General features: G+C 42.3%; 2 protein-coding genes across 2 annotated transcripts in view; one reads left to right on the top strand and one right to left on the bottom strand.

The window, feature by feature from the left end:
• The window catches only part of LOC111873888 (glypican-5), a 542,791-nt gene extending 540,071 nt beyond the window's left edge, over positions 1–2,720 (bottom strand). Inside the window, exon 1 of the mRNA XM_023868952.2 lies at positions 2,339–2,720. Coding sequence (XP_023724720.1) covers positions 2,339–2,522 — 184 coding nt within the window. The 5' untranslated portion in view covers positions 2,523–2,720. The remainder of the gene's footprint in view (positions 1–2,338) is intronic.
• A 23,873-nt stretch (positions 2,721–26,593) lies between these two features.
• Positions 26,594–53,693, top strand: LOC111873889 (mucin-5AC). The gene is made up of 8 exons (XM_023868953.2): positions 26,594–26,667; positions 33,708–33,870; positions 37,263–37,442; positions 38,501–39,902; positions 41,344–41,564; positions 42,155–42,340; positions 43,011–43,152; positions 52,953–53,693. Exons 2-8 carry the CDS (start codon positions 33,829–33,831, stop codon positions 53,087–53,089), a joined length of 2,310 nt encoding a protein of 769 aa, XP_023724721.1. The 5' UTR covers positions 26,594–26,667; positions 33,708–33,828; the 3' UTR covers positions 53,090–53,693.
• Positions 53,694–61,545: the final 7,852 nt, after the last annotated feature.

Raw genomic sequence — 61,545 nt, forward strand, 5'->3', positions numbered from 1 at the left:
GCCACCAAAACTCCAGATGATGCAGAACAGATGCTTAAGAATGACTGGAAAATTTCGTAGAAAGAAAATTTAAAACTCTTAAAATCCAAATTTCTCAACTCTTAAATTGGACGAATACTTCCAGCTAGTGACAGTATGTATTTTTCATATGTACCATTCATTCCACCGTGATAAGACAGATGAGAGCGCAGTCTAATATTCAAAACTGTTAACATGCACAAGAAACTACGAGATATACTTCTGCAAATAAGATAAGTCAGTTTCCAAGAAAACAAGGCGCATGAGAACATAAAGTGCGGGGAAAACATACAAACCAAATAACAACAACACGATTTGTAGGTTTGGGCCCCTTAACATGCATCGTGTGATGTAAGAATATGCAAAAACGTCGTATATAATTAAACAACAGTGTCCCCTTCTTCCGACTGCCTCACGGAAACTGTGCTGACAACTTGCTGTTTCCCTATTCCCCCTGTGACGTGACAACCTGATCTCAGGATTAGTTCTACCGCCACCACTACTACCCCCAAGGTGTCGGGATAGTCAAGTATGGCTATAGCGACGGGCTACGGGCTGGACGGCCCGGGTTTGACTCTCGACAGTGTAGGATTTTTCTCTTCTCTACAGCCGACCCAGCCTCCTATCTAATCGGTACCGGGGGCTCTTTCCCCAGGGAGTAAAGAGGCCGGGGCGTGAGGCTGACCACCCACCTTCATCTAATGCCGAGGTTAAGATAGGAGGAGCTACACCTCCACTCTCCATAACTCTTCATGGCACAGTGCTTAAACAATTAATCACAGGGACAACTTTACATTACCTTAAGGTCTCCCCATGCTTCATTAAGCATAGAACCACGAAAATGTATGGGGGAGTGGAGTATAGCTCCACCATTCTTGCCCACGGCAATAGATGGAGGTGAGTGGTCAGCTTTAAGCCCCTGCCACTTTATCCCTGGGGAAAGAACCCCCAGTACTCAATGGATAGGAGGCTGGGTGGGCCTCAGAGCCGGTTTTGACTCTGTGAATAAGAAAAAGATCCCATGCACTTGTTGGGAATTGAATCCCGAATGTCCGGCTCATCGCTATACCGACTGAGATATAGCGGCTCATTATTATTATACAATATGAACGGGCTAGGGCAGAAGAATGGACCCTAGTTTCTTCATTCTTATTTGTTTGAAGCTTAACGCCGCCGTCAGCAACTCAAACGATCGATCGGACAGTAGTGAACAACGAAGTGGAGGGGCGCTCTGACAGTACCTGCATATGCCTAGACAACATGAGGTGCAACACAAAACACCTCGGTGTCCCAACCACGCACCTCGAGAATACAAGTCAGGAGCGGTGTCGCTTTAAGCAACATGCTCGATCGTATCGCAGCATCCGCGGGTCCGAAAAGTACGATAAAATGCCTGGACTGATTCTTGGTGGGTCAAATGGGCCACGCAGCTTGTTAGATCACCGACGACACCCCCAATCATTCCCTTATCAAAACCGGAAGGTTAAAATGGAGTGGTTAACGTGTGACTAGCAAGAGGCTCAACTGGGCCTACGTCAGTAGCATCCATACCTCGAGCGCAGTACATCACCCTCCAACCTCCGCCTGTATCAGCTTTCCGAACAAGAGTGAAATGAGGAACTTCTCCACTGCGTAATCTAACTGGGTTACATGTATTGAACTCTTCTGAAAAGGAAGAGTTCATGCCTATCTGCATAATGGAACCCGTTTTATATAATACCAAAAAAATAATGAAACTTCTTATTTATTTCCAGTTCACTGAACTTAACACCGTCAATACGAAAGACACCTTAAAAGAGACTGCAATTTTCAAAATTAAATATAAACCGCACTTTACGGAATAAAAGTACTTGTGTTATAGAAGAGCATAGCTTATTTCAACCATTAAAGTTGCTTTTCTTAGTGCGGGGGTTCGGCGAAAACCATTTACTTATAGATATAAATAAAGTTAGTTTCTTTCAACATCCTGTTCAGTGCCTTACTTCAGGGAGACATTTGCTTATGTGGGATATAAAGTAGTTTTCCTACCAGATACGTAATCTCTTGCTTCATTTGCACTGGCAGCTGTAATCGTATTATCTTCCAGACCGGCCGCGGATTTCAAGCAAACAGATGTGATTTAACCTGGCTAGAACGCAGTAACTTCCAAGTAGGTGTTTTCTGTCGGTCAGGCATAGCAATATTTTCTACTCAATAACCTTAACTCACACTATAATGTTCTGCTTTTCGGCAAATGAAAGAAAATAAGACATTTATATTCGGTCGTTATTTTACTAAACGGGGAATCTTAACATTCGTTACAAAGAACACATTTTCTTACCGTTGACAGGCTGATCCGGGATATCAGTTGACAGGTTCTTCATCTCAAGAATAGGTTTGACTGGGGCGCAAGAAGTTATCACATTGGAGGTCCGCTCACTGGGCAGAGATCCACTGAACACCAAGCCACAACCGTACACCAGCACTATTAACATGACCAACACGCACCCAATATCAGCCCCCATTGCAAATTATTTTATGTTAAAAAAACCAACTAAAAACTGACCACAACACTGTATAGTCTTTCGGGAACACGAGCCGCGTCGCAGGTTGGAAATGTCAACGATTGGATGTTTTATGTTAACACACTGCTTCACACGAACGAACTTCGTCAACCTTTGCAAACGCAAGACATAACCGGCCCAGCGACTGCACGACTGGCCCCTTGCCCGGCAGAAGAGCAAATGGTCTTCCCCCACCATTCTACTCAATTCCATGACGTCAGCACGACACGGTGATGCACGTATCTGGTGCCATCTATCGGCCAGCTTTTGTTCAGCTCACAGGTAGCTGATAAGGTAGGTGGATTTCCTTGTCGGCAAGACAGAGGCTGGTTCGCACTAGTTGCAATAGATGTCACTAGAGGTTGCGCCAGGTTAGTATTATATTCCCACGGGAAGAAAGAAGGCCCAATGATATAAGCAGTAGAAAAGCAATAAGTAAAACAAGACAACTGCTGAAGCGATTCTGCTCTGAGAGTAGGCTGCAAGGATTTAAATTTGTCTGCTATGTCCATCAAAGCTTGTGTTTAACCTCGCATATCTCATTCGGCGCCAAAACTCTCGGCTGTGAATACAGAATTCCTGAAAGAAATGATGTATTGAAACTAAGCGTGTCATAACCGTTTAAAAGAATCATTCGTTAGAACCTGTCCTGAAAATTTTAATTCAATCCAGATCACTCTTCCACGTTTATTTTCGTATTATAATACGCTCTAATACGAGTTACCTCGCCAAATTTTGTATGTGGTTGTGGTTTCACCTTTGCGAACTGCATGCATCAGGTGCACTCTGGGCAGGCAGTGTAGCGCTAGTGTTTAGACTAATACTCGGCAAATGCCTAGTTATAATGCCAGCGGGTTTACCGGCTCTTCAGACTCAAGTTTCTCGTGGTTTTCCTCGAGCTATCCAGGAGAATGGTCCGATAATACCTTCAGATAGATAAAGAAACCCGCTTTCTAAATATGTTCTTATTCGCCAGTATCATGTTCACACATCACTGGATTCCTCGACGCTCTTAATAAAGACTCGTTAAACAACCTAATAATCAATTACTAAAGCTCGTATTACCAGCCACCATTCCTGCTTTTGTCAGTACTTCAAATAAATACAAGAAAAAAACCATATGCCATATTTGCTAATCGATCATTTTAGAACAGAAAGCTAATTCTGAGTATAAAGGAAATGAAACGAGGAAGGCAGATTCGTTAGGTAATGACATGGGAGGATGCGGGAAGTCGCTACCGGAGCATCCTGAAATGTCCTGGTAAGATAAATAGAAGTGTAGCCGTTCGTTTTTCTTCAGTCCATCATACCAGTAATCTTCAATCCTACCTTAAATCTGAGCTCTCACGACTCTGGCTATGCAAACTTCAGGCTTCTGGCATGGATGACATATAATCTGGTAGGTCGTTACCGACGTTTCAGCAGGAACCTGCAGCCTCTTTCTTCAAAGTCGAAAAAGCCTCTTGTACCCTAAGGATGGGGACAGAAAGTTCCTGTAAAACTTGGGTGATTATGATCTGCCTGACTACGCCTTCTGGTTCCTGTCCCTGTGCTCACTGACAGATCGCTTAAGTCGCGGAACCATTCTGAATTAAGCAGTGTTTGGGATAGCGCAGTCGCTATAGCAACTGCTTGCTGGCTGGACTGCAAAGGAGTTAGAGTTCGAGTCCCAGCAGGGGCAGGATTTTCTCCTCTTCACGTCCTCCCGAACGGCTTTGGGGCCCTCTCAGCCTACTATTTAATGTCTATCGCTGGTTCTTTCTCTGGGGATAAAGCGATCGGGTCTTGAAACTGAGCACTAACGTCCAAATATTGCCGAAATCAAGAATTGTGGGGCTATACATCCACTGCCCCATATGTCTTCATGGCTTAGCGATTAATTGGTTAAGAACAGGAATAACTTTACTTTAGTCTTTCCCGTGCTTGAATGTTAGATCTACCTTCAATAAGATATTGCCACTTTTTGTATAACCATCTTGCCTTATGGTTTATAACCATCTTACCGTTTCTTATACGGAGATAAGTGGCATGTATGGTTGTTAACATTGTTGTTAAACGAACAAATGAACACAGATGATCCCACCCACTGCAATTGCCTGCTAATAATTTTTTGAAGCACAAAGAAGGGCAGAGAGTGAGGTCGGGGGAATATTAAGCCCACGATCTGGTACACCAGCTTCATGACGAAAGTTGCCCAACACCTGAGCAGCACTCACTGAACTGAGTGTTCAAGGAACGACTTCTTTCTTTAACATTATTAGAGGTGAGCAGGGCATGTAGCACGAATGGGGGAGAAGAGGAAAGCATATAGGATATTGGTGGGGAATCCAGAAATCCACTGGGAAGACCAAGGCGTAGGTGGGTGAAAAATATTAAAATGGATCTTAGAGATATAGAATGGTATGGATTAGATTGATCTGGCTCAGGATAGGGACCAGTGGAATGCTCTTGTGAACATGGTAATGAACCTTCGGGTTCCATAAAATGCTGGGAAATTCATGAGTCGCTGCAGATTTGGCTTCTCCTCAAGAAAGGCTCATCTCCATAAATAAGCAAGTAAGAAAGTAGGGTTTGTCAATATTTGCAGAAAGGGCAGAATACTTTTGATTTCCTGACTATTTCTTCTAAACAGTAATTAAAAATTTGATTCCAAGTCTTCATTTTAAGGAACAGTTGACTGATGCACTTTAGGGAAATAATCGCTGTTTATTCTGAGAATCACAAGGAACATACTCGTACATAAACTCTGTGGGCAAAATTAGAAGCTTTTTAATGTTAAGCAAGTGTTGTATACAGCAGTCACTGTTCTTAAGACAGTTAAATAGACATAATCATGACAAAGTTAATGATCTGCCACTAGATCATTCTAGCAAACCGAAAATAGGACTGCATACGAACTAGCAGGATGAGGAGCTTACGAAGTGCGTAGATGCGAGAAGAGTCGTCCTTGAAAACTAATCAGCTGTTCTGACAGTTCCCTGCTGTTTCGGAAAAACAGAACCCAGCATAATATATAATTATGAATATTCATTGTCGAATATTGTGTTGTGGTTTTTCGATTTTAATGTCATATAAAACACTGACCTTTTCAAGACACAGCCTTCATTCGGTTGAACATACGTCCACCCTCAGCGGTACAGTCCCTCTTAAAAGTTACGCTGAATTTGTGTCCTCAGTTTGCCCCAGAGTATTGCTTCGTTCCCTTCTCGCTCAAAGTAATTGTTGTTGTTGTTGTTGTTGTTGTTGTTAGTATGAAAGAAAATCGTGTTTATAGTCTTTTAACACAACCGGCTGTTTTGTTTTGCTTTTGATTGGGTTCCGCAGAGTTCATTTTGCTTGATATACGAATCATTTGTTATCGTTAGCTTTACATCGACAGCGCCTGCTGTAGGGCTGTCTAGTGTCCCTTTCAGTGCCGCTTGTCGGAATGTTACAGTTCCTATAACGGAACCGCTTAATGTGGACCCAAGAGATTAGGGAAAGAGGCCTTACCGGCTCCAAAGATATGTCACCACACATTTTGCCATGAACTTTACATTACAAACTTTTCATTTCATTCAGACACGCTAATTTCAAATCTGGACTTTGCATCATGTCATGCGCTTTTGTATTGAATTCTGAGCGAAAACAGAGCGTTCTCTCCACTTTCGTGTTTGTGTTGCCGTTCGTATAAGTAACAATGTAAAGTTGTCCTTATGCTTAACTAATTAAGCACTACACCACGGTGGCGTATGGGGGAGTGGAGGTATCGATCCACATTTTCTTGAACCCGGTACTAGCTGGAGGTGAGTAGTCAGCTTCACGCCCTGGCCGCTTTACCCCCCGGTACCCATTGAATAATAGGTTGGGTGCATCACAGAGCCGGTCTGGATGACGTGGAGAAAATTCTTGTCAATGCCGGGACTCGAACCCCGACCCGACGGTCGTCCAGCCCGTAGCTGGTCGCTACACTGGCTCCTGTTCTATCAGAATATTACCTTGCATTACTGTACACAAGCTTATTATCATTTAAATAACGTTATTATTTCCACCAGCGTAATAAGTGCATATTCGTGTATCTAGCATACAAAAACAGATAATAACAGAGAACTGCGTGTGTGTTACAAATTATTACTGCCATTTTTGTGATCAGCTCATCCGACTCACAAACAGCTTCTTTTGTATATGCTGTCGAAGGAAAAAAAAAAAAAAGCAAATTTGGTTGTGCTGTGCTATTTGTAATCCTGCTGTGGTCTGGGTCCTGTCACGCGAAAACACATGCCGTTTACCGACGAGTGAGTCATAAAGGGCAGACAACCTGTTCCCTTGCTGAGCCTCTGCTATCAAGGTAGCTACGGTAGCTACTATCCCCAGACGAAGGTGCCGTTACACCAGCCCTGGCTACTCGCTGCTGCTTCGTTCCCAAGCCTGGTGTTGCGTAATGAACAAAGTACTGTTGTGATATCTTTGCTGCACCTCACAGTTGTCATGGGTTTTCTGACGCATGCGCAATGTAAACTCCACAGCATATACCGTGCATCCTATCACTGAGGCATAACGGAAACAGGAGCTTTGCCCCACGGCTGCAAATTAAGAGACCGCCAATGCAAAAAGAAAGGAATTGCACGTCTAGCAAACCAGGAAGAGCATGCTGGGCCTCGCGGCCGTATGAAACGAGTTGTGTTTCTTCACACGACAGTCTTCGTACAAACATGAGCAGAGGTCGCAGTTGAGGGTTTTGTATTCAGGGGATCTCGGACCGACACTCGAACCATGAGATCGCTTCGCCTGACATTTTCCATGGCTGTCCTCATTCGTTCAAGAAATGTTAGAATATCACAATCAAATATACCCCGACCGATTCCTTCACAATTAACCGTTAACATGCTCTTCCTTCCTCTCATGCAACCCTACTTATCCGACACAGTTGGGAACACGTGAAACAAACCGTAGTGAACCCACAGAAACCTCAGATTACGAAACAATAGAAATCTTTCTCTGAGCTCAGTCGGTATAGCGACTATGCTACGGCGGCTCTTTCCCGGAGATAAAGCGACTGGGACATGAAACTAACCACTCACCTCCGTCTAGTGCTGAGATCAATGATGGTGGAGCTGTACCTCCACTCCCCCATATACCTCCATGGCGAGGTGCTTAATTAATTGGGAACAGGGACAACTTTACCTCACCATAACGACGTCTACATTGGTTGCGGCGCGCACCCAACAAGTAGAGCAGTCGAGATGGTTTGCACTTAGGGCCACATCATGAATGCAGATCAGAGGCGACTTCAAACAAGGATAAGTAGACTGACTCTTGAGTTTCCATTACTGCAAGCGAGATGATGATTCGGAAATCATTTTCCTCAGAACAGCATAATTAGTATGTGTGTTGTATTTGCGATTCCTCGAATTTCGGGTCAAATAGCTATGTAGCTACGCCATGTTCAGTTGCGCTCACAAGCCTGCGCAATGCCTACTATACTCTCGTAGTCCCTAAGTCGGTACGTACGCACAGAAAAAATCGAGAACAGCTGGACAGAATTTCGTTAAATTTAATACGTGGGAATTCAACTAAAAATTGTCGAGACATATATTATTTCATTGACCAAAGAAAGCAGGCCAAATGGCAGTGGTTACAGGATCCAAGCGAAATAAATGGGGATACTCTGAACAATATAAGACGTGAAACCAGCAGGTATTTCAGGAACAAAAAGAGGGAATATCTGAAAGACAAAATTGATGAGCTTGCAGTGAACAGTAGGAACAAGAACATTAGAGAACCGTATAAAGGTATAAATGACTTCAAGAGGGGTTACCAGCCTAGAAGTAACTTAGTGAAGGATGAGAATGGTGATCTGCTTGCAGATTCACACAATATTCTGAATAAGTGGAGGAACTACTTCTCTCAGTTATTGAATGTACATAGGGTCAGTGATGTTAGGCAGACAGAAATGCATACAGCTGAGCCGTTAGTACCTGATCCTATCCCTTTTGATGTTGAAATCGCTATTGCAAATTTGAAAAGTTATAAATCACCGGGTAATGACCAAATTCCGGCAAAACTGATTCAAGCAGCAGGTGAAATATTACGTTCTAAGATCCATACGCTAATTAATTCTATCTGCAATAAGGAAGTATTGCTTGATGTGAATATAATATTTGTTTATTATAAGGAAAGAGTTAGCAGTAGACTTTGTTAATTGATTTATAAATTCTTATTCCGTACGTGTGAGCCGGGATAGCTCAGTCGGTATAGCGACTGGCTGGACGACCGAGGGGTCGAAGCTAGAATCCCGGTGGGATTAAGACTTTCCATTTCTCCATGTCATTCAGACAGGATCTGGGGTCAATCCAACTTCCTACCCATGGGTACCGGGGGCTCTTTCCATGCGGGTAAAGCGACCTGGACGTGAAGCTGATAATTCACTTCCAACTAGTGCCGAGGTTGAGAAAACGTGGGTCTATACGTCTTCATGGCATAGTGCTTGCTTAGTTAAGTACAGGCACAATTTTACCTTCCTTTACCTTTTATACCGTACGTACCTGAGTGAAAATATTAAGCCCACTTAGATGAACTTAATGCTTTGTGGATTTAAAGGAATTAGCTAAATATGCAACAAACGCACTACTGAATTGTCGGAATTTTGAAACAGAAAATATGGAAACGCATTTTGCCTCCTCTTTTCGGGGCGGAACTTTTGCGTCACGCTGTACATTGATATCCCTTGTTGCGTTTTATACGCTGCTTCCCGTGGGATGTCCGATATAGGCTAACATTTGTGTGGAATCGATTGTAATGCAAAATGTACAGTCGGTTGTAAAACTTTCCCATCACAAGGTTACATTGCAGCAATACGAGGCAGTGGCCTTACCAGTTTATAACACTCTTGCAAGAGCCTTGCATTTTTGTGACAACGGTCAATGGAGAGCTCGCAGTTACGAATTTTAGAAAAGATTTTACAATTGCCGAAACCAAAAACGGAAGGGCCTATCCCGTGGAGAACACGAACATTCCCAAATTCTATCTTTACAATTTTGCGGACGAGCTGGCTGGCGTAGTAATAATGCTCATGAAGAGCCACATTCGAATCCCGGCCGGGTCATCATCTATCCTGAGGTATTTCGTGGTATTCCTCCAGCTCCCCAGGAAAATACCGGACAATACCTCAATTAGATCACGATCGCTTCTTTCAAAATCTTTTCAGTTGCATTATCCAAAAATCATTCTAGCATTTAAGTCTGTCTATGCCTAGATACTGAGAGGGCTGTTAAGTAAAACACAGAAAGAAAGAAAGAAAGAAAGAAAATCGTGTATCTTGTCTTCATTTGAAGTTTGTTCCAGACACAAAATTACGCTTCCAGAGTTAATCAGCAGCATACACCAATGGTTCTCAACTTTTGTCAGATCGCGGCTCGGTAAATTTTTTTCTGTATAAGACGAGGGCCCGGTACTGGGCCGCGGCCCGGCGGTTGAGAAACACTGGTTTAGAGCACCGTCACTATGCAGGTATAACATTTCTATTTCGCTAAGTTTAATTTATAAGGCTAATGCTATTTTGTTTGTTTTTACTTACGTGTCTATAAAATGAAAACATCAAATAAATTCAGCTGTCGACAGATGGCATGTGAGTTTAATTTCACTAGAGACCTCACGCGAGGGGGCAGGACGGCCACAAGTGATACGGAGCTAACATTTCCCTTAGGAAGGTCTAAGGTAAATTGTTCCTGTGTTTAATTAATAAAGCTCTACTCCGTGAAGGCGTGTGGGGAGTGGCTGTGTGCGCACGTATTAGTTGGAAGTGAGTGGTCAGCTTCATGCTCCTGCCGCTTTGTCCCTGAAGAAAGAGCCCCAGGAACCCATTGGATAGAAGGTTGAATTGGTCCCAGATCCAGTCTGGACTCGAACTCCGGCCCCTAGGCCGTCCAGCCAGTAGCCAGTCGCTATACCGACTGAGCTATCCAGACTTCTGCCGAAGGCCTAAGCTATAACTAAATTATTATTATTTCATAATTATCATTATGATTATTGTTACCATAATATTAAGTTGTTCATAACAGAAATAACTGGATATTCAGAGTGGTTAATATCGTTCGTAGCGTCCGAAGTACTAAACGAAATTGTTCATAGCATGACGCAGTTGCAGTTACTGAGCGATATACAGGACGCTGTACAAAAATTGAATTCTCCATATCATTAAGAAATTTTTGTGTAGCTAAGCGACATTTTATTCTCATTTCCTGGACATTAGTTAGTCAGAGATTTAGTTAAATTTGCTTGATGACATTTTAATATAAGATGCCAAAATAAATGCATAGTTGACAGAGTGTTCAGGTCTTAACTTACAAATCATACGTTTTTATTGCTTCTTGAAGTCGTGCAAATTCAATGTTGTTAACGCTGGGCACACATTCAATTCTGCAAGTTTATTTTGCAGGATAAAGTGCAATTCAGTGAAGGATTTAGAATGCTTAGTTAATTCTTAGGTTGGGTATCGATTGCGCGCGGCTGCCGCACGCAGCTGTTCGTGCGCGGCAAACTCGTTCTTTTGTTTTCTGTGTTCGTGTCCAGCATCGAAGCGCGGCTGCCGCTTGCGGCTGTTGATCGACACTGTTCCTCAGTTCTCGCGAGATCACGTGAATACATCAGGAAAAGTATCTACAGTATCGTTGGGAGTATCTTTGCCGGCCATGAAGTCGAATTCACTGAGTGCGAACCACTTGGATACGTAAACAGTACCTGCAGCTGTAAATAAACAATAACTTACTAATGTATTAGCATAATTACAGATAATACGGGCTGTATACTAGCAGTTTAATAAATATGTTCGTACCAGAACCAGTTATGTGAGACTTCTTAATTCGGGACTTTTCTCTTCTGTATGAAGCCAATAAAGTTGTTATCTTATTTTTTAAATTCTGAACTGGCATTTTTCATTTCGTCACCCATGTCCTTCCACGCGTCCTAGCGCATACTTTTGTTATAGTAATTAGAAATTTTGAATTCCACAACATCCCTTTAGAGTTATAAAGCTGTATGAGAGCTAGACACTTTTCATTCTCCATTTTTCCGCGAAAGAAACCCCGGAACGCCACAAGACCTTCTCAACTGAAACAGCACAGCAAACTGAAATGTCTTTGGCGCGGGACAAAGAACCGCTCCGATTCGGCTCGACATGCATCAAGTTCGCACACGGCAGTGTTCGTTCTGCCGCGCGCTGCAACATGGTATCGACTTCGCGAGGCAAAACAACGAACATTGCCTCACGCTGCAGCCGCGCGAAATCGATACCCGACTTTAGATAGTCATAGGCTCGGATCGCATTCGATCCAGATTGCTTTATTTCTTGCTATTCTAATCATGATAGCGATGTTGATGATGATGATGACGATTATTATTATTATTATTATTATTAGTAGTAGTAGTAGTAGTAGTAGTAGCAGCAGTAACAGAGCCGGTCACAGTAGCCGCGCGGTCTAAGGCATGAGCTGCCTTCGCTCGCTCGGACGCTGGGATCGGGTGTTCGAATCCCACTCAAAGAAACGAACTCCGTGGTTTTAGTCCGCAAGCGAACTATACTGACCGAGCAATAGCCGCTTGTCGGCGAGTTAGTGCCAAATTTATCGGATAGAGGGTGTCGCGTGGTCAGCGCAACGAATCCCCACGGCCGTTAATTTCAGTTTTCTAGCCCGGAGCCCCTATTTCCTTGAAATAGTTTCTCAATTATCCTCACGAGGCTGAGTGGACCCCGTTCCAGACCCACTACTTTTCAGAAAATCTGGTAGCGCAGGCAATCGAACCCGGGACCTCTGACCACTAGCCCACAGAGGCGGTCCGAATCCCACTCAGGGCATGGATATTTGGTGTGTGTATGCGTTAATTCTGTGTTTATGTGTAGGTAGCGTCCTTGCGACGGGCTGATCACTCGTCCAAGGAGTCCTACCGTCTGTGAAAAATGAGTACGGAACTGAATAAGAGGCCTAGCCCCTGAATGGGCTGGATGAGCCATTGAAAAATTATTATTATTATTATTATTATTATTATTATTAGTAGTAGTAGTAGTAGTAGTAGTAGTAGTGGAGAGGTGGTGGTTGTAGAGAGGTATTGGTAGTAATTGTAGGAGCAGTAGTAATGCTTTCTTTCAGGAAGTGTGTCTTACTTAAAGGGAGATTCCTTTTTCTTTAATTTGTCGAAGCTTTGTATCGTTGCGATGGTGTAACCCGACAAAGCTAAGCACACTCACTGTACGATTTAGAACTGAGAAGCATAATGTAATGTTTATTTCCTATATGTAAGCATCTACACAGCCAGTGCAAAGAAGACATTTCGTTCGGGAAGCTTGATGCCTCGACATCAAGTACTGGGGGCAAAACCAGGCGCGTAATTTTTAACGTTACTGAATTCTGTAAGCTGTAGAAAAAAAGTTGATTTTGAAATCCCTCTAAGCAAAGCATTTTAAATTTAAATTGAGATAATCAGATTTGAAACTAAAGCAGTTCTGTTTTTAGCCGCCATGCGATACGGACTGGGCGATTCCTTCACTGCGCTCTTCAGAAGACCGGATGCTACCGTCAGTATTCCAAGGTGTGCCGGGTTGTATCGTGGAAACGCAAACTGTAAATGTCCACTCGCAAACAATAATTCATGCGAAATTTTTAGACATTGTTAAAATACGTAATAATATGTAATCATCCATCAGTTATCGCCGTCAAATTAACAGATAAACGATTTTTTTCGAAATATCGCATATTTTTCTAAGGTCTACAAAAAGTTGCATCAATAAAAATGTCATGCTTTCTAAAATGTAATTATATCCATTATTTCAAGAACCTACGTTAAGTGGCACTGCTGTCACTAATGTCGGTCCCAATCCACAAGTCCGTACGTCCTCCATGTTTTTATGGCCGATGATAGGAAATCAGGTTTGGCGGGCCTCCAACGGTGTGACGTTTTCAATATACGCGTACAGTATTTCGTGAAATATTTACTTGTTCAAATTGCACACGCAGAAAGAGCATGTTGGTATCTTGATCCTGTTAATCCCTTATGAAATGAAAGTGGCCCAAAGAAAAATCTTATAAGTCTATGTTCCTAGAAATTTAGGGACATATTTACTACGTAAGCAATTGCTTTCATTGTCTGGTCTGAGATCCGTCGTCCTGTGTCAACGCAGTTCACATAATGTCTCACAGGCGGCGTGCCTGTATCGAAGGAACGGCCCATATCACTGAAAACGCCAGCGAGATATCCTGGGTCAAGTTTTCCGTTGTGGAGCGGTTTCGTGAATGTTACGTCACACAGAGATGACCGGTACCGGAAGGCGCCACAGATGGCGAGGTCAATGTACATCGCAGAAGAAGCCCAGGGGGGCTTGTGTAAAAAGAGAAACAAAGCTCGGCTTCAAGGTAACCTGGTCACTTGAGAGCAAACCAGCACAGTTCTGTGAGGACCGCGGATCGAAGCCCCAGAAAGCCAGCTGGTCTACTGCGACCATTTCTCCGTCCACAACAATTTCAATTCTCTTTTGCGGATGTGAATATTTTAATACTTTCCAAGAACCATGCGCTTTCTTCTGCATGTCTTTCTTATTTTGTGATTATGACGACATTTGCTATTAAATTTATGATGCGAGGTCTTTCTTGGAAACCAATAGTTGCTCAGTTGATAAAGAAATGGCATATTTTTATGTAACCCGAAAATGCATTGCCTTGCTCACAACAGTGCGTAACTAGACCCTGTGCGGTGTCAGACAAATCTACTCTACTGTCCACACCTAATTCTTTTAAGTTCCGCTTTAAAACCAATCGTCCTTCTACGCTTTGGTCTCTTCTGTTCGGGTTTTCCGCCTAACATTTTGTGTGCACTTCACATTTTCCCCATGTGTGTATTAAGCAGTCAGTCTGTGATCCCTGCTAACTACTTAAGTCTGTCCGAAACGTCAGAAACGCCTGAAGTGACGTCATACGTTACAGAGTCATTATTTGGCTTCCTGCATTGCTAAGTTACTCTCTGCTGCTCTTCAACTTGTTCGTTGACCAGGGCCGAGACGTCGCCAACACGCACCGGCAGGCACGCGGCCCGCTGCAAGAAGTTACAGTGTCGTCCTGTTCCCTGGTCTACAGCTTGAAACAACAAATAAAATGGCATGCACAACTAACCTCCGGGATCTACACCAAAGGTTCAAAGCAACAATTGCGCCATAGAAAAACATAACGTTCGAAGCACGAAGTTTATGTAAATAACTTTTAAATTTCGACTCCCTTATGGTAACGGTCTTCAGTCGTTTATTTTGAGATTCACGCCAAACCCAAACACATTCTGTGGGTAAAATGCACAGTTTTTATAGCAACCATTGTCACGACTTTCAACTAAATACTAATTAACAATTTCGTCCCTATCTCATAAATAAATACTTGCCTTTTCAACCGGCTCCTGCTATTTAGGCAAATAATCGCTCTTCATTCCATACAGAGTGTCCGGATGGAAGGTATCCAAAATAAAATCGTTATATCTCAGAAAGAATTTATTATGCACATTAATGTGTTACACCATTGCAAAGGGAAACTATCAAAGTATTTTTTCTGCATATGTAACTTTCTCAATAAATTTAAATGTAGGCTCCCTTGGTGGCACGACAAATATCCAGGCTTGAAGCATGTTCGGTGTTACTAGAGCCACAGCGTCCCTTATGCGGGCTTTCAGGTGTTGAAGCTCGTTGATCTTAACCTGGTAAACAATGTTATTCACATAACCACACAAGAAAAAATCCACTGGGGTTAAATCTGGCGACCTAGGAGGCCAAGCGATTGGTCCACCTCTGGCAATTCATATCCCAGCCATCTCTCTGTCCAGGTGAGTCCTAACGTGGTGGCAAAAATGTGGCGGCGCATGCGCGCAAGCCGGGTATGAAAGGGAACTTTCAGAGTTTTCCTTTCCGATGACATAAACCGGTTACATGTATGGCAATTAGTTTCCGAGATACACATTTTTTATTTTGGCTACCTTTCATCCGGACATCCTATACATTTCGTGAGAAAAATGCAGAGCCTCTGTCAGCAGGTGGCACATGCAGTGCCTGTGCTTTAAATGGGTAAGTCACTTCACAACAGAACAGCCCATTACTCTCATTCGTTTCAGTAGTAAAATTATCCTCCTTTCTAATTCAGTAATTCTAACGTAATTAATGGAGGAACACAGACTCATGGCCCAGTCGGTATAGTGGTTAGGCTACGGGCTGGACAGCCAAGGAATTTGAGCTCGATTCCCGGGAGTGGCAAAAGATATTCTCATCATCGGAGAGTCCAGACACGCTCCCAGGATGCACACAGCTTCCTAACCAGTGAGTACGGGGGCAATCACTTTAGAGGAACAGAGGCCAGAGTTTGAAGCTGATTACTTCCCTCTATCTAGTGCTCAGAAGAGTGGAGTTATACCTCCATTCTCCATATATTTACGGGGTGGCACTTAATTAACGTAGCACAGGTACAACTTACTTTTGCCTTTACATAGCTGTAGGCTGCGGGTGCTGAGAATGCTTAACTCTGAGGTGGGGAGAAGTGAGAATGTACACGTGGCTGAGAAACACGAATAAGAGAGTACACCTCGCCAAATATTATTATTAGGAAGGTGAAATAAAGGGGGATGGGACTGTCGTGACTTGTGACATGCATGGAAAAGAACAAAATGGACACAAAATGTTTGTAGCAAAACGAGAAGGAAAGAGACCACCTGGAAGTCCTAAGCTTAGATAAAAGTAAGAAAAAGTAAAAGTAAAGGTATCCCTGTAACAGGCCGTGGAGGCCCACAGGGTTGTGAGATGTTGAAATTCCCACATTTTCTAGATAATCGGCTCATAGATGGCGGAAAGGTTGTCAGCCTTACGCGCCGGCCGCCCTTTACCCCCAAGAATATTCCTGGTACTCATTTCTGTTAGAGGCTGAGTAGAGCTTAGATAAGAAAATAATATTTAAATTAACTTCGAAATGGGCGTGGACCGATGCCACGTAAACAAAACCTACATGAAGATTCAAAGCACCAAAAAGCAAAACGGGCCATATTCACATATTACCGTAAAGAAATAAGACAAATAACTAAGATATTCAAAAACACGCAACTGCACATCTGCACGGAGACCTGCTATCCTGCATATGGTCTTTCGTGTTTATGCTGAATTCTTGCTAACAAATTGTGGAGTAATGCATCAAATTAGGCCACGACACCTTCCTTTCGCATCTTATTCAGTTCATTGTGAACTGATCGCTACGCTAATCACGTTATGTAATCTGAGATACGGAGAGCACCGTCAAAAAAATCTTAGATCAATAAATACTGGACAGTCCGTGTTACCTGACCTGGACTGTACCTCGCCACGTTTGTTCTGAGTTCTTGATGTGTGTGGTGCCCGGAAATGTATTTCTGCAACCAAAATGAGGAATTTCTCCAATATGTATGGGTATTTCGAGACACTGTCGCCACGGCCCGATCGAAGTTCGTCTCGACAAGTTTCCGGAATAAGTAAATAAAAGAAAAGAGGCAAATGGAATAGAGATCTTTTAAGAAAGCGCATTTTGGAACTGGGTCATTGCGTTTTTAGAACTGCTACTATTTTTAGAATTAAAAAGAAATAAAACAGCAGGATCTGGATAATTCGTTAGTAAAAGGCAACTCGTGGTGGGAGTAAAAGCCGACTTAATCCCATCTCAGCGTGAAATAACAAAGAAAAAAGTGTTATAGCGTATTTCACTGAGAAAGCTGGCCGAGCGGTGACGCTGCCCATATATTCGGGAGGGTCCTAATTAGAATTTCTGTCGCGACGCCGACTATTCTAAGATTTTTCGAGGTTCTATTCGGTCCCTCTAGGCGAATGTGCAGGTAGGTCACGATCGCTTCTTTCTGCAGTCAATTTCAATTTGCCATTCATCAACTGGGGACGCGGTAGTGTAGTTGGTCGAGGCACTATGCTATAAGCTTCAAGGTCGCGGGTTCAATTCCCACATGAGGTTATTGATTTTTTCATTTACCTAATCCTTCCAGCCGCACTATGGCCCTGGCGTTGCCTCAGCCTCTACGAGTAACAGAAATGAGTACCACGAATATTCCTGGTGGGCAAAGGGTGGCCGGCGCGTAAGGCTGTGAACTGATTGTCTAGAAAAGTGGGAACCTCAGCATCTCACAACCCTATGGGCCTCCACTGCTTGTTGCAGAGACAGTTTTACCTTTTTACGTTTACCATTCATCAGTCATTGCATTCGAGACTACACACTCTGAGATATTGACAGCTACGTTAAAACTATAAACAAGTAAATACGTGTACTCGTGTTTCGTAAAGCAGGTATCAGATAAGCCTTGCCGTGAGTCAGATAAATATTGCAGTAGAGGCCATCCAGTGACCCGCATCAGCAGGTGTGTTTAGTTAGTGAGGAACAGAAAAGGAAGGTGATCTCTTTCAGCGAAGTTTATAGGATTGCAGATAAGATGGTCATGGCCTATTACATGCTATTATCCCGACATTATCCTGGACGAACTGAGTAAAACCACTAAAAGTTCAGTCACGGCAGTCGATAGCCCGGTAGAGAATACTAACAGACCCCTACCGAATGCAATTCAGAAGCTAAACTGCTCGGGACAGCTTAGTCGGTAAAGAGGCTGGCTGTGAGTTTCTGATAGGGCAGAGAATTTTTCCTTTGGCAGAATTTTCGGAATAGCTGGGGTCTCTCGGTATCCCTGGAGGTGCTATTTCCCCGAATGTAAATTGGCAGGAATATGAAGTTGGCCGCTCATATCGTAAAACAGATGCGTTTATTTTTCTAATGTAAATATCCTGCATAAAACTAGAGACGAACACGCAACAGAGTTAAGCGTGTTTCTTTTCCGGGAATCGAACTTGTTCCAGTGTTTAGAACCTCGAAATGTGTGCACGAAATTAGGTCAAAAGCCCCAAGAATGCAACGTGAGATGTCTCTGATGCTGGAGACAAGACTGGAAGATCCGAAAATAGGTCAAGAGGTACAGGGGCACCAACTTTGCTGCGAATGTAATGTGGAAAGAGTGGAAAGAGACCGCATTTTACAATTGGCAGCTCGATGTACGCCAAAACTTACGACGGGCATTATGACCATCAAAATGACGACGGAGAGACAAAAGCCATCTTCGGATTCATGACAGACCTTAAAAGCATAATACTATAAGCATAATACTATAAAATTTATAAAGACGAATATAATTTACTTTAAGGGAGAGATATTTTCCATTTGTTTGAGTTTCATTAATAAAGGACTAGAGAAAATTACATTATGATAAACATCACAATTTGTATTATTTCTCCAGTATTTTAGTTAAATTGTTCATGTGCTTAACTAATTAACGCGTATGGGGGAGTGAATTTATAGATCCACGTATTCTTGACATCACCACTAGTTGGAGATGAGTGTTCAGCTTCAGGACCTGGTCGCTTTACCTCCGGTACACATGGGTGGGTCCCAGAACCTGTCTGGACGACTTGGAGAAGAGAGAAATATTACCCCTCCAGGGACTCGAACTCCAGCCCTTAGTCGCTATACCGCTATAACTCCGCAACACATAAAGATTAACGACTCTTCAGTGTAGCCTGATGTGTTGCTTGATCCGGGAGAGCTAAGCCTGAATACACGTACATACTAGGCTACAAGCTGGACGACCAGAGAATCGGGGTTCGAATCTCTCCAAAACACAGATGTTCTCTTAGCCATTACATCCAAACTGGCACTCCGGCCTTCCCAGCTTCCTGATGAATGGGTGGTGGAGTTCTACCTGGGGGGGTCTTGAATCAGACCACTTACATCCTTCTAACAAAAACAAACAAAACAAACTCCGTGGTTTTAGTTCGCAAGCGAACTATACCCACCGAGCGACCGCCGCTTGTCGGCGAAGTTAGTGCCAATTTTAGCTGCCAGATGGTGTAGCATGGTGAGCGCAACGAACCCCCACGGCCGTTGATTTCGGTTTTCTAGACCGGAGCAGCTATTTCCTTGAAATAGCTCCACAAATATCCTCACGAGGCCGAGTGGACCCCGCTCCAGAAACACTACTTCTCAGAAAATATGGTAGCGCCGGGAATTGAACCCACCTGGGACCTATGGATCTGTAGCCAGGAACTCTGACCACTAGACTACAGAGGTGGTTGTGATTTAACATTTTAAACAATAAAATTCATCTAAATAATATTTAGACGTTCAGTTTCAGAAAAGAACTCAATGCATGTTCATTAGAAAGACCAATCAGTTAATTCTGTTGGACGGAGTAATAGCTCTTTGTTAAGGGGATCTTAGTGGCCGCGCCATAGCTCAAGCGGTTAGTCACTGGTTTCCCACTGCGGCGGCCCGGTTTCGATCCCGAGTCTGGTCAAGTGGGATTTGTGGTGGACAAAGTGACGCTGAGGCGGGTTTTCTCCGTGTACTTCGGTTTCCCCTGCCACTCTTCATTCCACCAAATTCTCCATCATCATAATCACCCGGGGCATGCTCTTACAGGCCAATCAGTGGCCGCCTTGCCGAGTGGACCCAGATGGACTCCACCCCCCACTAAGCGAAGGGGATCTTTCTAAACCTATAAATAGGAACTATAACAAACGTGCAAAGTTCTTTAATGTAAGAGCGGGTGGTACGCGCAGTTTCCGGCGAGATTTTATAGGTCTGAAGAAACATGAAGGTTCCCATTGTTCATATTGGCTAATAAATGGTGACTGGTACCCGAGCCGAATTTGCTTTTTCTTGTTCATCAAACCACTCCTGATGTCATAAAAAGCGCAGAATGATCATAAAATAGCCTTTACCGTTATCCTCGGACAGACTGAAATATAACGCTTTGTTTAAGGACGTAGTAAGCGCCAGTCAAAGGATTGGCCTCCTTGTTTTAATGGATATTCAATACATTGACGATCGGACTGTATTACGTTAGTGAATTAATGGCAATAAGTAGGCCTAGGTAGGCCTAGTCCGTATTAGGTGGGTTCCTTGTCACCGCGGAATGGCGCGTCCTCAGGTTGCGGATGGAGGATACGCCCTCCAGGTGTGGAGGGAAGCTGCGAATATACTGAAGAAGTAGTCGCGGACAGCCGACAAAGGGTGGTCCCCCAGCTTGAGGGTTTGACTTGGATCTAACAACTCCTTACCGGAAAAAATAATTCTGTTGTGAAAATGAACACAAAATGACAGGAGGTTGGAGAAGACTGCATAATGAGGAGCTTCATAACTTGTACTCTTCTCCAAGTATAATTAGAATTATCAAGTCAAGGAGGAAGTGGGCAGGGCATGTAGTACGAATGGGGGAGACAAGGAATGCATCTAGGATATTGGTGGGAAAGCTAGAAGGAAAGAGACCACTGGGAAGACCAAAGCTTAGGTGGGTGGACAATATTAGAATGGATCTTAGAGAGATAGGATGGGATAGCATAGATTGGATTGATCTGGCTTAGGGTCCAATGGAGGGCTCTTGTGAACACGGTAATGAACCTTTGGGTTCCATAAAATGCCTCAGAATTGGCGGCTCCTCAAGAAGGGCTCCGGTCCATGAATAAGTAAGTAAGTAGGCCTAGTATCAGAGGCGTTGGACAAGCCAGCAGTTGGGAAAATCAGTGGCAGCTCCTGAAGACTGACTGATTGACTGAATTGTTCTGTTTACTGAGAGGACAGAAGTAACCAACTGACTGGTTGATCAGCTGAGCAGATTCATAGCACACAATATGGATAGGTAGGTTAAGCGGTTCTTTACTTTTATCTGAGTTAACGACGCAGACACTAACCCGGATTATGTAACATCGGATGGTTAGATGACAGCGAACAACGAATTGGAAAGGATGTTCAAGGAAGTGGTCGAGGCTTAATTAAAGGCACTGCCTCAGAAAATAAACTACTGCCTCTTTGGTCGAGGAGTGGAGGCGGGTCACACGCCAGGATACGTGCGTCTCTCGTTCGTCGAAGATTCAGAATTCTCCCTTCCTGCCTCTTCGTTGCAGGGAGAAACGTCAAGAGTCAGGTTTCCTCGTGTGTGCACTGCACTGTTCTAGAAGTGTTTGGTCGGAAGGGAGCAAGGAGTGAGTCAGTTGAGCTGAGTCTGATCGTGAACTGAGAATCGGAATAAACTGCTGGTGTGTGGAGAGACATTGCGTACAAGACACGTTAGTTGAGCGCAAGAACGTAGTGGAGTGATGTACAGCGAAACAGAGTGGAACAGAAACAGGTCGTATCATAGGTGCTGGCTTCCCACCGCGGCGGCTCGGGTTCGTGGTATTTGTGGTGGACAAAGTGACAATGGAGCAGGTTTTCTCCGAGTACTTCGGTTTCCCCTGCCACTTCTCATTCCACCAATTGTTCCACAATCACCATCATCTATCATCTGGGGCTGATACAATAGGCAAATTGTGGCCGCGGTGACGAGTGGACTCAGTCTCACCCAACTAAGAATTAAAAAGTAGGACTAGAAAAGCAGACACCATAATCTGAAGTGGATACCGGCAATTAGACACTAAATTTTATAAAATATGATGTTTTACACTAACAAACAATCATATTTTTGTGAAACTCCAATATCAGCATTAAAGCCAAAAATTAGGCCCAACCATGGGCCACTTTGATCGAGCTTCTGGTGAATTTTCACGAAACTGTTGTTTAGACGACCAGACGTATATTCCACACATACGAAGTTTCCTTCCACATCTGGGAGGCTCTCATGCTGAGGCGACAGCGTAGGGTCTGCAAACAGCACGAGCTACTGCAGTCATTCCAGTATCCACAATAAAGGTACACTGACGTCAGGAGAAGATTTACACGTTTGCGTACAACACGGGACAAGCGACCCTAACTAATCTACTCCTTCGGGAAATACGGAGCCATCTCATGAAAACGTAAGACGAGCGGCGTCTCCCTATTGCCCTTGGATTTTACTTGAATTTCACACAAGAAATACGGAGAGCAAGGCAGTGTCGATGTTTATCAATACAGATTTTGTAAGGGTGTAATTATCCTACGGCGACATTTGCCAAAGCGTGTGCTGTGGGACACTGATGTGATGAGACAAAGGCAGAGTGTACAGCGTGACATTCTTATTGCAGTAGTACTCGCGCATAAACTCTGCGTGAGGATTCTGCCTCACAAGCAAGGGGCTTATGCTCAGTCGCCTTCATAAGCATTTTTCCTTTCTACAGTTTTTTTTCAGTACACATAATTTCAAAAGTTTGTCTCTCCGTTCGTCCCATCAAATTTCTTCCAAACTGCGCGTTGTAGAAAAAAATTGGCCTTGGAGAGACAACCCCAGATAAATAACTAATTTTACTTACATGCATGGGTTCGAGTCTAAGTCAACTTATTTCTCTGTTACATCCTCCGTAAGGAAAGCATTGGGATGGTCACAATAATAATACAGGGTAATTCATGAAGTTTTACCCCCACTTAGGGAGGGCATTCCTGAGGTAATTTGGAACAAAAATTGTTAATATACTAATGGTATCCAACTCATAATTAAAGAGCTACAGTAATTTGAACACTGGCGAAAAATCTTTTTTTCTTTGAATTTCAGTCAAAACAAATTAGAAATACAATACGAACACTTTTTAAATTGTTAATGTTTTAGGAAAGAAGCATTCTAAAACGATTTTTTTTTCCAATTTCTTAATTTTGCATTGCGTAACATTTTTCATCGATTTTGTGTTACAAAATTACATTATTTTCAGCATCCCATTCTGTAAACATACCAATGGTTGCATATCACACCCTTCTATCAATCTGTTTCCTTTAAACTGTAGTGCTTTAGAAGACGACTGGATTTACATAAGATTTTCAAAAATGTCTCCCTGCACGTCAACACAATGCGTCGCACGCGTATGAACCGCTCTGCCTATCTACCTACGCGCAACATTCAAACGGGTCTACCTTATCTGCTGACATAGCTGACTGGAACGTATGGTCGCCCACGCTGAAACATAGCGCTGCATTCACAATGTTGCGTTTCGAAAATCTATTGTTACTCCGTAACTATTGAATATCGACCACAAGTGCAGGAAATAACCCCAGGAATATGTACCATAAGCCGGGGTAAAACTTCGTGAATCACCCTGTATAGCGACAACTATGGGATCACGACAACAATGGAACGGTGACAAGAATGTGATTGTAATTAAAATGGTGTTATGACACAAATAAGATTTTGAAAAATGGTGTAGTGAAAACAATTAAATTGTGTCAACAATAGGATCATGGCAAGGGAATTCTGACAAGAATAGAATTATGTCAGTAGGACGATGACAACAATGGGACCATGGAAACAGAATTCTGACAAGAATAGAATTATGTCAGTAGGACGATGACAACAATGGGACCATGGAAACAGAATTCTGACAAGAATAGAATTATGTCAGTAGGACGATGACATCAATGGGATCATGGCAACAGAATTCTGACAAGAATAGAATTATGTCAGTAGGACGATGACAACAATGGGATCATGGCAAGGAAATTCTGACAAGAATAGAATTATGTCAGTAGGACGATGACAACAATGGGATCACGGCAAGGGAATTCTGACAAGAATAGAATTATGTCAGTAGGACGATGACAACAATGGGATCATTACTAATGTAAGAAGGACTTCAGACTCGCTTCCAGCTATGGCGACAGGGCGACACAGAATGGGACGGGAAGGGAATACGGGGGAGAATGAGAGAGGAGACGGCTGTTACGAGTGGATAAAATGGATTGACAGGAAGTGGGAACTATACTCGCATATCCCCCCTTCAGATATGAAAGGCAATGTAAATAGCCACCGTGAAAGAAATTGCAGTGCACACTCTTCTGCAAGGGTTTACTTCTCTTTGTATGCACAGAAGGAAGTCACTAAGAACCTTTAGCATGCTCCTTTGGCACCAGTTTCTCAGTATTGGGTCGTTCGTTCGTGTTAGCTGTAATCATTTTTTTGGGGAAGTATTTGTGAATTGCTCATAATTGTCTTAGTTTGTTGCTAAGCAGATTCCTACAGTTACGGATGGCAACACAACAACGGGAAGAGTTTACTATGAATATCGCAATTTCAGAAGTGATAAGAAAGACGAAGAATGGCTACTTCTGATGGTGTCAAAAACTGTAGCTCGTAGATTGTGAATTAACGCTGAAAAACTTGCTTACTTCCGAGTCTGAGGGGCGAGGTTTCGATAGTGTGCTGATGGGGTTGGTTTGGGCCTGTCTCAAACTACGTCGACAATAATAGATCGTAGAACATTGGTGCAAATGTACTGCAATCGAACCAGTAGAAGCTAAACTTGCTCCACTTTCACTGAAACGACTTTGGCATTACTTCCGGTCTTCCGCAGTGGGACACTGGTATCTAGGAGCTGGTCTACTGGACGATAACTGTAGCAGCTCCCAAGGTTAAACACGGCAGAGACAAGGAATGAAATATATATATTTTTTTTATTCTTAGTGGGTTGAGACCGAGTCCACTTGGTACTGCGGCCGCTATTGGCCTATTCTACCAGCCCCAGATGATAGTGATTGTGGAGCAATTGGTGAATTAAAATAGGCAGGGAAACCGAAGTATTCGGAGAAAAACTGCCCCAGTGCCATATTGTCCACCATAAATCCCACATGACTTGACCCGGGATCGAACCCGGGCTGCCGAGGTGGGAAGCCAGCGACTAACCACTTGAGCCATTGCACGGCCCATGCAGTGAATAAGTTGAGGATATATTGGAAAAATGAATAGCAGGATAAATGGTAGATATCCGATAAATCCACGGGAAAGGAGTGCTCCATTTAACACAATGATATATGTAATAGGCTTAGCCGGATGTCGTAATCACAAGAGCTCTGTACCCTGCACCCTATAACCTTAAGATCATCTGCATGACAAAAAATACGTACAAATGTTGCATCCGGGAAATGTAAGTGCAGTCAGTAAGTACATGTCTACTGTGAGATTTTACATATTTCATGGTTTGATTTAATGGTTAAGGAACAGGGTAACAGCACTGCACGGAATTCGTCCTCAAGGGGCAAACGCGAGGAACTCCGTCTGGTGGTTGTGTAGTTGAGTGACGAGGTAACAGATAGTTGTTTGCTGTTTATTCAGCGAGCCTTTATATTTATTCAGTCATTAACATTGCAAACAAGACGCCAACTTTAATTTCCATCGAATTTTCCTGCAACTGGTTGAATTTTTGTCTTGCTAATCACATGTTACTGCAGCCAGCCCTGGTAGCAATGAACCTGGTTAGTTACGTTCTGTGCCGCGAGGAGGCAACGTGAGTTAGTGGAGAGCGATCCTCCGGTCAGCCAGTCGTAAGAAAACTTCGACTACGGCGAACACGATAACTTAGTCACTGTGCTAACCGAACGCGTTCATTGGCGTCAATCCATTTGGTGAACGTGTGCGATTACTACTGGAAGTAAAGTGTACATGCGGGACGTTGAACGAGCCATCATTTTTATTTTATCACATTCACGTGAAAAGGAAACTTAACGCGCTTTAATCTATTTTTTGTAACTAATATCTGAAGTATACTCCAGAGACAGGAAAGTTATCAAAGGACACCCGTCAAGTTTTGCAGAATTGTGCTTATATTTAACTCTAGTGAATTTTCAAATTTGAATTTCATAAAAAATTTCGTGTTATAAAATAAATTATATAAAATATAGAATACGGATTAAAATCTCATTTTGTGCATTACTAAGTGCGAGATTTCAAACGTACAAAATTTGTTCTATTGTTAGCTCAAATTATTAATTTTTTCCAAAGTATAGCCAAGTTTTTTTTTTCTTCGACGTATAGGCATATTTAAGGAACAAGAAACTCATGAAACATTCGTGAAATTTCACTTAAATAGAATCAGTTACGCCAAACGAATTAAATTCACATTTAAACCATTACTTTCCTGACCAAGGCCAGTTGTAATATCAAACAGCACAAAGAACAGGCATTGTTTTATTATTTTCTACAAAATAGTTATACAACAACTAGTTAGCTTCGCGCTCGCCAAATTGCATGCCAAAAGGAGAACACCGGAAAGTGAAGGCTGTAACCAAATCAATTCGTACAATCGTACAAGTTGCGGATCAGTGGATCTACAAGGTAACAGTTACATCCGCAGACATCATGACCACAGGTAAGTGGGGCAGCCTTTTCATTTTCATTTGTCGTGTGTCGTTTGTGTACCCAGAAATTCAGAACTGCCAAAAAAGGTATATCGCGCGGATGAGAGACGGACGGACAACACTTGTAATTTATACAGACCTAAAAATAATTCCAGTTGTTGGGATTAAGGCCGTGTAGTCCGTTGAAAGCCAGCCGACGTTTCGAATGGAAATGCTGCCTCCATCTTTAGGGTCGAAGAATAATCCAAGCGATATACCAGCATGAAGCAGGGGGTAAGCTTTGTTTGCTCACACTGGTCTCTTGCTTGGCTTATCTTTCGACCCTGAATATGGAGGTGACTTAATCCTTCGAAACGTCCGTTTAAATTCAACGGATCCCAGAAAACAGAACTCTTCATAACTATTGTTGTGAGAACCTCAGATCCTATATACAGACCTAGTTACAATTATATTAAGCACTTTAGTTCTAAAGGTCTGAGACAATGGTCCGCAGTCATGACGCAGAGACTTTGCCTATTATTTGTGCCCTGTCTTCAGACAAGATCAAAACAGAAAGAGAGAGAGAGAGAGGGCTGATGCCTACCCAGTCAGGCAGCTTAACCAGAGCAAATCACTTTTACGGAGAAGTAATTGAAATGGATTGGAATTATACGGTGAATACACAAGGAATATCTGTGTTTTATGTCTCCTCTTAGGAGTTATTTTTAAAGTAAGTAAATTAATTTACCTCGGGATGTATAATACCTTTCATTGCTCTTAATTATATGAGACCTAATTAAGAAAACGGATTTTGGTAAAAGTGGATGTAGCAGATGTAACAGGTAGAACGCGATTGTAGAACTCTTACTTTCTTTGGCCGAAGTTCAAGCCATATTCGCTATTTGGAAGTAATATCCGAGAGAGACAGATAAAACAGGCACGACAGAAGAAAAATATCGCAAGCATCCGACATTTGACATCAGGCACACACTTGATTTATAAATATAAGAATCAGAAAACTGTATAAAGTATTTATTATCTATGGATGCGAAGGCCGATCACAGTGGCCGCGCGGTCTAAGGCATGAACGGTCTTCGCTCGCTTGGAAGCCGGGATCGTGGGTTCCAATCCCACTCAAAATACGGATGTCTGTGTGCGTTTGTGCTATGTTTGTGCTGTCCTGTCTGCAGGTAGCGTCCTTGCGATGGGCTGATCCCCCGTCCAAGGAGGCCTACCGACTGTGTATAGGATTGGAAATCTGAAAAGGAGGCCAAGGTCCAACAGAGGTCTGTAGGGCCATGGACAGATGGACAAGGAGGCAGTTAGATACGAACAGATTAATTCACGTCTGCAACATATAGACATGAACAACGGAGCGGTAATGCGCTAGACATGTGATCTTGAGGCGCTCATTTCAAATATTGGTCCGGGTACCGGATATTCTGACTGAAGATTTTAGTGGTCTTCCTATCCCTCCAGACAGATGCCAAGATACCACCAGTATTAGGCAACGGCCGCTTCGTTCCAGAAAATCCCAATTAATTAATAATTAACCAATCATCCCATAATTCGACATTATATACAAAGAGGGTCGTTAAATAACATCGCAACAAAGAGGTAAACAAAAAGGAAACAAAGAAGGACATCGGGTAAATTTGATTCATTTCATTCTGGTCCGTCACACTAACATTATCATAAGAGGGTATACAGTTCCCTCCAGTGTGACTGGTGTGTAGTAATACCCATTATACTTTATCAACATTATATTATATATTGTAACCTTCAAAAACATATTGTAATAGTGGCTTCCGATTGTATTGATGTCCCTCTGAGGATGGTCTGTAAAGACCGAAACATGTAAGGGAAAAAGGATTGAAATAAGAAAATCTTTACTAGTCACACTGGACGAAACTGTCTAACGTCTTATAATGAGGCCGCGCCATAGCTCAATTGGTTAGTCGCTGGCTTCCCACCGCGGCGGCCGGGGTTCGATCCCGGGTCTGGTCAAGGAGGATTTATGGTGGATAAAGTGGCGCTGGGGCAGGTTTTCTCCGAGTACTTCGGTTTCCCCTGCCAATCTTCATTCCACCAATTATTCCACAATCACCCTCACCTATCATCTGGGGCTGGTACAATAGGCCAGAAGTGGCCGCAGTACAAGGGACTTAGTCCCACCCCACTAGCAATAAAAGAACTCTTGTGATTTAGGGTAGTATTCATGGAGCCTATGAGCCGAGATACCTGAGTCGGCATTGAGACGTGCTAAGGGCTGGGAAGCCGGGGTTCGTTTTCCGACAAGGACATGAGATTCATCAGTACTTCACAGCCTCTAAACTGGCTTTAGGTCCCACCAAGCCTCCCATCTATTGAGTACTGGGGGCTCTTTCCCCGGGGATAAAGCGACCGGGACGTGAAACTAGCCACTCACCTCTATGTAGTGCTTAATTATTTAAGCACAGGGACAATTTCATCCAGCGCGACAACCCGTCCTAATTTTCGCGGTTGGGTCCCGAAAAGGCACTTAGAACACTGCGTCCCGAAAGTGGGTTGAAATGTCCCGAAGTCAGCGAAACAACCTTCCTCCATAAGGCCTAAATGGCAGCGCTGTTTAGCTACCACATTGAGGGCACACTGCACCGCTATCCGCACACTGGGAAACGGTCTCTCAAATAGTCGAAAAGTTGTTCCATTTCTATGAAAAATACCAGAGTAAAATCCAGTTATTATGCCTGAAAAGGGAACCTACATTTTCCGACTTTAAATAAGCTGTTGCAGTTTGAACCTGAAGACGTCCATTAAGTTTCATAAATTATACGAAGAATTTCGCACAGTAAGGCTATGTCTGCGCCAGAAGTGGCCTTAGTACAAGGGACTTAGTCCCACCCCACTAGCAATTAAAAAAAGCCTATATCTGCATTGTTGCTTAACGACAAATCCAACCAAGCTCTTTCTGCTAGTGACAACTGGTGTCAAATAATTCTGGCAGCAGACAGTAGACTTCCAAACGCTGCACGATTACTCCCATTTGTACTCCCCAGTCTTGTGCGCAACGCTTGTGTGGAGCGAGTTCTCTCAAATACGAACTGCAGGTACTGGAGAAATGAATGCAACAAGAAAAAAAAAAAACTCCGTGACCTTTGGTCCGCAAGCGAACTATACCGACTGACCGACCACCGCTTGTCGGAGAAGTTAGTGCCAACTTTTGCAGATATAGGGTATCGCGTGGTCAGCGCAACGAATCTCCACGGTCGTTAATCTCGGTCCTCTAGACCGAAGCCGCTACTTTTCCATTCGAGTAGCTCCTCAGTTATCCTCACGTGGCTGAGTGGACCCCGTTCCAGACCCACTACTTCTCAGAAAATCTGGTAGCGCCGGAAATCGAACCCGGGACCTCTGGCTCTGTAGCCAGGAACTCTGACCACTAGACCACAGAGGCGATCTTGAATGCAATGAGAGCGGTGTAAAATTAACGGAAGGCGAAATTACGGTAAAAATTAACTCTAAGAATTTCTACACATTTTTGCTTCAGAAAAACTAAATCCTGGAAGCAGCAAAGTCAAATAAAAAGATGTTCTTAAATTACAGTAATGAACCAAAGCTGATAAACTGAAAATTTTGATTTTTGGTCATTTATAAAAAGTAATAATATGCACTTCTATGGATATGTCAGTTTTAATTGTCTGTATTTTGTTCATTAAATAAAAATATTTTAATCCTTTTACTATTTTTTTTGTTATAATTTTGCCTGTGGTTCTGTATGGGTGTGAAACTTGGTCTCTGACATTAAGGGAGGAACATAGACTGAGGGTGTTTGAGAACAGGGTGTTGAGTAGAATTGGACCAAAGAGAGATGAAGTCACAGGAGGTTGGAGAAAACTGCATAATGAGGAGCTTCATAGCCTGTACTCTTCTCCAAGTATAGTTAGAATGATCAAGTCAAGGAGGATGAGGTGGGCAGGTCATTTAGCACGAATGGGGGAGACGAGGAATGCGTATAGGATATTGGTGGGAAAGCCAGAAGGAAAGAGATCACAGGGAAGACCAAGGCGTAGGTGGGTGGACAATATTAGAATGGATCTTGGAGAGATAGGATGGGATTGTGTGGATTGGATAGATCTGGCGCAGGATAGAGACCAGTGGAGACCTCTTGTGAACACGGTGATGAACCTTTGGGTTCCATAAAATGCTGGGAAATTCTTGAGTACGTAGCTGCAGAATTGACAGCTCCTCAAGAAGGGCTCAGCTCCATGAGTAACTAGGTAAGTACTATATTTTTTTTCCTTAAAAAAATCCTAGTTCATTTTAAAGTTCGACAATGAAAACTTTTAAAATATGCTATGATAATTATCACATGCAAATTAAAGTTTAAGCACTATAACTTCGAAAAGTTGTACTGTACATTACTGGCATTCCTTTCCCCCCACGTTGTCATTCCGCGGACATTGTCGGAATGTGCGAAGAGTTGGTCACCCTAATTCTAATCCTTAATACAGGCTTATCGTGTATTTAATATTATATTTTGGCTATGTAAGTTTATAATCCAATTTAGCTCAGTGGTTGGCCATGTCATAGCTCAGGCCTTTAGTTGCCGGCTTCACACTATGGAGATTCCAGTTCAGCCCAAGCGTAGTGGGATTTGTGGAGAACACAGTGGCACAGGAGCAGGTTTCTCTCCGAGTACTTCGATTGTTTAATGCCAGTTGTCGCTACATTTACTCTTAAAGGTACAACAGGGTCCCTTTGCAGCAGCAGGACCAAAAAGTCTCACCTCACCTCTAGAACAAAATGCGAAAAAATATCTCATAGGTTAACTTTCGGGGCTCGTGCATAGACAGGCAAAGGATCGAGTCCTATTTAGGTCAGAATACTGCGATTCCTTTCAATTTTAAACATGTCACATAATAATTTTTTTTTTTCGTTTTCATCATTATCTTTATCTTCAGGTTTCTGAGATGAAATTAAGCGTGGGTTACTTTTTGACACCTTCAGAGTCCCGTCGAGTGGTATAGCGATAAATTAATTGGAAAGAATCATTCGTGACCTGAGGTACTATCCCAGAATTTTCCTGGACTGATCAAGGAAAACTATGAAAAAGCTCAGTCATTGTAGCCGGTGTCTCAGCCGAGATTCTAACCAAGCACTCCACCTGTTCTTTGACGAATTCATTACTTGAGCAGATATGTTTACGTTAAATTTAGCAGGACACACGTTGGTTATCTCTTACACAATGTTTCTTCAGTAGCTGATAGGTAAGGAAACGTTCTGATGCTACAAAGCCAGAATAGTTCTCGTTTCTGTCACAAGAGCCTGACACTGGGCTCAGCCTAAACCAGCTCACTTCACATCTTACAATTACCTGCCGTGAGAACGTCTGGGGAGAGAGGGACGCATGCACAGTATGGCGTGCTGCAGAGCACTTATAATTGTGTGTGCTGATAAGAGTACAAAAAATTAAGTTTTCTTACATGTAGGCTTATAATACAAAATAATAATACGGCGACCGCTTTGAAACTATTTTCACTTTCTTCCTGAACTCGATAATTTAAGAACAATTATGCTGTAAAAATGCTATGTTCTGTGATATAACGTCATGACGTCCTTTTCAGAGAGCCTGTCGCCTCCATATTCAGGTTGCAATAAGCCAAACAAGGAACCAGACTGAACTAGGAAGCAGAGCCGCTTTATACATGCTTGAAGTTTGTTTCTTGCTTGTCTTATTATTAGACAGCGAAGGCGGAAATGACATGTCCCTCCGAAACATCAGTTGACTTTCAACGGGCTACACGACGTTATATCCTAGAAGACAGGACTCTTCGTAACCACCGCTGTGATAACCTCAAATCTAACAATTATGCTCTATGTAGATATGAACAATTTATATTTTATTGGGCAATAAAGGTACCGAAACGTCTGCGTATGAAATACGTTCTTTGGTTACAAATTGCAGACGTTCAAGAAACGTGAGTTTTGAGGTTGTGCCTTACGCCTTTCAGGTATTAAACCTAAAGGAAATTACGCACTAAGGCGTGTAATTGCTAACATATCATTTCCTCTAGCACGCCCAACATAAGCAGGTAAATGAAAGTAGGCAACAGAGAAGGCTAGTGTAGACGTAACATTTGTATTCGGAAGATTCTCGATTCGAATCTCAGTCGGGACTCAAGTCAGTCTTATCAGGCAAATATTTTCATAACATCTCGAGTAGGCCACGGCCGATTCCTTCCAAATTCGTCAGTCATCCTAACATCGACGTTATATAGATACTGACGTCATAACAAAAAGCAAAATAAAACAAGAAGTTCTAGGAAGAACCAGTCGCCTATTTTCCTTTGATACGACATGTACAGCATATAAAACGACGCCTCCAACAATTCCACATTGCTGCAGACACTTGTTTACTGAGCTGTTCCCTAGCAACGATAAGGGGAAACACAGACAGACCAGAAGACTCTTCTTTGATACAACAAGGGCGGCATAGAAAACGACGCGTCCAACAATTCTTCTAGTGTTGCGTGTATATTTCCGCTATAACATTTTTACCTAGCCGTTGCCTAGCAACATATACATACAGACACACAGTATTTATGAAGTATGTCACTGAGATCGGCTCAGATGCCATGTTATACATACATACAAGTATCGTGAAGGCTGTTTCAGGATATGGAAAGTTAACAAGGCGTGGTACAAAGACACGCATAGAGGAAGATCGCATAAGCATACCTTAGGAAATTAGGCTGAAAATAGGCACTGAATGAAAACATCATTGACAAGCCGTGCAGTGTACACAGGTTTACCGCAAATAAACCTCTTATTTACACGGCCTTACCTGTTTTGGTCCTTCCTGGTCGTCTTCAAAAGCTCAACAGTAAAAGGAACTTGCGTCATATTTGCTAAGGACCTGAGTAAAGTTACACAGCCATAAAGTCAAAATAAGTTAAAATATCCATAAAAAAAATTGGATTGTTTACATTAAGCCTGTTTGCCCTGGATGGCTTGTCACTCGAGGATTAATATATGTGCAATTTTGAAGATATCTGTTGTTAACATAATTTCTTGTGAATACTACTTACAGGGTTTTATCAGTTACAGTTTTCATATTTCTGCTGCTGGCGGCAACACTCGTGGGGGGTGGAAGTTCACCATTCTGGGGCGCCCCTGAGCCAGTGCTAGTATACCAACGCCCTATAGAAGCAATGGTGGACGTTACCAATGATTTAGGCGTAGCTGTCCTACAGGTGTGTTACCTGCAATTTACTGCATTGTATATTAATCTGAAATCCTTTTACTTCCACAGCTTTGCAGCAGTCTCCAACTTAACCTGAACATATGGGGGGAAATTACAAGAGAAAAGTGTGTTAGTTTCTTTCTTGCTTTCACTGAAAAATCTCTGGTTTGAAGAGTGCCGTTTTCTGAGATGTATCGCAGTGCAGTCCCTTGAAAATCAACCGAAGTTTCGGAGGAAGCTCTGTTTGCTACCTGCTTAATGTTGGTTCCTTTCTTGGTATATTCTTCGACCTTAAAGATGAAAGCCATATGTTCCTCCGAAACGTCGACTGATTTTCAACAAACTATGCAGTATTATATCCCAGATAGTAGGACTCTTTGTAACAATCGTTGTGAGAACTTCATACCGAACATTAATTTGTTTTTTGTTTGTATCCACTTCAATCTATAGCAATAGATGACAGAAATATAGGCCGGTCACAATGCGCACACTACATTCGACCGCTACAACACTGGGATTGTGGGTGTGACTTCCACTTGGCGCATGCTGTAGATCTGTGTTTCTTCTATTTGTGCTATCCTGTGCAGGCACAGGCTTTGCGATGGGCCGATCCCCTGTCCAAGAATTCCTACATACAGAATTTTTGAAATTTTGAATTGCAACAGGCCAGAAGGTCTAAATTATAAAAAAAAACAAAAGAACTTTATTTTATTTATTGTTATTTATATAACGACGTTTTCAGTAGTTAGCCCTTATAGCGTCAAATTGTGGAACGACAGATGAAGGTTGATTTGGAAGAATTTGGAAGGAACTGTCGTGGCCTAATCGAAGTGCAATCCTGGAATTTTTCTGAAGGGACTGAGGAAAACAAACGAGAAATCCGTCTGGATATCGTATGTCCCGGCCGAGATTAGAACCAAGCTGCTCTCGAATAGGGGGCAAGAATGTTAATGCAATGTCAACCCACTCGGTGAATAAATAACAATAATAGTAATAAAAAATAATAATAAATTTAGTCGATTGCAGTGGCACCTCGCTTAACGACCATAATTCGTTCCAGAATCTTACTCGTAATGCGAAACACTCGTTATGCGAAAAAAATTTTCCCGTATAAATTAATGTAAAATACGATAATGCGTTCCATGCGGAATAAGATACTCAAGAAAATTTATGTATAACGTTTATTCAAAGAAAATTATATATACATTGTTAAGGAGCGTGAATCATCTTCATCTTTTCTTCTATGCGGAATGAACCAACCTGGAATGCGAATTTGATTTGCAGAAAACGAAAAAAAAAAAAAAAATCGAAATAATTAGTTTATTATTAATGATACATATCTAATTCTTTTCTACTAGAAAGCTGTCTAGAGACATTTGTTTTTGCCGACGCCTCAAAATTTGGTGAAAATGCGACACAGCATTACCATTAAATAAAATTGTAGCGCGCATAGCCACTGCCTTATTAGGGTGATGCTTCTCAATGTACGATGCAACAGTTTCCCATGCTTTCAGCATTTCTCTTATTGCGCCAGAAGATTGTTGCTTTGCTGTTACCTCCTCGTCCTCCTCCTCCTCTGACAAACTCTCCTCCACAACTTCTTGCTGTGAAACACAATGCAACTCCAAATCATGGAAATCGTTGATGTAGACCGATTGTATGTGCGTGCTAGATCAGCCACGCTCACACCTCGTTCTCGCTTTTCAATGATTTTACGTTTCATTTCTACGGTTATTTTTATTCTCTTATGCCTGTCTTTTTGCGGCTTTTTCTTCGGGGACATTTTTGCAAGGGTTATTAAACTTTGCACAAAAAAATCACAAATAATATGTCTGAACACAAGTTTGGAAAAATGTGTGATCACAAGCGACACTAAGACGCTAGCGGAACGAGTGCTAAACACAGACTGATGTAGCAAGCGCACAATCCGGGACTTCCCCTCTCGTCACTCGTTATGCGAAACGTCGCTCGTTAAGCGAGCCATTTTTGTTTTGCTCGTTATGCGAATCACTCATTATGAGAGGGCTCGTTAAGCGAGGTTCCACTGTAGTCTTCTTCTGGTACATAACTAACAAATGCAATTGAACTACGTTCTTCTTGAGAAGCCAAAAGTCGCCCAGCTACTTAAGAATTTCCCAACATTTTATGAAATCCGAAGGTTCATTACCATGTTCACAAGAGTCTTCCATTGGTCCCTATCCTGAAATTGCACACGCCAAATTTCATGTCAATTTTCCTTAGCTCAGGTCATTGTCATGGCCCGATAACCACGATATATGCACAATGAAATCTGATACACAAATATTGTCTTGGACATTCTCCATTGTCGCAGAAATATTTGATACAGACCTTCACGACGTTTCGGAAATTGGCTCTATTGCCTTTTTTGAGCGAAAATTTGTCGTTTTGACAGATATTTTTATGTTAAAAATTAATATTGATTGATGGGCATCATCCTAGCTTTCAAAACTTCCCGAGTTTGATCAGAGCAGTCATCACTAATCCTGAATAAGGAAACAAACACTTGGCATAACGACAACCAATCGCCGGACGTGAGAGCTCCGTAAATTTCAGAAACGTCGAGTGTATCAGCTTTACCTCATGCACGAGGGAAATGCTCAATACAATATTCGTATTCCGAATGAATCATTCTTCCAGAGTCAACAAAATGTACCGACAATGAATTTTAATTCTCGCGAGCCGTCCATGGAGATGTTACCACATTATCTTACTCTGCTTTAACGATATTGCGTTAACGTTGCGTATCATCATATTGTTGTTGTTGTTATTATTATTATTATTATTATTATTATTATTATCATTATCATTAATGGTTTATTTAAATACTATTTCAGTAACTCACTTTATACAGCGTAAAAATAGAACCATACCGAACATCAGGACGGTTGATCTTCAGTCAGAGACTTGAACCCTAGACCTCTCAAATAAAAGGCAGGAGTGCTAACTGCCCGAAGACAATATTCAATATATTATTATTATTATTATTATTATTGTTGTTGTTGTTGTTGTTGTTGTTGTTGTTGCTATAAACCGAAATTATCGGCCGTGGGGATTCGTTGCACTGACCACGCGACACCCTCTATCAGCAAAAGTTGGCACTAACTTCGTCAACAAGCGGCGGTAGCTCGGTCGGTATAGTTCGTTTGCGGACTAAAGCCACGGAGTTTGTGTTTATTATTAGTATTGTCTAGATTATGCATGTTGCTTTGTTTCGTCTGTTAGTATGTATGTGTGTTTTGTCTCTTTGTTCGTCCTTACCTTATAATTGGCCTCTGGTTTGTTGAGGAAGTACACAAATAAATAAACAACTGAATTATTGTTATTATGTATTTATTTGTAATGAATGTGACAACTTCACCACGTGTGTCTGTCGCTTTGCAGGATTACGCTTACACCCGAAGCAACTTCGCATTCTCCCCGTATGGTGTTGCGTCAGTGCTGGTGGTGTTGTATGAAGGGGCACGAGGCGAAGCCGCAAGGCAGATACACAATACGCTGCGCCTGCCCTGGAATGTAGATGTCACTCGCATCGGCTTTCGAGACATCCACCGACATTTGCGGGTTAGCACCTCTCGGAGGACATCCGAAAGTTTGCGTGCTTGGAATGTGATGAGGGGATGAATATGTCTGCTGAATTGGAAAGGACTGGAGAGGAAGATATCGCGGTCTTTTGAGGATGCTACCACGTTATTCCCATTCCTAGTGGAGCAAACGGCTGTACATCACGCAGTGGGACTCGTCCCTCTGCTGGGGTTCCGTCAACTGGGTGGATATGTGGTCTCGAAAATAATTTCAGTTAATGACTCATGTAAAACTTGCACAATTATAAAAATGCATGTCTTGAAAAAGGTGAGGCTTCGCGAAATTAATCTTCATAGTAGCATAGCCGCGCCACAGCTCAAGCGGTTAGTCGCTGGCTTCCCACCGCGGCGGCCCGGGTTCGATCCCGGGTCTGGTAAAGTGGGATTTGTGGTGGACAAAGTGTCGCTGGGGCAGGTTTTCTCCGAGTACTTCGGTTTCCCCTGCCAATCTTCATTCCACCAATTGCTCCACAATCACCCTCACCTATCATCTGAGGCTGGTACAGTAAGCCAGAAGTGGCCGCAGTACAAGGGACTTAGTCCCACCCCACTAGCAATAAAAGAAATCTTCACAGTCGCCGCCGTGAGAAGCCCACACTCCGCACGCTTCTCCTTTCCAACAAATGCATTCTAACGATTACATATATATATATATATGTACTACTACATTAAAGCGTAACGGATGTAACGCCATGTGGTTGGTTAGATCGTCACCACCGTTTCGCAGAAAGCTGCTGCTTCCACATTAAGGTTGTGACTTTGTAGCGCGCATAGTACCTTCGCTGTCTTAAAGAAAATGAGTATGAGCAGACTAAATGGATTGAAAGAGTTGATGATTGAATTTAACGGCGGGTGGGCTTTGATCCTGATTGTGTTGAGTTTTAGCGATCTATTATCAGATAATTATACGAATACATAACAATGCATATTGATTTAATGAAAGTTTCATAGTTTCCCAAATGCATGTTTAATATTCATGTCACTTTGTAATTGGTACATAAAAATTTTCAAGGATTAAAAACCGCCACTCTTCCACAGGGCTACTTCAGCCACGAGGGCTATCTGAGCGGGCTGTCGCTAAACAAGAACCATACTTCCCTGCTGCCGGAATATCGGCGGATCCTTCGGTTTTACGGGTACGACGTGGGCTTGGCTCCAGGAGACAGTTTCCCTCCCACCAAATCTACAACACCTGCAACAGCCACAACAACGACATCCAAACCCACTGAAGGCGTCGGCTCCACACCGGACACAACTGAGAACACGACAACGGATGCCAAGGGCACAGTGACAGAGAGTGCAGCCACGACAGAAGGCACAGACGCCCCCAGCACATCAGCACTTTCAGACGAAACTACTAACGGGCCTCAAGACAACACCGAAAAGGTTTCGATTTCCGCAACTACAATGCCGCCGGAGGCTGGCTTTACTTCGACCACTCTCACCATCCAAACAGAAAGCACTAATTCTCCCGGGCCTTCCGACGACGAGACAGTGACAACAGGAGATGTTACCAGTGCTACAGAATCGGGAACAGAACAGGAATTCACACCAATGTTGGACACTACAACGGAGTCAGTTCCACGTGCGCAGGCGAACGGAGCTACCACGCTGGCGGAAGTTACTTCTACTGTTGTGCTGGGAGAAGCACTTGAAGAGCCAGCATCGACTGTACCTCATGAAATAACAGAACAAACAACACAGACAGCAGGGCCTCCAAAAGGACTAACTGAGGCAACGATATTCGCAGAACAATCCACAGAAAATGTAACACCAAGAGTACCACCAGGAACAGTCCCACCGATAGAACAAGCAACAGAGACAATCGCACCAACCGAACAACCAGCAGTAACAGTGACAGCGACAGAAGAAGTATCGGAGAGAGTAACGCTGATAGAGCAACCAACGACAGTAGAGTCAGTAGAAACACTGGTACCGACAGAGCAACCAGCAGAAACAGTAGTACCAACAGAACGACCAGGAGATGCAGTGGCACAGACAGAACAGCCAACAGAAACAGCTGTACCGACAGAACGGCCAGGAGATGCAGTGGCACAGACAGAATCAGAAGATAAAATGACAGAGACAGGACAACAAACAGAAAGAGAGGTACCGACAGAACAACCAGCAGGTGCAGAACAAATAGAAGTAGTGGTATCCATCGAACAGCGACCAGAAACATTGACTACGAAAACAGTAGCAGATATAGCCAATAACACCATCCCTGACGATGCAACAGAACAAGCAAGCTCGACGGAAATAGACTCTGGAAGTAGCATTGTCACAAACGACGAGGCGTTAGTACAATCCATGAGCAGGTTTCGTGAGGTCAGGTGGACAGTGGGCACATCTTTCCCTCTAGCGTACAACTTGTCGAGTCCAGCTACAAGTGAAAATACAACACTAGAGTCTAGAAACAGAACAAGGAGATCAATAGAGGGTAAAGCATTATATTTGTTTGTGTGACTTTACTTAGTTTTATTTTGTTGCGAGGTTCAAAATGTTGTTGTTCTTATAGGGCGAGGCAATTAAGGAGTTCCAAATATTACAAGAACACGTGGCAGACAAGATACGATACAGAATGATGTCTGTTATTGACGGAAGCCACTAGGTTTAGGTCTGCTTTTAGGAGTTGGTATTCTGATAAGCGTATCAGATATTCTTTACTGTAGTTAAACCCATATCCAGTCGTCAGTGACTGCTGATGTTTCGCTTTACGTAATCCTATTTGGGTCATTTCTTACTCATATCTAGATAACACATTTCCTATTCATTTCTTCATTCATCAGTAATCTGTCAAGACGACAGGTCCACAGTCTCTTCCAAAACAGTTCCTCCACTTGATGCGATCTAGAGCTTTCTCCTTCAAATTAAAATATCCTCTTCTGTCCCCAAGGTCATCCAGCATCTTCTTACGTCTTCTTCCTCGTCTTCTGGTCACTTCTATCCGCCCCTCTATCTTTCCTTCAATAACTCCTTTTAGAAGGCAGTTACCGCGTAAGATATGACCAATCCAATTAGCCTTCCGTTTTCTTATTTCGTGTAGGATATTCCTCTGCTCACTGACTCTAATTAACACTTCTTCTTTTCTCTCATAATCGGTCCAACTGATCTTCTCCATCCTTCTCCAACACCACATTTCGAAGACATTTCCTCTATGGACCTAAAAATCCTCGTTCCACAGCCTCCTTGGTTTAACCCTTATATTCTCACTATATACCTGATCCTGCTACAGCTGCAGCCACTAAGGCTGGGGCCACACAAGCCCACGAAGTACGTCCGTTGCAACGAACGTACTTTATGACGGACGTTGCTGAGGACACCACATAGTTGCAGAATGCGGTGCGTAGTTTTTTTTTTATCTGCGATGGAGCCAGAAGAAAGTGTAGCATTCGCCTCTCTTGTTTATTTCTACAACGGACGTAACGACGTTTGTTACAACTGACGCATTTTGTGCGTTCGTGTGGCCCCAGCCTAATAGAAATACTCGTATGTTTGTGCACTGGGCGAGCAAGAATAGACTTGGAAGTATGAAAAGGGGTATTGCAAGATGATACATTACTAATAGGTTAAATAACACTTCTCGACATTTGTACGTTTTACAGTGCAAACGAGCGGCCTTGCCAGGCCCTCCGGAATGGAGTACACGTACTTGCGCATGAGCAGAAATTTAATTCTATGGCAACGCCAGGATTTTTCATATTTCGATCCGCATTAACTGTAACCGGATTAGCGAGAGTTTACTGTATAATAACCTAACCAGTTACCTTACATGTTCCGCATGGGATGTTTTCTTCTGCCGCTGTGTTTCCATCCTCCACACCTGATATTAAATGAGGGCCTATAATGAAAATGCAGATATATGCATTCTGTCTGTTCAGATTCTATGGTTGTGTTTCCTGACATCAGCCTCCAGCTGCAGAACGGGATGTCCGACAGCCAGCTGTCCCGCGGGTTCGAGCTGTATACCCAGCTGCCTAAGAGGCCTTTCCTCGTAGACGGGGTATCTGAGGAACTGGTGCCTGTCATGACCTACACAATGACATTTCGCTTTGCTTACATTCAGCGTCTGCATGCACAAGCATTAGAGTTTCCTCTGGACGTGAGTTTTGCATTGTTACTTAGGCAGTGTGCCAGGATTTTTGTGTAATTCGGGGGCCAGAATGTGATTAGATCAACATAGATTTCAAATAGTCTCATAACAAAAATATGCCACGCATGACCGGAGAACAGAATATTGTGATTTTAGTAGAACTCAACAACGCAGCAAATACATACAGTGGCAAGATCTGGCCGGAATATTTCAGCTTTGTAGAAAGATCGCCTCTACAGTTATTATTTACATTTGTTACTGCATAGGAAAACCATATTCATCACGTACCTCAAGAGTCTACTTGATAATGGTGCATTATTATTTTCCAATTTCATTTTACCCTTTGGGCTGTCTAGCAACAGGTTGTACCGAAACAGTGTGAACTCACTGGGAGAAAGCACTGGTTCTGGCATACCACACAGTAGCATGTCACAACTCACAGAAAATCTCTTATAACTGAAACGTAAAATTACTTAAATTTCCAGTATTTTAGCTTTCACTGACATGTATCTACCACCAACAAAATATTCCAAGCATTAAGAACCATTACGCAGGTGTAATCACAAACTGCTGTTACTGATGCTATTGGAATGTGGCAGGATGAGCGCTACAGATTGTTACTTCTGCTGCCTGTGGAGAAAAGGGGGCTGCGACAACTCATATACGATCTGACCTCTTGCCCGCTCCGTCAGATCTACCAAGCTCTTCGGTACACCAGAGTGCAGGCCGTCATACCCAGCTTCATGGTGGAGGGCTCTGTGATTCTCACGCCCACACTGCAGCAGGTACTGTTCTACGTCACACTCAGTGGCAACATGTAACCAGTATTACACATATATTCAATTTTCTGGCATCATGTACTTACTGCAAGTATTATGTTTTTGGACAATACCCATCGTCACAAACTTTTAGATCTTATCATGTGCTTACTTTTCTCAACGGGATTGCATCCGTCTTTAGCCTAATAAATGACGAAAATAAGAAATGCATATAAAATTTCAGACAGAAAATCTGAAATGATAAGATTACTTGGGTACCATAAGTGAATATTGGAGAATAATATCACCACGGATCTTAAAGAAATGGCTCAGTTAATATATAAAACGTGGGATATTGTAACGATCTACTTTCCATTTTAGAGAGGGAAGATAGAAATAGAAAGACGCATGGTTTTGAGAAACTGATTTGTTCTTACAAATGGTTAATCTACCTTAACAGAATGGGTAATAACAGAGTTTCAAAATTTCGATTTGGTAGAAATTCACAGAATAAGTACCTAAAAATGTCCATGAAGACAACAGGTTTAAGTTTGGTGTGGATATCGCACAAGAGTACATCTTAAAAATTATATTTTCCTTAGTGTTTGAGTAAACATGTTAAAAGCAAATTCAGTGTAAGAAAAGAAAGGAAAGGGCATTCATGCCTTATGATTTGCTATGAATAACCTTGTTCCAGCTTGGTATCTGGGATGTGTTCGATCCTCGCCGGGCCAACCTATCTGGCATGTCTAATGACCCAGAGCTGTATGTGAGGAACATCGAACAGTCTGTCACCGTTGTCATACGGAACTACATTAAAATCTTGGACATCCAAACCAGTAAGAAACAGTTTCCTGAATGAAACCTTCCTGATACTCTTCATTAAGTATGATATTTCTCCACAGCCTTCATAATTACAATAAAATTTTCTGCATGCCATTATTAGAGGCAGCCTTGGAACTTTGACATAACACAGTACTTAAAATCAAATTAAATTGAAAGTAACCATCAGTCCTGAGTACAAATTTGTAACCAATTAAATAAGTCGGTTATAGTGATGCAACTGTTCCAAGCTGACAACCGTGAAATTAGTGTCCATTAGAATGAGGATGAGTATTTCATAGACCTGTGAGCCACTGAATCGCATGTGGAGTTCCAAGGCTAGAGAGAGAACCTGTTGGTCTTGGCGTTGACATTTTCAAGGTCATACAAAATTACTCATCTACAATTAGAGTATCTAGAAATGCTTTTGTCTTACTTGGAGGGAATGTGAGACAGGAACTATGGCCTTTGCACTACAACTTTTCACTTGTAAACTGTGGTATCCAGTTGGGTGTGAGCCAATGAAACAATAGCATGATGTCACACTGGGCATTCAAGCAACGCCAGGCTGCTCACCATTTTGCTTAAGCCTGTACCTAGTTAGAGTAAGGGGTTATTATCTTCCTAAGCTCCCAGGTTATGCAGTAAACCTTAGAGACTGTAACGCAGGCACCGTAAATATATTAAATTTAATCCAAGGTGTGGACGAACCTCTAATAAATACGTGGAAACAGTGCGTAATATCGAAGGTTTTACACATTGTATACTGCGTGCATCAGTAGTATCGTGAACTAGAACTTCCCGACTTCGGAGCCCAACAGATCAACACCTACTATCTGGCCCGCCATGTCCCGTTCTCGAGTCCGTCACACGTTGCTGAGTCAGTGTGGCTCAGCGCAATAATTGGCGCCCAGGAGTTCCTTGTTCTTTGTAACACCGAAAAACAACAGAATTATGATAAGCGTAAAGTAAAGCGGTCCCTGTATGTACCACGCCATGAAGACGCATGGGAGAGTAGAGGCATTTTCATCATTCATGACCTCAACAATAGAGCAGAAAAGTGGTCAGCTTCACACCCATACCCATTAGAGAGGAGATTGAGTGAGCACCAGGGACCGTCTGGAAAGGACGGGAATAGAACTCCCGCCATCCTATCCTGGGTTCGTTGCTAAAGTGATTGGGCCATCTCGGCTCCATGAATTATGGCGTCATAATGGTTAGGATATTGAACAAATTGGAATCACCTTACGCATCACGTTATAATGAACTTGACTTATGACCCGTTTTCGGGAACGCATCAAGTTCAAGTCCGAGGTACACTGTGGTGGCATAAATCTGCAAATTCAGCACTGTTAATACCAAGGACTATCGCTGGGTATGATTCTGAGCCAGTTCCAGCCACCTCTAATCCTCACGACTTATCTCTGTAACATCCATTTTGATAATACGTATTTTCATATCGTTCTGTCTTTCAGGTAGTCATTTTCCAAAGAGAATTACTTCTCAAAATTCTGTGCATTTCTCAACCCTCTCACCGTAACATATAGATAACTTCCCATATCTAACGAAGAAAGAATGATCGTTGAGCACCAAGATATCAACTACACAGCTGCATGATATATTAACCCTGCAGGGGCAATCATGTGGCAGATCCCATGACCCCTCGTGGAGGACAAAGAAAATATTTACCAGTCAGGTCTCGATGAATTTTTGCTCTGCTTGGAATAAGGAAGCAGCATATGGATTCGATGAATTACCTGCATACCATATGAAAATGTTGTAAAGATATTTCAATGCCAAAGTAAGTGGGGAAGAAATTTTCAAACCAATAATTCGGAACGAGAGTTTAAACGAAATTAATAACGATAATAGAGACACAATAGTAAACTCTGCACATCCAAAAATACGACTGTCAAAAGTAAGGTTCCCACATCGTAACATTCATAAATGTACTTGGACATCTCCAACTGGAAAGACTCACGTCCAAACTGACCACATTTTAACAGACAGGGGACGGCATTCAAGTGTACTTGAAGTCCGTTCATTCAGGGGAGTGCACTGAGATACTGATCGCTATCTGGTGGTGGCCGAATTTATGGACAGACTGGCAGTGAGTCAACAAACAACACGAAAATTTGATATGGAGAGGTTCAAAATCACAAGAAATTAAAAGTGGTGGAGGGAATAGGGCAGAATCGTGTTGAAATCTGAAATTAGTTCTCAGCTTTGGAAAACTTAGGCAGTGATGTAGGTACGAGTATTAACTGAACTTGGGAAACTATTTGAGTCACTATATGTGACTAAACATTTCAAAGACAGTCTAGGCTATTAAGAATTTAAGAAATATAAGCCATGGTATGACCAAGGAATGTCAGGACTACTAGATCAAAGGAAACAAGCCAAATAAATGGGGTCAACCTGAATAATACAAGACGCAAAACCAGCAGGAATTTCATGAATAATCAGTGGGAATATCTGCAAGGCAAAAATAATGAACCAGCAAATCACAGTAAAAACAAGAACATTATAGACCTGTATAAAGGATGAAATTAAAAAACTAGGCCGTGCCATAGCTCATGTGGTTAGTCGCCGGCTTCGATCCCAGGTTGTGGACAAAGTAACAATGGGGCAGGTTTTCACCGAGTACTTCGGTTTCCCCTCATTCCACCAGATGCTCCATACTCACCTTTCATATTGGGCTGGTACTGGCCTACGTAAAAATGGACTATCTAACCCACCCCAAGGGGAAAACACCCTAGAGCTAACTTAATATAGAACGAATATTGTGATCTGCTTCCAGATTCCTACATTTTGAATAGGTGGAAGAACTACATAAAAATTAGAATATACAAAACTATAATTTTACCTGTGGTTCTGTATGGATGTGAAACTTGGTCTCTGACATTAAGGAAGGAAAATAGATTGAGGAGAATATTTGGACCGAAGAGAGATGAAGTTACAGGAAGTTGGAGAAAACTGTATAATGAGGAGCTTCATAACTTGTACTCTTCTCCAAGTATAATTACACGTAGAATGTTCAAGTCAAGGAGAATGAGTTGGGCAGGGCATGTAGCACGAATGGGGGAGATGAGGAATGCATATAGGATATTGGTGGCAAAGCCAGAAGGAGAGAGACCACTGGGACGACCAAGAGGTAGGTGGGTGGGCAATATTAAAACGGATCTTAGAGAGATAGGATTGGATTGATCTGGTTCAGTGGAGGACTTGTGTGAACACGAAAGTGAACCTTCGGGTTCCATAAAATGCTGCGAAATTCTTCAGTAGCTGCACAATTGGCGGTTTCTCAAGAAGGGCTCAGCTCCATGAGTGAGTGAGGAAGAACTACTTCTTTCAGCTACTGACTGCACATAGGATCAGTGATATTAGGCAGACAGAAGTACACATAGCTGAGCCGTTGGTACCACAACATATTCCTTTTCCGTTTGAAATTGCTACTGCACATTTGAGAAACTATAAACTGTCAGGTAATAATCAAATTCTGGCAGGACTGATTGAAGTAGGAGTGAACCATTACAGGTTAAGCTTCATAAACTCATTCATTTTATTTGGATTGAGGAAGAATTGCCTTTTCAATGGACGGAGTCTTTTATTGTACCAATTTATAAGAAGGGCGATAAAGCTTACTAGTAATTATAGTGTTATCAACTTCATTCACAATTTTATCCAATATCCTTCTCTCAAGGTTAAGTTAACATAGTATAGATGAAATTATTGGGGATCATCAGCATAGGTTTCGACGTAACAGATGAACTACTGATCAAATTTTTTTTTTTTTTTTGCATTTGTCAGATACTGGGGAGGGGGGAGTACAATGAGACAGTACAGCACCTATTCACAGACTTCAAGAGAGCCTGTGATTCAGTTGGGAAGGAAATACTGTACAATATTCTCATAGAGTTTGAGGTACCCGTGATACTATTTAGGCTGATGGCATGCTAGACCGTTCGCTAGAGGGCGCCGGCTGGATTGGCATCTGTACAGCGTTGCACGGCAGCGGCCTGCAGACAATAGAGGTATGGTGCTTTCTGCGCAGTACGCTAAGCAACAGAGGAACGACGTTTCATGTGCAGTCCGTGCCGAGATGTTATAAGTAGGCCAATTAGCATTCGTAGACCCTGCTGCACAAGCATTTATTGACAGGAAACCTCTGTATATCTTGTAGGAATGTTACTTAGTACAGCGCAAAAGGATGTACAGTGTTCATAGTGACCTGGACGCCGTGAAAGCGAGTACATGTATACTCGCGCTGAAGCTATTGTGCAATAAATGTAGCGCCTACATAGAACCGACTCCTTCGTCGAAGAGGAGGCCCATTTCGAAACACGTACATGACTATGCCAGACTGAAGCCCGAAAGGACTGTGCTGGCGAAGACCAGCAGCAAATTAACCAGCCGACCGTAGACATGTTATTATTGAAATTTAAGGTGACGTGGTCCATAAGCCTCATACACTGAAATGTGCTGCGACGGGCACGGAAACCAAACTGGCTTGAATCAGGCAGGTCTCTCTCTTCCACGTGTCTTTGGGCTATTTTCAGAATAACTTTCTCGATTAGATACCTGTTGTGAACAAGAGGCAAATCTGACGTAAATTTTGAGTCCTTACAGAGTTTCGGTAACGTTATAATTTTTGCTTCCTTCCAAGGCTTTGGAAAATAGGACAGCCAAAGGCAGTGATTAAATAAATGTGTCATATGTACCAGTGATCTTTTTGGAAGATGCCTAAGCCATTCATTTGGATTACCATCAAGTCCACAAGCCATTCTCAATTTCAGTAAACTATCCCTCGTGACGTCAACACTGAGGCGTACGTGACTGTCAACAGGCCCGACATCGTCGCCAGGTGGCCCGAAAGACAGCCGAACCAATGCTAAAGCTGCAGACAGTATCTGGGGATGCCCTCCCCATATCGAATGATGTTTTCCTGACACTGACCCTGGGGCGGCGCCCACTGAAATTATCACAAACGAGTAAATCCTGAGCGGATATGATGCATCTGTACACCTAGGGAGCCAAACGCAGCGTCTTGCAGGGAAGAGTTATTGCTATGGAGCCCCGTCTTACAGCCTGGGAATGGCGAATGATCAGGTGATACCTGCAGAATGCGAGGGAGTGGTAATGGTTCGAAGTGAGAGCCCCTTTGGAGTGGAAAATGGACTGTTACAACCAAGTCCAGAGGCAAATCGGTCCGAAGGACTCTACATAGCCAGGACCCTGGTCCGAGACCGCCGGGAGGTACCAGTGAGAGTCCTGTATGCTATAGTACGTCGCGACCAGAGGCACATGAAAGAATATCCCTGGCACACTGTGAGTCACGCTTGTGACCACACCTGACGTTTAACAACTACAGGTCCGAGACACTATCCCGAAGTTACGGGACCTGATTGCAGGGGTCAGGCCAAATCTGAGTGACTCATAAATGCAGGAAAGATCTGACCGATTCGCCAAAAATCGAGGCTCCCCCTAGCAAAACAAGCGAGATGCACGAAGACATGCAACGACGTGGGGTTATCGAAGAGTCAGTCTCAGTTCTTCCTCCGTCGTCGTCCAGAAGAAAGGAGACCTCCGCTTCTATGTAGACTACAGGAAACTAAACAGTGTCAGAAGGAAAGGCTGTTTCCCACTGGCCCTGACTGACAACACTCTGAACACGCTCGCTGGAGCCAAGTGGTTCCTCACTCTGAACTTGAAGAGCGGTTATTGGCATGTGGATCTCTATCCTGAGAAAGGACTGCGACATCGACGGGTCAAGGGCTACGGCAGTTCAGTCATACCTTTTGACCTCTGCAACGATCCAGGGATGTTAGTGAAGACTTTGTTAAGATGTCTTATTTAGGACTCCAATGGAAATCCCTTGCTGCGAGGAACGGCATACTAGAGCGCCACTGGAAATCTGCCAATGGACGATTTAAAATAGTCCAGATAGTTCTCCCTCAGGATTAAAGACGTGCTGACCGAAAATGGTGGGCCGTCAGGCCAGTTTGGTGTCGAGAAGACCCTAGATAAGGTCCGGCTCCAGGCAAGAAATGATGTTGAGAAGTAGTGCCGGCAGTGCGACCCCTGTGGAGCCAGTCGCGTCCCCCGAACCAGGAATAGGGGCCAAATGCAGCAGGACGTCGCGGCCCCTTTCGAAAGGATAGCCATCGATGTAGCAGGGCCCTTGCGACTGATCGACCAAGGAAAGCGGTACCTCCTGATCGCTATAGCCTATTCTAAAAAGTGGCCGGAAGCCTATGCCATTTTCCAACCAGATTTCGACAGTGGCGGAAGCGCTGGTTACAAACTTCTTCTGATGACTGGAATACCGCGAGAGCTACATAGTGATCAGGGTCGTAACTTTAAGGCGCACACCACTCTCCTGCAACCACAATCGGACGGCATGGTTGATCGCTACGTCACAACAGTGAAGCCCGAAAGAAAAGTCGTCGCATCTCACCAGAGGGGTGGGGAGGCAAGATTACTCATCTTTCTCGGGACCAAGGTCATCCACTCACGACGCTACGGGCTTGACCCCGTCTGGCCCAGCGTTTGGAAGATAACTCCCACTGCCATGCCACCTGCTGTTTGGAGCACCCCACAACAAAACGACCCACGATCGATCATGCAGCAAATTTATTTGACTATCTACATGTCATCCACAATTATGACCAACACCTCAAGCTGTCAGTAACCAGATGAAAGTGTAACCGTTTACTCCGTTGGGCCCTTTTACGTTGTGCGCCACTTTCCCTCTGTAACCGTTCTACTCTCACGTTGGTGCCACCTTCCTTCTCTTACCGTCCTTTTGGCCCCTTGGTTGCAGTTGTTCCTCTAGTCGTTCCCTCTCACCTGTTGGTACTCCGAGTTTGCAGGTTGCTGCTGCGTCCTTCTTATCCAGTTCTGCTTCCCCTTTTTTGTTGTTGTTGTGGATAATTGTTTGCGGGGTATGGGTTATCTGAATGCTGGGCGCCAGTAAGCTTACTATAATGGCTTACATTTCAGGAAAACGGGGAGGGGGGGGGATCAACCGGAAACTACAGGTGACAGGTACTGCATTCGCACTAGAGCGATGAGATTCTGTCTCAGGGTGAATACGGGCCTCGCGTCAGCAGGAAAAATAAGAGTGTTTATAGCTAGGCTCTACCAGACACTGTTTAATGAGCAGATCTTGATATACATGTAACAGCATTTGTCCTTAATCCCTTAAAACACCTTGAAATCGCGACTGCTTCTTTTAGCACAACACATAGAAGTAACACTTTCGCTTAAACTTTTAACACAAAGTAAGATTCCCATTAAATTTTGCAGTGTTATTCAGGGATTGTTTCCGTAACACACTTAAACCTAATTCTGTTTTAACGTTGACTTTTTAAACCCAACTGCAAGTGACGCTAATTTTTCGGCTGTACACTTGGAGAGTTGTCCAGAGACTGCTCTCGCAGACTGACTCTGCTTCGAAGCTAGAAATCTTTACGGCTTCAACTCCGCCTCCAAGTTACTACCCTAATTTCGGCTGATTGGAACAATTCGAATTTGGGGAGTTAACCATAATTCTCACTGATCCAATCACCTAGCTTTAATTTGGGACTTTGGACCTTAAAGTCCTAACGTCGTTTTTGACAGCTGCTTGAAAAATTATACCAGTAGCATGGGTTGCTGGCCTTCACACTTTTGACTTACGGAGTTCAAAACCTGTCAAGTGTAACTTTACCAAAGGATCCCACCGGTCAACTTTCGAACTGAATTTCCAGGAAAACTCTGCGGGGTGCTTCCTGCCTGGTCTTTGTAGCACTGAAGCAGGCCCTATTCTTGAAACCAAGAATCGGGCTAAGTCACCCTTGAATGTTCCTTACTACATCCTATGCTTCATTACTCTAAAAAGAAATCTTGATTACAAATAAAGATGGCGGTGTCAGTGGTACGGCTACATAAGTTAGGGCAGGCCACCTGCGCGTGCTACGAAGTGCTGCTCTTTTGACCAACTGGCACGAAAGGGAAATAGTCCAAACTCCAATCCTCGTGGGAGGGCCCATACAAGGTAGTCACTGGGATAAATGTTGTGGCACATAGGATCCAGCCGAATCATAGATGGATGGTGGTATACATGGACTGGTTCGCACTTGATCAGGACACCTCTCGGGACGAGCGGGCTTAAGGAGGGAGCAGGTGGGGAGTAATCACCGACAACCAAGCCACGGGAAAGGAAGGCGAGGACAATCACAGATATCAAAAGCATAGCCCTTGAAGAAACGGCCGTACACCTGTATGCTCCCGATATGACTAATCTTAAGGAGGGGGGCAATGTGACATGTAGATCTGTTGCTAGGTGGCGATCTTGCTAGACAACGGCCCACAAAGAGGAACGGTGTATTCTGTACGTTCCGTGCCGAGATGTTACAACGTACGCCTTTGAGAGCCGATATAAAGCAAGAGCTACTACAAAACTTAACACTGAGACCTAGTGTGTCCTATTGTGATTTGTGAAGTGCGCAGAACAGTGCGATCACAAGCCTTACTTGTAGTTACAAGTTGCAAGAGTTCAATAAATCCAATTACCAGTCCAAACCCCTTCTATAGTCATACTCATACACGTGCCTATGTTTAAACATAATGTGAGCATTTGTCTGATGTTTCCTATCCAAAATGGTTTAAAACATTTGATTTAGAATATGCCACTAGGAAGGTCCAGAAAACCTCGTGGGACTGAAATTAAATGGGACAAATCAGCTGCTGGTCTATACTGATATGTATCTACTGGGAGATAACAGCGGAATCATAAAGAAACAGGAATTCTGACACTAGTAAGGAAGCTTGTCTATAAGCAAAAGGAGAAAAGTATATTTTGATATCTTGTCACCAAAATACACAAAGATAGCCAACAGATCATTTGAAAATGAGGCTCAGTTCAAATACTTGGCAGTGATGGTATCAAATCAAAATTTGTTTTGGGAGGAATGAGAGATCGAATTCGGGCAATGCTTCCTACCAGTCAGTCCAGAATATTTCATCTTAATCATCTGTCTAAAAATGTAAAAATCAGAATAAAAATATATAATTTTGCCTGTGGTTTTTGTGAAATGTGGTCTGACATTAGGGGAGGAACACAGACTGAGGGGGTTTAAGAATGTGGCGCTGAGATTATTTGAACCGAAATGGGATCAAGTGACAGGTGGTTGAAGAAAACTGCATCATGAGGAGTTTCATAACTCATACTCTTCACAAAGTATAATTAGAATGATCACATCAAGGACAATGAGATGGTCAGGGTATGTAGCATGCATATAGGATTTCAGTGGCAGACACACCACTATCAGACCTAGACGTAGGTGGGAGTATATTAAAATAGATCTTTGAGAAATGATAGGGTGGTATGAACTGGATTGATCTGGTTAACGGTAGTGACCAGTGAAGGGCCCTTGTGAACACGGTATTGAACTTCTGGGTTCCACACAATGTTGAGAAATTCTTGAGTAGATGCACAATTGGTGGCTTTTCAAAAAGGGCTCAGCTCCATGTAGTTGTAATTTTGAAAGGGGGGAGGGGACCCACACAGCTCCATTCTGAGCATGAATTTTCAATACCTTTGTGGTAAGCACCTTCAAATTATGTAAATACTGCCATGTGGAGTTGCACAAACAGACTGCAATGTTCTTATTGTATTTTCTACCATGTTTACAAGAGGCAGAATACAGTATTTTGTTTTCTATATTTTCAGGCAAAGAAAAAATTTAATTCACTACAGGCATAATGGTTTTATAAAGAACTGCAAAACTCAATAACATGATCATGCTGAAGCTATGGAAACTTTCTTTTCCAGGAACAATGGCGGCCAGAGCAGCAACCGAGAGATTTGTTGTCACACATCCCTTTCTCTACTTTGTCTTGGACACGGACACCCACATTGCCCTCATGGCTGGAAAGATAGTTGACCCACTAAATTCTAGGATATACTAATGATCAGTATTCATGAAAAGACAGCTGCCCCCTAAATTCTAGGAGTCATGGAAAAATACACAACCAACCGAATTCCACATACATTGTCTCAAACTTGGCCTGCAGAATATAAACCTCTTCATCAACATAAAATTTTTTTGTCAGTCTTAAAAGAGCCATCATAAAATTGGTTTCCTGATTCCAAGCAGAGGCAAACTTCTCTCTTTGTCAATGTCAGATGGCTCTTGGGCCTAGCAAGCCCCTCCCACAGAATGGAGCCAACCACTCATCTCCATTTAGTACCAAGGTTCAGTATGTAGCTAATATGAATGAAGATGCAAGTCACCATCCAACGTGCATTCCTTCTTATATTGACATGCTACTACAATTCCGCCATATTTTGTATTTAAAAGACCATTATAAAGGGGTGAACATTATTAAGAGAAAACTATATTAATCACACTTGTACTGTTTCATATCATGCTGCGTGATGCTTCATACTTGCTTTCTAGTGATCTGTAAATATAACACAGTAATATCAGGTTCTACTTTCCTAATGCTTCTATTTTATGATCAGATTAAAGGTATTGTTCCTCATTAGCAAAATACAATATATCTAAATAAANTTGAGGGTCCCACATTATTTAGACCAAGGGTCTCCAAACTACGACCCGCGAAAGAATTGTGCAGAAATGTGGAAATTGAAATAATTTCCCAAAGAGTACTGGTAAGAAAAATACTTGTTCATAGATTTCAAATTCAAATTGTGTTTAAAATATACTGATCTTCCACATTAAGTTAATATTGATATTATTCACAATTTTACTAATTCTGGACTGTATACTGCGCGGTATTTCTTTGTACCTGTTCGGCCTCGATGGGCAGTGTCACTTCGTGGCAATGTAGGTAGCGCGAGCAGTTTGTTACTAGCCATTTTGCACACAAGACTTCTTGCAGTGGTGCAGTGTAATTGTAACAGATCATCATCACCACTGCCGGTGTCGTACTTATTACCATTTTTGTATTAAAGGCAACTTATGCCAAGTTTTGCTTGGAGCAAAGGTGATACTTCTGGAAAGCCAAGTGAAAAACTGTAACTTTGTTCATATGCTATTCTGTGCAGAGCTGCATAGAAAGTGTGAAGCACAATTTCCTTCCTTGTTTGCAAATTTAGTAATTTCAGATTTGAAAGAACAATTTCTGAAGCGATTTGCTGATTTGGATGCCAGTGCTCAGGAAATTAGATTGTTTCAAAATCCATTTGACTGTGATGCTGCAGATGTCCCATGTCAAATTCAAATGGAAATTACTCAACTTCAGGAAAATTATAATTTTAAAGCCAAATATTTGCTTGTAAATTTATTTTCATTTTTGGGATGACATATCTGTGTGAACAAACTTTTTCCCAGATGAAGTACATCAAGTCGAAATACAGGGCAAATTTATCCAATGAACATTTAAAGTCGCTACTTGTGATTAGTGTTTCAAAATTTGAACCTCAATTTAATCAGATTTTAAGAATGCAGAAAGAGTTCCATCATTCACATTGTTTTATTATAATTTGTGATGAGAATATGAGCATTTGCTGCTGCTGTCTGTTGTCATTAATATACGGTAATTTATTCTCACGTACTTTGTATTTAGTTTATGAAATTCTGTGCTTTCAATAAAACTCATATACCTAGGGTTATTAATTTCTCATTTTATCCGGCCCGTTGAAAGTGCTGAATTACCTATGTGGCCTGCGTTTCAAAAAGTTTGGAGACCCCTGATCTAGACAATTGGCTCAAACATGGCAGTAAGGTAGTCAGCCTTACGCGCCGGCTGCGCTTTACTCCCCAGAAAATTATTTAATTCCTGGTACTCATTTCTGGACTTGAACCCACGACCTTCCGACTTGTGGCATAGCCCCTCAACCAAGTATGCTACCGCATGCCCCATAATACATATATCAATAACTTTGTCATGGTTCCTGGAGGATGAAATGCTGAAGTCAGAACTGTGTGCATGCACGATTGGAAGAGTTAGCGCTGTGTCAAAGAGGTAGTTAGTTCTTATTTCAGATTCCTGTTCCTGCTTCATACATATAAATATGGATATTTTCTTTCATGTTCATTATTTGACCTTTTCTTGCTGAGCCTACTTTTGATTCATTTTGTTCCTGTTGTCCGTATAGACTACTTGATGTATTGTATTTGAACAATAAATTTTAAGGCTTTTTGGTTATATAAAACCTAATAAAACAGATTAAACAAATAACTAATAAAAAAAATCCCCAGCAAGAAAATGTCTACATTTATACATACAAAAAGCAGGAATAAAAATCCAAAGTAAAAACAAACTACCTCTCTGACACAGCTTTAACCCCCATGACACTTTATGGTGTGCATAAACAAGCCCAACCACATACAAGCACACATATTGCCAGTACCCAACATTTCAACACTTAACCACAATGACAAAGCCATACAGCTTCATGCATCAGTAAATATTTACAGGCACCAGTAAAAAGAAAGTGTGAGACAGTATGATACAAAACAATAACTACAACCTGCATCACTATTCTGTAACATAAGGTCAATCTTAATATAAGGGAGATTTAAGTCCCAGATACTGTAATTCATTGGTGTTACATACATGCTTTGTGAACTTTCCTTTCAATATGGTACACCCACCCTGATATTTTTTTTAAGACTGAAACATGCTGGGGGTCTCAGTAACTTGTAGTTGACATAAGCAATGAACAAGATATACAGTGACTTGCATCTTAAATTTCATAGATAGTATAGAGGAAAATGAATCCTATAAAAAAGCAGAATTCATGAGCCTTGTTCCAGCAATTTTATGAGTACATACCTCGAAGGTTTTATTTATTGCTCATGCAACACTTGTATGTGGACAATTAAATATGTGACTTAAAAATCTCATGTCTAGAACCTGTCAAAAACCATGAAATCCTTTACCTCAGCAATCCACGTTTAGGCTGGGGCCACATGAGCACACAAAGTACGTCTGTTGCAATGAACGTACTTTACGATGGACGTTGCTGAGGACACCACACAGTTGCAGAATGCGGTGCATAGTTTTTTTTTTGTCTGCAATGGAGCCAGAAGAAAGTGTAGCATTTTGGGCGCTTGTGTGGCCCCAGCCTTAACCCTCTGACTGCCAAGCTGTCACAGACTACAAACATCAAGGCTTGCTCTTCCCTTATATATATATACATATATACACGTTACTAAGGTCCATCAAGTGCCTTATGTTTAATATAAAAGATGATATAAACTGTTGCACCTGGACCTTAATACTGATTCATATGTTAAGAAGTGTAATGGCTCAAGTTCTCTTTTAAAGACTTTCCTCTGAAAACGTGTGCATAACACTCGGTGCCATCTGTTAACTGAAATGCTCTAGCAAGTGATGACATCATGCTCAGCTCTCTGAACACGGTAGTTACAATGCAAGCATGCAGAACCAATCTAATCATCTTGTGGCATGCAAAAGGTTAGATTCCTCCACAGCTGTATCATTCATACATATTTAAACCTTGAATCTCATAAACATCCAACCTTTCAGTGTCAAATTATTGTAGTCAATTTTCTATTAAAGTGCATAAATGCAAGTTTTCAACATAAACAATTGTATTGCAGATACTTTCTTACAAAGCTATACATAATACCTCTTCAGTAATCACTTTTCCTTGTATTTCTTACATCTCCATATACTAGTTCAAACTAATGTTATATTTTAGCGTCCTGTTGCACTGATTTATGTCCATGATTTATTCTAACCGTCTTACAGTGCATACATTTATTCACCTTACTCTTCTCTCTTGCACTACATGTTTCAGCACAAAAGTGCCATCTTCAGGTGCTTTTCGTTGTACCTCAANGATAACACACGCAGTATATATTTTAGTATAAAGACAACAGGGCATGCAATGAAGTAGTTTGACGTACAACGAAAAGCACCTGAAGATAGCACTTTTGTGCTGAAACATGTAGTGCAAGAGAGAAGAGTAAGGTGAATAAATGTATGCACTGTAAGACGGTTAGAATAAATCATAGTTAAAACTAACTCCGCGGTCTTAGTCTGCAAGCGCACTATACCAACTGAGTGACCGCTGCTTGTCGGCGAAGTTAGTGCCAACTTTTGCTGACAGAGCATGTAATGTGGTCAGCGCAATGAATCCCCACGGCCATTAATTTCGGTTTTCTGGATAAACCAAAATTAAATTTGCTCACATTGTAATAAAGATCCCAAAACACGTAAAGCTGAATCCATTTGTCAGTTGACATCAACCTTCCCCTTACTGCTTTGTTTGGTTTATCCATGTAAAGTACTAGACATAATCAAAACAACCCTCATTATTGCACATCGGTAGCTTCATTCAATCTGAACAGACAGTACAAAAGCATACGCTTTGTCAAGTTGTCAGGATGAACGGATTAGCTAGTTCTACATGGGATATGAAGTTCACACAGCAGTGGTGATGGGGAATAATAGCCTGCCATCTGCTTCATGCTGGTTTCTGGACTGGCTTATTCTTTACCCTGCAGATGGAGGCCAGATGTTTCTCCAATGGTTAGTAGTCTTTGAACAGACTTCAGTGTTATACCCCAGAAAATATAGCTCTTCCAGATTAGCCCTATCTAGCAGATCCAATCGAGTAAATGTCTTCCCACCCTTTCACCTAAGATGTAGATGGATCCAATTTCTGAGATGTTAGAATACAATGGACATTGTCCAGGAACTAAGTAATTCAAAATGTAGTACACCATTGTCAGAACACTTTAATTTCGAAACACTTTATTCTGCAAGAAGCCATGAAAAAATTGAACCTCATTTTTTTTTCAAACCAGTCCTTCAGGTATTCATAAAACTATCTGACATCGGTCTCTTCAATTTCTGTACACTGAGCATGTGCACAAACTGGTGCCTTCTGTAGGCAAGTGTTCTGAAAAAGGGCACCTGTCAAACTTCCAGTAAGGTTTGAATGAGAACCAAATGACTTGTGTACATGTCACATCCCTCATTTCAGATAAACTTCAGAATGAAAAATGTGACCCCGGGCACAAAAATAAGGTATGTTATGTCCCTTATTACATAGGAAATGGATATTACTGTTCTCCACCGTGGTGTCTGACAAAGGATTTTATTTCTCAGACCCTTTCAATACATACAGTATGTAACATTATTAATTTATTTTCCTTTCTTTGCTTTAATCTTTCTCATGTAGAATTCAAGTTCTTTTCCTTCCAGTATGTAGCCATCAGCTCGACCACACTGTCCTGGACGACTTGAGATGCAAGCTGAAAACATTCAAACAAGAGACCGGAATGGTACTCAGATATTCCACTGTAGAATCTCAAGCTCTTATTAAAACTGAACTAATCTAATACATTTAATCTCAACGTCCAGTGTCTCAAATTCAATAATCACAAGAGAAGCACTGAAAATAGACTAAAATATAAAGAGTTTGTACATATATAATGACAACAAAACAGGATTTATGAACTGCACCAACCATATTACACCATGCAAAATGAGTAATTTTGGAGGGCTCTTATCAATATTTACTAAAGTGTCTGTCAGTTTACAAACACCAGTTTCCACTGTTTCTTTGCACAGTATGAATATAACTGCCGCCTCAATTTTTGTTTTAGCACTTGCAGTATAACAAAATGAAATAAGAAAACAGTGGAACCTGAACACGCTCAGAGTAACTATGACAAATGCAACACCGATCAAAAGGTAAGAATCAAAACGATTCACACCCACAAACTGATCTAGCATTAAGATTTACATCATTGCGTGTAGATCACAGGAATTTTACAATTCTGATTATGGAGAATGCCCAGGTAGAACATCTACCAAGACTAACAACATGCACACTATGTACATTAAACAACAAACCGTAAGTGATATAAGGTACATATAAAAATTCTCATTAGCATGTTAGCTTTCAGTAAACTGACTGAAATAAAACACGCAATTAACTGAGTCATACAAGGCAAAGAATGAAATATTATAAGCCGAAATACGAAAATGCTACCCATGAGTTTGGCTAGTTCATTGATCACTGCAACTATTCCAGAATTCAAGTTACTGTTAATTAACCCATCGGTGTATTCAATACCTGTACCATCCCTTCTTACTCATGACTTTCACAACTTTGCAATTATTTTTTAAATAAAATGTTTCAGTTGGTTTCAAGTTATGAGTTATGTAGATCAGATTCTGCAAACAAGCCAGACGTTTAGTTTGCATAACAAAAGTGACAGAATCAATGAGTTCTGCCTACTCTGCCATACATGTCATTTTGCTGAATATGGCAGAGATGTCTGCCTTGTGCGTGCAACTATATCTGGCACTGCTGTGGCAAATGAAGCTGAGAACACTTTTAACAAACACATGTGCATGCAAAATGTAATTTGATGTAATATCTGGGGAATAACGCTAAGGTATTGGAGCTCCCTTACCACTCAAGAAATTGTGCCTATCATGTGACCAATGAGGATTGGCAGACAAAACTAAGCATCCTGAATTTGCAGTATTGCATACTGTACAAAGTACACAGTTGTCTTCACCAAAATGAAAAGGACAGACACTATCTGACATCAAATGTTCTCCGTGACACACATTTCAATTTGAATGGTGCATGTCGGTTTGCTGTACACTTAATAACCCAGCATCTGTGCTGATCACACCACTCTCAAGAAAAACTACTACATCTGTGGGAGCAACAGTGGTTTTCTAATCAGGCTCATAAACATAAATGCATGCCATCAGCATGAGTACTTCACTGTCAGAAACAAGTTTTGGTGCTCAAGAATGTGAAGTACAGGGCTACTATAAATGATTTGTTTTTAAAACGCTAAACTTTCCAAAATATTATACGTACAAATATGATTGATATATTGTGTGCACCAGTTCAGTGCCTTTACAAAATGGTGACAAAGCAAGAAAAGAATTTTTGTTTGTTGGAATATGCAAGATGTTCGTCGGTTATAGCAGTGCAACGCGCATTCAAAATAGTGTACGGAAAAGAACCGCCATGTAAACAAAGCATTTTGCAGTGGTATTGGCAATTTAAGGACACTGGTTATCTGTGTAAATGGAAAAGCACCGGTCCACCAAATGTGCCAGATGAAACAGTGGAGAGTGAGGGGAATTTTTTTTTGTGTAGTCCACAAAAATCAACGGTCCGAGCAAGACGCAAACTTGGACTACCGCAGCAAACTGTATGGAAGATTTTGCAATGACGGTTACATTTCAAACCGTACCGTCTGCAGCTCCTGCAACAATTAAAACCGGAAGATTATGGCTGGTGCCTGGAATTTTGCATCACAATGCAGGAAGCATTGGAGGATGAAGATTTTGCCGCCAAGTTGATATTCAGCGATGAAGCAACATTCCATTTATCCGAGAAGGTTAATCGTCACAATGTGAGATTGTGGGGCACTGAAAATCCTTGTGCAATTGTAGCACTTGCAAGACATTCACCAAAACTGAATGTTTTCTGTGCAAAGTCACAGACAAAGCCGTATGGGCCATTTTTCTTTTGTGAGAAAACTGTGACTGGTACATCTTACCTAGATATGTTGCAGTTATGGTTGTTTCCACAACTGGCTGCTGATTCCAGGGATTTTGTCTTCCAACAAGACGGGGGACCCCCTCATTGGAACATCAATGTTCGTCGCTACCTAAACAATGAACTTCGGCATCGCTGGATTGGGCATGTTGGTGAGAATGACGTAGCTCTGTTCACTTGGCACCCCAGATCACCTGATCTAACACCTTGTGACTTCTTCCTTTGGGGGTACATTAAGGATCGTGTTTATGTACCCCCATTGCCAAGAACACTAGTAGAGCTGAGGGAACGCATCGATGCTGCAGTGATGAGCATTGACAGGATGATGCTACAAAATGTGGAACAAGCTCGACTACCGCCTGGACGTGTGACCCCAAGGGGCACACATAGAACATTTGTAGAGTGTGAAGAAAACTTGGTGAGTTTACGGTGCTTTTTACATATCAATCATATTTGTACGTGTAATGCTTGGGAAAATATAGCGTTCTAAAAACGAATGAATCATTTATAGCAGCACTGTATTATGGTGAAGCAATAAACAGTATATGCCAACTGTGTTGCGTGTATTTGTGAAACACCATTCGGTTAGAAGTGTGTTCATTTTAGTATCAGAAGTGGCAGGAAGAGCAGACACAAAAACACCATGTAACCTGAATGCTGCTAACATTTCAGACAAACCTGCTGCTTCATTTTCACATTTACTGTGAAGATGTACACAGCAGGCTTCTCCAAAATGCTGGTAACGACATCCAGAGTGCACGGTATACTAACAATGAAGCCAACAATCCAAACCTTCACTTCCGTGAAAATCTTAAGTCTCACCCCCTCTTATATATTGTGACATGTGCGAAAAGCCGAGGCCCCCCCCACACCAGCAGTGACGCGG

Source organism: Cryptotermes secundus, unplaced genomic scaffold, assembly GCF_002891405.2.
Source record: "Cryptotermes secundus unplaced genomic scaffold, Csec_1.0 scaffold539, whole genome shotgun sequence".
NCBI lineage: Eukaryota > Metazoa > Arthropoda > Insecta > Blattodea > Kalotermitidae > Cryptotermes > Cryptotermes secundus.

What these genes read in the sequence shown, in the direction of transcription:
- LOC111873889 (XM_023868953.2), top strand. Translation starts at nt 33,829, where the DNA reads ATGGTGGACGTTACCAATGATTTAGGCGTAGCTGTCCTACAG. An exon ending in TCACGCCCACACTGCAGCAG is followed by an intron (nt 42,341 to 43,010) that starts GTACTGTTCTAC and finishes ACCTTGTTCCAG; the next exon opens with CTTGGTATCTGGGATGTGTT. An exon ending in AATCTTGGACATCCAAACCA is followed by an intron (nt 43,153 to 52,952) that starts GTAAGAAACAGT and finishes TTTCTTTTCCAG; the next exon opens with GAACAATGGCGGCCAGAGCA.